The sequence below is a fragment of the Rhamphochromis sp. 'chilingali' genome (assembly GCF_963969265.1).
Source record: "Rhamphochromis sp. 'chilingali' genome assembly, chromosome: 6".
Classification (NCBI taxonomy): domain Eukaryota; kingdom Metazoa; phylum Chordata; class Actinopteri; order Cichliformes; family Cichlidae; genus Rhamphochromis; species Rhamphochromis sp. 'chilingali'.
The window spans coordinates 21,864,339-21,936,427 of record NC_137933.1 but is presented as its reverse complement, the minus strand read 5'-3'; the positions used below and the strand labels follow the sequence as shown (position 1 = coordinate 21,936,427).

Genomic DNA, 72,089 nt, shown 5'->3' with positions numbered 1-72,089 from the left:
TAGTTCAAACATGAGCGTGGTCTATATCCTGTTGTGTAACCCTCGACAATCCTTTTCCAAATGATCAAAATTTATTTTCCGACTGGAGCAAAAAGCTGCACTTTCTTGTAGTTGTATTGTAACATCATGAAAGAAGGATGACTGTGCATTATCTTACAAATTGAGTTCACTTAAAGAAAAGATTATCTGTTTTCTTTTTAATTAGTCAATTTAATTTTAGCTTCTTTAGTAGCTCTATGAGAGATGCTTTTAAGTTTGGGAATGGTTTGGAGTGTGTGCATGTGTGTATGAGTGAGGGGGTGGCGTGAAAGGAAAAGGACTACTGTCGACTTGAAGATATGGAAATATAAAGAAACACACTCACGCACACGCACGGACACTCAACACCCCCCTCCCCTGAGGCCCTATAAGCTAATTAGCTCCTAAAGAATTTATTTATCACAGATAAACTGTCAAACAATCTCACTGGCACATCCCCAGTGGAAATAAGAACTACTCATTAGTTTGTTCAATTAAGCTTTCTTTTCCCACTTCAGCACGCCCTTCCCACATCACCACCGCGATGAGAATACACTTTTTGGTACTGCAAAAGTTTTCTTGAGTAGATTTCTTATGTATACACCACAGCAGAAGGTTGAAGCCTTTAGCAACTCTGTCAGTTTGTGTGTGACCCAAATTATGGCGTAATCATAATAAATCTGAGGGAGAGCCTATTTATTTTCAATTCTAGGGTTTAAAAAAAAAGACTCAGAGAATCAACCATGTGCTGGTACTGTTGAATAAACTCATGAGGTGAACTCGTATCACGTTGCAAAGTTTTCCACACGAAGGCCTATTCGGGATTATTTTAAGCTGTATGAACTGAATTCATAGTGTTGTTTCTGCTGCATTTCGTTTATGCTGCATAACAACAAGGTAGGACCAAGTGGATCCAACTTGTGTGGTGTAACAACTTGGTGTCAACAGACAATTATTCAGTGTGTGCTGAAATAGTACTTTTGTGCTTCCATCTGTTTGGCATTTGCAAAAACATGCTCTTTTTTCAGGTTGGATGGATTGTGTTTGATCTGGATACTGACATATGCAGCTTATACTTGAATTTAATGTTTAATATTATATTCAGTATGCTCCACTGTAGTTTTAATAGAGGAAAAAGTATTTTTATTTCTCTGTTGGCAATATTTAATCTTGGGTAAGTTAAAGTTTTTGTTTTATAAAATTTTTTGTATTATAATGAGGAAAAATGTGTCAAATTTATGAATGACTCTGCCTTTTTTTCAGACTTATATATTTAATAGTGCTGTCAGCGTTGATCTTGTTACAACGGTGTTAACGCCATAACTGCATTAATCCGGCAAATGTCCGTTAGCTAGTTAACGCGGATTGCCCTGTGCTAGGGGCTGCAGGGCACTAACGCATTAGCTAACTGTGCTAACACGTTGACACCGTGCAGCCCTCGCACGGGGCGATCCGCGTTAACTCGCTAACAGAGATTTGCCGCGTTAATGCAGTTATGGCATTAACGCTGTTTTAATGAGATTAACACTGACAGCACTATTCTTTAAATTAATACAAAATAATTTTTATCTGAGTGTTACTGATATTGAAATGCCACATAATACATTTGTTGACATAACATTGAAGTGAGTTTGCTCGTTAAGGCCCGACCCTCATTACAGGTAAAAGGGTAGGGATATTTTCACTGTTTCTGTTGTTATTCTCTTGCAACGAGACACTTTGAAGCACAACGGTCATCAACATTGCATGGAGGCAAACTTCTCTGGCCTGCTGATGAATTCACTGAACTTAGAGAGGGGTTTTACCTTCCTCAGGCCTGAGTATCTATCCCCTCAAGACAATATTGCACAGACACCACGAAGGCAATATTTGGCCCATTCCATCACTCTAATTCACTCCCTCCACATCCATATTTCATTCAGCCTCGGCTTTAATGAAAGTCATGGCAACTTCACCACCACTGGAGTCTCCCTGCACACACATTGAACAAAAAAAAGAAAAGAAAAAATCATAAATAAGGACACTGGCCTTCATACAAAACAATATAAGAGTGACTGGGGCCCGAAAGTTGGGTGGAGAAAGACGAAGATGAAGTGGGGAGGGGGATTCAGCTGCATTGTAGTTGCCTAGAAGAATCTGGCTATCTCCCATCCCCAGCCCTACTTTTCCTCCATCTGACAACCCCTCCTTCTACCACATAGACAAGTGCCTGTTTATCCCAGTGCCCTTCAGAAGACATTAACACAGGTCTCATGTGCAGCCCTGTTATCTTCCACTGGCCTGAATATGCTTAGATTTTAAGTAGGGTTTGCTGTGTTGACTTGGGCATCTATATCCCAAGGAAGTGAAGATGACATCCTCACTAAAAGGCTGCGGGGATACTGGGCTGGGTGGCACAGCAGTTACATGCATATGCATTGCATTTACATAGCCCCGTCCAGCTGGATACGGCGCTGCATTACCTAGAAGAGCAAAGGGGAATGTTTTAGGTTGCTAATGCTATGAAAAGTAAAATTCAGCATTTTTTTAAAATCCTCCTGCAACTTACTGCATTTACAAAATAGGTACTTTAAAAATACAGGTGCCTTTATCCATTGTTTGTTTCCATTTTTTCCTCAAATATCACTGTGGTTTACCACTAAAGAAAGAAAAAAAAACAGTCCAGTTAATTTCTGCTAATATGGCCACTTATCATCTTATGTTATGGTAATCCTATTTTGTAAGTAGGTCCAAACATGCAATACACAAGCACGGTATTGATCTTATTGTCTAGCTTTAACCAACAAAGTAAACGCCATGACAGCAAAATGTCAAACATCTACAAAACTGGCGTGTCTGAAATATTTATTTGCCAGTCTTTAGTTAGCAACAAGTTACACACATAAAGGCTTTATTTATTACAGTACATATTACAGTACCATACTATAGGAACTGATCATATTAAATTGTGAATGGCAGTAAATTACTTGCACAGGATGTCCATTTCATGCAGTCTAACCACTTGTTTCATGCATACAGTTGGCATCAGTTGCTCATTGGCTCTGCAACATCATAACTGCAGTGGCCAGATATATGAAAACTGTAAATTCATTACACTAAAACACACACAATAAGATGAACAAAGCTGTTCTTTATCTATTTTGATAGACTGATTGATTGTTTTTTTTCTTTTGGAAGAATACTATTTCTTATGTGGCAGTAGAACACATCCTTTACCTGCATTTGTTGAAATACATGTATCAACAAGGTTTCAAGTCAATGGTCTAAAAACAAATACAGATGAGTCTATTATGCTATTACAGCCACTCAGAGCAGTATGATGCAGAGGGAGATAAAGAACAGGCTGAGCCCATCAGAGGACATTAAATAGGACCAGCTCTCAATCTCTCAGTCTCTCCTCCCTGTGCTTTCACAGGGAACCAGCAGTGCAGAGGAGGTGGGGCTGCTATAGTGCGGCAGGCCAGAATCACACAAGTCCTGCAGAATTACACAAATAAATTGATACCAAACTCATATGCTGCTGTGTACATAATTCAGCTGAGCTCAAATCAAACATAAACAAATTCTGGGCAAAGATAAATCATTTTTGGGAAATTAAAACAAAACAATTACCCCATGAACAAAATGTGATGTAAATTGTTATGCATCTCATAACATCTACGGGACCTTTTTCATTTCAAGCATCAGCTTTGAGTTTTTCTTTCAATAAAAACCAGAGGTAAAGATGTGTCAGTATAAAAGCAACTCCAACACAGTTTATTTAGTCTTTATCATAATGAGTATATCCATGCAGAGAAAGCGGAGATGCTGTTAGCTGCAGGTGAAGACTGACATGTAATGACAAAGTGTTTTGATTTGAATTGTGTATGTAAAGAGGATAGTCGCAAATGAAACGAGGGAGGGAAAACGCACACTGCAAATATCCCCCGGAGCAGCGCCTTTAAAGAAGCGGGCTAAGCATTAGGTATTCAGTTAGCAGATAAAGGCGTTCTTTCCACTCATAATCAAAATATACAGTAATGCATCATTTTCTACCAGATAGCTAGAAAAGAATTAGCTCAAATTATTTTAAGTTTTTGTTAATTACTTTTGGAGCCTGAAGCAGCTCATGCCTCTGAATTGCCAGAAAGTTTAGAATCACTCGGTCAAATTAGCTGACTTATAATTCAAGCACTTATCACCCAACTCTAAAGTAGTGCTTTATGAAGCATCCCGGTTTTTATCTGTATGTACACCTCCAATGTGATCACATGGCTAAATGATATTTCTGCTAACACTCATCCCTTAAATTAAAAAATGCAGTGGGCGTGCATTTCTGTGGGCATAATCTAATACTCTTGATCTCAATGGGGCATTTATGGAGAATTTTATAACTCTAATTATCTGAGCCCATTACAGTATATCAACTTTTAGTGGTCCATTGTATTCCCAGTATGCGCCAACTGGACAGATGCCTCTGTGGCATAGCACATTTATCTCAACTTAGAGTAAAAATACACCAGTTCAGATAATGTTCCTGCGGAGCAAACTCTCCTTTTTTTGACTCAGTCATTTAACAGGTGGGTCAGAGCAGCATGAGGATGGCCTTACTGTCAAAAAGTGACACCCAGGTTTTAGCCTCCATCTGTGACTCAAGGGTCACATTTGCATACAAAAACAAAGTTCAGCAGATTAATAACTCTAATAATATTAGCATAGTAATAGAAACTCCACATATAAGCAGGCATTTGATTGACAGGATTTGATTAAATTAAAACAACTTAGATAAAGGACACACTAAAGAATATGCAAATATGTAATGCAAAAGTTTGCCGTTTGTATCTGGAAGCCCCACAGGGTCTTGGCTCGGTCACTCTCAACCACCCTTGACAGTATATGCCATTTCGACTTGGAGACTTCCGGGGCATACTCAGCACACATTCCTTTATACTAAGGCAGCCACTTGGTTATGGTGTTCCATGTATGCTGTGTCGGTTAGCATCTTGCACCCTGCTGTTATGTCCTTGATTTGTCCAGCCGTTGGTGGGATTTCTCAGTATCAGCCACTTCTTCTGTCTGCTGGTGGTACATGCCATGCAGGAGCCTGTCCTTCCATGATGGTTTCTCTTCTCCCTCCTTTTCTTTCTTGAGCTTCTGCTGCTTGAGGCATTCGCTAAACACACGACTGGTTGTGACCATGTTCCTGATGTACTCTTTGATCTTAGTTGTTTCTTGATAGTGGTTCTGACACTCAGTGGTCTTCAGCCTCCTTCCGTCTGCTTACCGTACAGTCTCAGGGTGCTGGATTTGGGGTAAAAGCCTCCATGCATGGTAAGGAGTTTTCTTGTTTTGATGTCACCTTACATCAAGAAAGTCCTGGGTTCAAATTCACTTCCTCTCACAGTTAGATTAATTGGTGATTTTAAATTGGCTTTAGGCTTTCTTGCATTAGCTCTGCAACAGACTGGCAACAAGTCCAGAGTGTACTACGCTTCTCATCCCATTACAAATGGGATAGGCAACTGGGATAGGCTCAACAGTTAGCGTGGTTTAGGTAATGTAAATTTAATATAAATATGATGATATAAATTTGAGTCTGATTCTGCTGGAGGTTTTGTCCTATTAAAGGGGAGTTTTTTCATTCCCACCATTGCAGTGTTTGCTCAGAGAGGGTCGTGTGATTGTTGGGGTTTTCTTCAGTACTGTAGGGTCTTCACATCATAGTGTGAAGCACCTTGACGCCACTGTTGTTGTGAATTGGTGATATGTAAATAAACCTGAATTGAATTTAGGATTAAGATAAACTATTGCTATAAAGCCTCTGCACACACTGCAGCTTTCTTGCACAGTGTTATCAGCCACAGATTACCCATTTGTTCAGTAGTTAAATATATCTCCTAAAGGAGAGACATATGATTTTAAATGCATTTTTAAACATCCTCATAGCTGCTTGTAACTACATTGCAGTCCAGTGCAATTTATTGCTGCTTATGGATGCTAAATAAGACAGACCTGCCTTGCATATTAAAGCTGTGGGATAGGATAGGAACAGATTTCTTCCTAATGTTTTGTAAAAATTGTTTGCCTCTGAAACATGGGCCCCCATGCCATAACAGCCGTTAGCTCAGCCCCTGACAAAGCTGTTAATGTTCTGCAAAGAATGTGCAAATTGCAGAAACGAGTCCAAGTGTGGGCAGAAAACACTTCTGGTACTTAGAACCAGTGATGGAACAAATTTGGTCAAATTGGTAAAGTGCCCAAAGGGAGGAGGGAGATGTTCCACGGAAAACCAATTCCAAGCTTGGGTGAGCTCAGGATTGTTTGGAAACTCTCCAATCTGGGGGCCTGCATTGAATTGCATGTCAGGCAGAGACTGTTAAATAAGATTAGAATAAGGACCAAGAGAGCAGCACAGGTACCCACAGGATGGCTGTGTAATGTTGAATCACAGGCACTCTTTAACAGCCATACATCAGCTGCAGCAGCGTTGGAAAAACGTTACATGAGGTGACACGTAAACTCAGTGGACAGTTGCAGGAAACACAAGAGGTTTTTTTTTAGTACATTATGAGCTCTGTTTGGAACAAGTCCTACTTCCTGCTTTGATTTATTCCTCGTAGCACCAATTAGGCTATGCCCACTCCTGGAGGAGCTGAATGCCGGCGATGGATATGTCATGGGATGGTATGATCAAAGCAGAAAGAGGAACACAGAGAGAAAGAAATGTCATTCATTTTCACATTTATTAGGCTTTCATGAGTCTTGTATTTCAGCTTGTAAAAGCAGCCACTTCTGCAAAAATGCAGCTTAAATCATAAAAGACCAGAATGAAGACCTTAGAATGAAATGAACAGAAACATTATCATCTTTTGATGAGCACTACAGCGAGCTAAAGTGACAGAGAGGTCTTGAAGCTTACAAACACAGAGCGATCCCTCTCTCCCTTCTCTTTGGTGCAGTTCATCAAGTGCAGTAAATCATTACGTGAGAAACATTTAAAAGGAGCTGTACTTACTGCTAGTGTCTCCGTTTTACACTGAATGGTTCTGGACATAGTAATCACTGGAATAATGGCAGAGAGGGGTGGAGTTGCTTTGTTCACATCCTGTAATTTAAACTGAATAAAAAGCAATGGGGTGATATCGTAGGATGAAATTGGACACATTTATTTTGATGTTTCAATAGCCACTCAACAACTAACACATATAACAGCTATAAAACACTTATGGTAAAAATGAATTTACCAGTGCTCCAACTCACAGGAGGAAACACGGTACTTGTAAGTACTCGTCCATCTCATTATTGAGGCTAATTACTGTACAGACAGCTGGACACTTATAAGCACTTATATCATTCTTTTATGGCAACAAAAAAAATTAAAAAAGTACTTTAAGGGAAGTGACAGACTTCCATAATCACATAAGTTCCCAATGCTGTTTCCTCATGTTGCATTGCACTTTGGGTCACTTTACTTTCAATTACAGCTGAGCTACTGAAATAAATTTTCACCTAAAATTGTGTTGACATGTGGGTTTTTAGCCCATCTGGGGGCAGCACAGAGAAACGGTAAACACCAGAAAGCTATATAACATCTACCTTTGAAGCTGATCTAGAGAGCCTACCAACAAACAATTGCTAATTTATACATGCAGCTATTACACAGCAACATTAGGATGTGTTCCTAACCGCTAGGCGAATGGAGGTCCAACATTCACTTTGTTTTGCCTCCTGAGCAAAATATTTGGGTCTTAAGCTGGTAAACACTCCAGTGTGTTCACCAGCTGGGAACTTTGTCAGCCTGGTGCTTAGTGCTGAGCAGATAGCATACAGCAGGCTTTTAGAGCTTTTATCTAAAAATACTTGCTTGTGAAAGTTAATGTTGACGAGGGCTGTGAGAGTGAACCAAAACTGCAAAGATACGGGTCAGAAAATCAAAACAATACGCCGAAAGATGCTAAAGTGTGCCACAGATAGCTGCCGTAGAGTCGGGTGATAATTCCCTGTGCGTTCATCCCCACGAGTGACCCCCTTCACCCTCAATAATATTTATGCATAAATATTGATTAGCGCAGCTTTAAGTTCACAATTCAAAACCATCCTATCTGCTGTTAGGAGCTAAACTAATAAAATATTGACGATGCAAAACCCATCTATAATCAAAGCTACTGCTAAAGTGTTCCTGGAAGTATGTGAAGTGGAAGTCACAGATTAGTCTTTTCCTACATATTTAAACAGGAACAGGCCAAGGCTAGAAATCAAGCACACTATTTCACAAACAATGTAATTAGAATAAGTATTATATGAAGAAATACCATTTTTGTTCAGGTGAAGGGAGTTTCTTACTAAATTCAAGGGTGTGGAATTAACAGGCCACCTTCCTTCCAATCATTCTCAACTTAGTGCTGTTTGACTGAGACAGATGGGGAAGGTAAATCAAGGCAGCTGAGTGAAGAGGACTGCTGACAGCACATTAGAGCCTCTCTCAATGAACTGTCACAAGTGCACAGTGAAAGTAAAGTTTGATCATACGTGGCTGCTGTCCTGTCAGACATCCTTAAAAGCAAATGGGGCCTAAGTGCTGCGGAGCTCTGAATGAGCTTGAGATGACAGTTGTAGCTGGTGCAAAGAGAGGGCATCGGCACTCCATCCTCCATCCTGCAAAAGGACAATGAGGTGAGAGGGACTGTGGCTGCATCTCACACTCTGCACCCTCACCGTTGCGGTAAAACCATCTGACAAAGTGTCAGTCTTCCACATCATCATCATCGCATCATTAAGGAGTGGAGCTAAAGTTTTATGCTGCTTGTGCAGAAAGGTTATGAATATGTGCCTACACTCTGAAGCATACTTACCAAAATGGAGAGCTAGATTAAAACTCAATTTTTACCATAATAACTGAGAATGCCAGCCATTGCTGTTAGAGGACAAACAAATCTCTAAACAAATATATTTTATTAAGAGGTTACGACAGTTTCAGTGGCTATAAATAATTCCCTGTTTAGATTAAAATAACAGAAGTGACTTATAATGTGGAACTTCAGATTTAAATTTGTCTTCAGTGCACTGGTCAACATTATAGCATTGTTCCACTGTTTCTCTTTGTGTTGTGGTTTGTTTTGTTTTACTCTGTTGCCATTGGATCTCCTTTCAGCTCATTGAGACATCATATTGATATTGACATGATACTATATTGAACTTTACAAATATACGCTAATGACTTACAGTATGCATGAATTTTGTTAATGGCCAGTCTTAAAAAGTCTTTCATTGCTTCCAAGGAGACATCATTTCTTTTCATTTCTTTTTAAAGTGGTCTTGAGCAACAGTTCTCCAAGCTTTCTAAAGGTCTTCCAAAAGCTTCCTCTAGACATTTGCTGCTGTTTCACTCATTTTCCGTCCAGTCGTTGTACCCTTGTTCTCTTTGTCTATTTTGTCTATTTGTTTGCTAAGTCATGAATCATTCAAGCATAAAAAAGGAACCCAAGAAGTGCCTAACTCCAGGGTTGATAAACTGTATCTTTAGGTACTTTTTTACTAGCAGCCTGTCACAAAAACACATTATTTTCTTTGTTGAATCTACAAAACATCTCCAAGATAACACAGTTTGACAGGCATAAAATAGTACTTTTGCACCAGCAAGGTGATTTCCAGAGATCTATTAGCTGAAAACTTGCCATATATAGGAATAGTGTGCAGTTTGTCCTTAAAGTTCAGTCATTTTCTTAGATTATTTAACAAAAAAAGAATTCTGTACCCGTAGATATACACTGATCAGTGTCTAATTGTATTTTTTCAACGAATGCAACAGATGCGTTCGTATAAACTTACTGAAGAATGATTCATGGAGAATGCTGACATGGAATGATTCCATTCCATGTCAACTGACATCAGGGTTCAAAAACACAAGGATGTGCATAAACATACTTATTTTTTTCCTGATATTGTTGCAGTTACTTATTTTCAGCAGATTAGATATGTGACCCACACATCTCCCGACAGCTGACAATGATGACAACTAAGCTATGATTATGCCATGTGAGTTAATGTTAGGCTCAAGTGTCCTAAAAATGACATTTTACCTCAGATGAACATTGTCACAACATGTCTGTAAGCGTCCAAGTCCAACAATGTTAGATTCACTTTAAAGAAAGTTTCACAAACATTGAAAAACAGGAGCTAGCAGAGGCTAACAGCAGCTAACAGAGGCTAACAGTAGCTAACAGAGGCTAACAGCAGCTAATAGCGACAAAACCAGCAAAGTTCAGGATATCCTCAACCACTGACCACCAGTGTTGGGAAGGTTACTTTTAAAATGTATTCCATTACAGAATACAGAATACATGCCCCAAAATGTATTCTGTAACGTATTCCGTTACGTTACTCAATGACAGTAACGTATTCTGAATACTTTGGATTACTTAATATATTATCATGCTTTTTACAACAACGTGAATGTACTACTGCTGTGTGATTTATTACTGTTACTGAAAGGTCCGCGACTCCGAACTGTAGTAAAGGGACCTCTGACTAATACAGCGGGGTCCCTGTCGGCTCGTAGCCGAAAACTAGCTTTACTTTGTTGTGTGGGTCAACTTTTCTTGCGAGAGACAGAGAGAGGCGTTGAAAGGCTGCTCCAACAGAACTTATTGTTTTCGGAGGAAAACACGAACACGGTCTACAGTCCAGTCTTAATAGCTTACTTACATCTGGGCTCAGGCACTCTTCTTGGCTGCAGTGGTTATTATTATATTTACATGCTTCCAGCTCCCGTTTTTCCTCGATGACAACTCGTACCTTTCCACTCCCCCTTTTCTCCCTCCTCGCGCTCACAGACCCATAACGTGTATGGCAGTCCATTCTCCCTGCAACACGGACTACACTGCCCATGATGCTACATTCTTTAGAGCTATGCTTGTAGCATTCTGCCTGTTAGCTTAGCACAACAACAACAACAACGAAAAGGCGCTCTCTCACCCAGGAAACACACAGTCGCAGAGAAAGAGAGAGAGCGTCGCCCTGTAACCATGGCAACCATAACGCTGGCGCCTGGAACAACAGAACGTAGCTGTCAAACAAAACCCAAACAGTCCTGACCCGCGACAAAATGAAACAGGAAAGTACCGCAGTGTAATCCATTTATTTCAACAAAGTAACTGTATTCTGAATACCACCTTTTTAAACGGTAACTGTAACGGAATACAGTTACTCATATTTTGTATTTTAAATACGTAACAGCGGTACATGTATTCCGTTACTCCCCAACACTGCTGACCACAGTATCAATGTCATGGTTTTTGGGTTTTTTTTGCCAACAACTGACAATGATCCCAAACAAACTGCCACCTCAATAAAAGCATTACCTGGATGGTAAAACACACAATGAACGCTATCAGTCATGGGTTTTCTTCCCCAGGGCCTGGAGCTCAACATTACTGAAGCAGTGTGGGATCATCTTGACAGAGAACAGAACAAAAGGCAGCCAACATCTAAAGAAGAGCTTTGAATGTCCTTCAAGGAGCCTGGTGAACCATTCCTGAATACTACTTAAAGAAATTACATGAAAGTTTCCCTAACAGTGTTCAGGCTGTGTTAGAATAAAGGAGATCATACTAAATATTGTCCTTTAAGGTTGTTAGAATTGTAAAAATGTTATTTTTGCTTTATATACTATATTTCTATGTACATTTCAATAAATTGCTGCTCCTATTTCCCCCCTTTTTTTTTTTTAGCAATAAAAGAACAAAATGAGGACAGCAGTATATAATGATCCACTACAATAAAACAAAGACTTTTTTGCAAGTTATATGAGACACAGGTAAGGAATTTAGACTTTTAAAAAAAGCAGTAAAAATTGAGTAATCTGTTACAGAAACTGAATAGAAATAAATAATTATTCACACATTACTCTGAGCAATTTCCTCAACATAACTATTTACATTTCTTCTTCTAACCTGATTTATAACAACACAACAAGAGCTACGGACTTGTCTTGCACGCGGAGACTTAAAGTAAATTGGATTTCTTTCCTCCATCGCAGAGCTCCCTACCTAATGTAAAACTTGCAGTTCCACTTTAGAGGATGTGAAAGAGTGGGACATCTCAAAAATAGGTCTACTTTCAAAACTCAAACATCATATTTATGTTTAATTTGCCTTCAAGTTATAAATAACTATTTTGCACATAAGGTATTGAGATACTTTTGCTGAATGCAGGAATATGAGCACCTTTGGGTGTCAAAGTAAAGCTATTTCAAACGCAACTGCCCTTCAGTTGTGCACCAGACGGAAAAAGTCGAGCTTAATTAATGTCTCTCATAGCTTCTTATTAGACTCAACTTAGAAAACTTGGAAAACTTGTAAAAACTATAACTTTTGTTTTATATGTTATAGTTCAATGTTTTGTTTTAATATTATCCCATGAGGTGAAAGCTTTTTAGGCAAATCTTTATTGCAGCTTTAAAAAACTTAATCAATCATAACCAATCTTTAATGTGTGTAATTGGAAAGCAGGCCACCTTAAATTAAAAAGAAAGAAAACACAATATGGCTGTTACCGTGGGAATTAGTAGAAAGCACTGACATATATTTAATGAATAACTTACAGGCCTTTAGACCAACAGTGGGTAGAGCCTTGTTTACCTGGGCCCAAATCTGCACTCCTACACCGTATGCTACTTCACTCTTCCATTAGTGTGTGTGTTGAGGCCTGTGCCCACTGTTTAGCCTGGCGCAGAGGTACTTCTAGCTGTAGGAATATGGTCTCCCACATATTTTAAAACCCACTTTCAGTTGCTTCCCAGTGGGCCAGCAAACCTTATCTCTGATGCAAAAGAACACTTTCATAAGTGCCCTGCTGGAGAGGGAAAACACACAAACAAAGAGATATTCAGACATAGATTGGACTTTGTTGTTCTCAGCCAATTTGTTTGGTAGGTGGTATGTGGGCAAATGGGCTGTTTTTTGTTGGGGGGTTTTCAACCCAAATGTACTGTTTACACACTTAAAAAATTTACAGGATGAGTGAGTAGATGTACATGTACATTCGATGCAGTATCATCATTATGCTATTAAAAATGTAAACATTTCCAGAGGCCTTTTTAGGGTCCCAGTGTGAGACCATTTCTTCTACACTGGTGCTTTCAGTGTTGACCATTTAACACTCAAGTCATAGCTGTCCTCAAGGGAGTTTTCCCTTAACAAACATGATAAGCTAGCTCAAAAACGTGGAACAAAGGACAATAGCAAAAAAAAAACAACAAAAAAAAAAAACGCCCAAAAGATGGTCCGTCTCATTCTAGCTGAATGCTTTTAACGTGCCTGTTCCTTAGACAGACATAAACTCTGCATCTAAAAGTGGGTCTGAACCAGGAGAAACAGCCATTAGGGGCAATTCAGCTGCATGAAAGTAGTGTCTGACAGGTCCACTCTTTGTGACAGATGCCATTAAAACCTGTAAAATGCGATACTGGCACTTTAAGGTTATATCATTTTACCCTTCAACTCTGGCAGCCCATCTGCTCAAAAATAAGAGCACGCCACTTTGTTTTAGGTCAGGCAACATCAGTTTCTTCACTACACCAAGTGCATTTCTTTTAAAGTCAAATGGTAGGGAATGTTGCAAAAAGTCTGTAAATGAATATTTGTTTTACCTACAGTTTGATGTCAATATCCTCTCATGACAAAATGAAAGCAATATGACCCTGATTTAAGCGCTATACTTTATTAAGCTTTGAATCAAAGCTCCATTTTTTGAGCCGCTACATATACAAACAAGAAGCTACGGAGAGAAAAAATACTCAAATGTTCATTGTCGCCAAGGTTCAGATGACAATTATGACAGCCCAGGTTTAATCATAGAATCGGGTAGTTCATTTTCTCAATGTCAACATGAAACCTTGTCAAAAAATGAATTCTGTCTTTCTCTCGGGAGATAAGCAGGCTCCAGTGCACCGGGCTCATTCAGAGGAAAAAAACTCGCAGGTCACAAGGCAGCGACTTGCATGTTTTCTTATTTTTTTTTTTCACCCTCTCTCTCTATCCTCCCCCTCTCCTTTTTTTCTGAAAACCACCCAAGAAGAGATTAATCATGAAGGGAAAACTCAACTTCACCCTCTAGCTGCAGGTCACAGTTCTTATTTCGTGTGGAATTGGCTTTCGGAAAGCAGAAGGCCTGCCTGGGGGGCAGGGACCTGATATGAGAGGAATTTGAGAATGAAGCAGAGGGGATTGATTAGCCCACTTCATATCCCACACTCCGTAAGCACAGTCCAGCTGCAATCTAACACACCGCTGAGCTGAATAGACAAGAGAAATTGGATTCCTTCCTAATATTTAACCTTCAAGTCAGCTCTAACAGCTGTTGATGGGTTGCTCTCCCAGGTAGTTACAAGAGGACTTTTTACATGTTACATAGAGAGGGAATAGCTAAGTGGGAATGTGATGACTTTTCTGTAGGTTATTCAATTACACTGGTGCAAAGAGCAGCTAGGCCATTGAAGCACATCATCTGCATGCCACTGCACTGAGGGATTTAATTTTACACCTCTACTTGTCTGAACAGCCTGTGTGAATATGTGTGGGCACACACACCACTCACATACACACACACACCACTCACACGCAGCACTCACATACATGTGCACAAGCAGGTGTATGAACATAAAGAGCAATTAATGCCACAAAAGTTGAGGGTGCAGCTAATGGATGGATCATATACTGACATAATGACGTTGGCTGTCAAAGTAGACCTATTTCAAACTCAGAGCAAAAGGCCCTCTGCTGCTGCTGTGTTTTTTTATTTTATTTCCTTTCACCAGCAGATGTTAGAACAAAAAGCAATGGCTTCAATTCCTTACACTTAAACTTCGCGTAACATACCATTTAGATGTCTGTCTTTCCTCATCTGTACACAAACCCAGATCAATGTATAAAAATATAAAGCACGCACGGATAAATGGCGCATCTCAGTAACTCTTAAGACACCCGTGATTGCAGTGGCTTCATTTACAGGCCAGTTTGATCGTATCCACCCATCATCTCTCGTGCCAGTCTCGGGGAAGTGTTGATAAGAGAGCAGGATGTCATCAGGCTCTTTTTCTCAAGTCATTAAGCCATACAGTTTATTCCAAGCAAAGTGTTGCCCATTTGAATGAGCACATTAGTGAATGTCTTATGATAATTAAGTGCTTGAGTTGCAGAATTGCAGAATCGGATTCATTAGTAGAGTCACACATTTTTTATTAGCACCTCATTCTGTTCCCGGGCTGCTGCAATGCCTGTTGACATGCAGCCTACCCCCCTTTCCAAACAATGAAGAGAAATTCAAGCACTGAACTTCCATGATTAGAGGGATTGTAAAACTCATGGACTTGAAAGTAAATTTAGCTGATTTTTATATTCCCCATAAGAATTTAGGTCAATTTGCTAAAGCATACTTCAGGCGCAGGAAAGCAATCCAATAAAGCAGTCTGGTACAAATCTATAGATAAATGATGCTTCACATTCAATTACAGTGAGGATTTTATCTTTACTTTTCAATGATTTTGTCAATTAGTCAACACAGTGTTTCTTAATTCATCAAGGACTCTGGCCTAGTATTAGTCAGTGTGTGAGCATTTATTAGATTAGCAAAAGCAAATGGAGAGAAGAGAAACAAATTGGGAGACATTCTTTTTTTTTCCTTGCTAAAATAAATCCACTGGTAAAAAGAGCAGTCCACATTCTCATAAAGATGCTTGTCTGTTATTAGATAATGATCTTCCTGGACTGGTTTCATATCAGCAAACATAAAAAGAAGATAAACAATTCCTTATTCTATGAATTCTGACACACTGACTATTGTGCAAATAACACCCCAGCAGACCAAACCAATCCACCGGGGAACCCATGCATGGACCATGAAACTATACTCTCAACACAGATTAATTGGGGGAAAAATAACTAATTCTGACATTCCCCGAAGAGGTTCTTTCATCTTATAAATACTTGCTGCAAACTTGAGTATTTTTGCTTAAGTAACACAACACTGTAGATGATAGGATTCGTTTGGCTCAGCCTCAGGGGCCCGGCATGACAAAGAACACTTGTTTAGCAACTGCATAACCAGGTCCCAACACGGGCCTGTGACTGTGCCCAACTTCACCTAGAAACCGGCTCCATTTGCATTCTGCCTCTCCAGACACCGGGCGACACAATCTGAGGGGATACAACATCCCAGAGATACCAATGGAAGCTCACACATAAATTAGTCTTTGTTCCCCCATCTCTCCTCCTTTGCTTCTCCCGCTACTGCTCCTCCCCTCTCCTCCTATTTGTCCCATGGCTTCTTCACATCACAGTTCATGCAAAGGAGAAAGTGAAATCCAACTTTAGAGTTTTTCCACCTAATTACAATCTGTATTTACTTTCCCGGGGCTGCTGGGCGACCCAGCATATCTGCTTTTTTCGAAGTCTTGAACCCAATGTTTAATTCAGTGTTGAATGTGTCCTTTGGAATAATGAAACAGCACTGCAAATTAAAGTTCACACTAAATTCAAACCCAGAAAAACTGAATCATGTGCTCATATTGAAAACATGTATCATTTGTCTACAAAGTAAATTAGCCATGTTTTGGAATCACACATCTAATGGAACATGTTCCTTTTTAATCAGTGCAGCTGTTTAGACGTTTAGCATGGATTTGCATGTGCTTTTACAGCTAATTCATTTGGTCCAAACCAAAAACCAGTAGTGTGAAACCTCTCACTGACCACATGTATGGACCAAATACTTGATCCAGCCAAATCGGGTGGTCTTGGTTTGGATCAAACGAAACTATAAATAAAGGCCTTTATTCATTGAGCGCATTGCAAAAAAACAACGTGATATTTAGAATTTTTCAGATCCAAACTTGTCATGTAATATATTTACACACCCAGCTCGTTTAGTTTTTGTGGAAAGTTTGTCCTCAAAAAATGCACTGTGAAAAAAGATGAAGTCAACATCAAGCAATAATGAGCTGGTTCTGATGTTTCTAAACAAGAAAACTGAGATTCTGGGTTTGTCCAATTCTCACGAGAAAGCAGCAGCAGAGAGAACTTAACAGTTTGGGCCAAGAGTAGAAGCTGGATTGCGACCACTTTTGTACATATTTCAGGATGTCAGTGGGGCAATTTGAACTCTTGCTGGCAGAGTTGGGACCACATCTGAGGAGGCAGAGAAATAATTTCAGAGAGCTGATTGACCAGGAGCAGTATGTATCTGAGGTAAAATAGTATTATTGTGCTCTTTGTATATTCAGTACCTGTGCGTGTTTTGAGCTTCAGCGCACCTGTTGCAGAACACAGTGGTCTGATTGGTCAGATCTGTTTATTCCGATGCAACAGCTTCAGTAAGAATAAGTGAGTCTGAAAAATATTTTTAATGCAGGAAGTATTTGCACAGATTTTTAAATAGCTGGTGTTTAAAAGAATTGTGTGCTAGTTGAGGCAGGTTTGGACTTTCAGACTAACCACGCAAGGTGCACAGGCCATCAGAACCACAAAAAATGAAAACATAGAGGAGATGCAGTTTTAATGAAAATAACAGACATTACAGGTGTTTTCTCCTATGATGAGAGTAAGGGGATGAGAGGATAGGAGAGCAATATTACCTGAAGATAGAAAAGCTGCAGTAAAAATGACAAAGTTGAGACAGACTGTCATTTAAACAGTTATAAGGACCAACTGCCGAAGTGACAACACTCTGTTGTCAGATGCAAAAGCTGTGGTTTTGTTTTAGCACCTAGTGAGCTCTTAACGGCAAAAAGCCTACAGAGCAGAGAAGCACTTCCTCCAAATCGGTCCATTTGACTCAAGAAAAGGAAGACAGAAGACCACTGTGGTGTGGACTCTTTCAAACCCCCACCCCCACCCAATCCTTGACTATCCAGACAGCCCCACTCTTAGTTGGCACATCATTTGCTTTTGCTGCAAATGTGATCATTAATTTACCCTTCCCAGTGAAACTTCATATACCCATGACACTTTTTTTTTTTCATAGTCTAATTAAATATAATTTTGAAGCTCTCTAAATCCAACTTCATCCAAATGCACAATCTAATTTTTCATTTGCTTTTGTACATGATATAAGACATCAAGTCAATAATTTATTAAATTACTTTTCCCATTCATTTTCTTCTATCTATAATTGATCTCTCCAGCTGAAATTCTGTTGTTCCTCTTACTCAGCCAGTCTACAGAGAGTCTGCGTGACATCACTGTGAACAGGGCTTGTACCTCACCGTGCCCTCACTGGAAAACACACTCACACAACCAAAATCACGCGCACACACACACAGCTGTTTCAAATAGCCTTACAATGAGCATATAATGCCTGTATATTCACCGCCAATTCATTGATTCTTTCTCTCAAACCAAGAGCATTATTTAAGAATGCACAAATGCATTAACCAGTCCTCCGTAGAGGAGCAGTAGGCTCGATGCTCAGTAGCATCGTACTCTACTAGATCAAATAATTTCTTATTTCTAAACCGTCCGGGAAGCTTTTATGCAGAGACCCTGGCACCACTGTCACAACTCAATGCCACAAACAAATAAATTGGACAATAATATGAATAATTTGTCTATTTGCAAGTAATTACTGGTAACCAAAGATCACAGTTTGCTCGTAGCTGACCTTACCTAGGTATTATTTTGAATGATGATCCGGTTATGTGTCGGTTACACCACAGTGAGAGTTTTGCCGGGAGTTGTTGAATACTAATGATGAACTTCTAACAACAGGGCACCAGACCCTTTCTGGATCTGCTTACAGAGCTCTTTTCTCCATATTCACATTAAAATGCTACTAGTTGGCTTAGCCAGGTGCTTCACCACTGCAATAACTTCAAAGATGTTTACTTTTATGTTACAGCGGGGCCCTGCCAGGAGAAGTTTCTCTGTGTACTTTTCTAGAGTGGCTTACAAATACTGCACACCATGCTGCCTTTGAGCTTTTTTTCTGGGCGCAAAGAGCCTTCTTCTACCTAAATGACCTTCAAATTGTTTCGGCCTTGGTCTCCAGAGCGATCCCTGCAGTGCAGTGCATCTCACCAGGTAAGAACGAGAGTTCAAAATCATGCATCATCATCATGCAGGGAATGGGAAGTGAACTAACTTTTGCCTCACTAAATAACAGAAGTCCAGGTGCAACCTTGACTTTAATGCATCTTTAAGGTTTATGGCCAACAGCTGACTTAGTGTGCTTTTACTTGGGTTTTTTTTGGCCTCGTATGCAGGAGCAGGTGTGTTTGGTGCCTCTTGGGTAATATCCTACGTCACATGCATCACATAGTAACCATTTCAGTCTGCAACATTCATAGTTTAGACAAGGTTCGATGAAGGATCTGAGCTGCAACAGCAACAAATCAATGTCTCTGTGAAAGACCACGGGACAGCCATGTGGTGTGCTGCCTGTGATAGTGAGCTAAATGATGCAGCATGTGTACTGACACATTAAAATTTGTTGTATTTCCACTAAAAGAGAAAAATCACATGTAAAATGGTTTTCAGTGACCTTTTTGACTGCTTTTTTTCGACCTAAACTGTTGATGAGTCGAACAGAGAACAAGGATCAGGAGAAGAGACAAACAGCATAAGGTCTATAATTAAATGTTCACATTTAAAAAGCTATTTATTTTGTTTAATTTTAAAATTACAGTGCATCAACGAAACTATTTCCATTCCTTAATTATAATTTCCTTCTTGAGTGGGATTTAAAATCTTCAAATCTTTGAAAATGTGTTGACTTATTATTTCTTCATAAGAAATAACAAATTCATTTATAAAATAAAAGATCAAATTTAAAGGGCCTTTGACCTGGATAGCCGGCTCATTATCGCATGTCAAAGAAAAGCTGAACACTTTTGACAACCATGTACAGCAGAAGAAGATCAGAGGAAGAAATGGGTTGTTTCGATTTTCTCAAAATGCCTTTCTGCGATTGAAATGAACTGAAGGGACATCAAACATTCTCAGCTGCGTAGCTCTCAGAGGGAAGACAGACAAAATTATTTGATGCCATCTGAGGCTCACCAGTGCTAAGGATCACAATACAGCTAGCTGACACGCTGGTGATTATTCATGGCACTCACGCTTATTATTGTGGAGAGATTGAACAATGGTTTTCTGTTGCGGGAAGTGAACAGTTAGAAGTTCTACCCTCTGTCCTAAGCTTTTCTCTCCGCAGTGAAGCAACACAGCGAGGAGGGATGCAGAAATCTTTCTTGGGCGTAATCACAGTTCAAATAAATATTTACCGTGCAGTCCGAACGTCATGCAAAATCCTTGTGATGCTTTTTTGAAGGTAGGCGTGATTGTTGTATTTCATAGCAAAGACAGATTTTAGAGTCTCACTCATAACCACAGTGATGGCAAACACTAGTTATTAAGGCCCCATCTCGAAGCCTCAAACTGATCACTGTTATCTTGGTGTTTTCAAACCAGACATGACGAGCAAGGGGTGGAACTGACCGAACACCATGAAACAGTGCATGCTTATACTGCGGCCATTATTATCGCCGTTTGTGACTCCAACTGGGACCACAATTTCCAAAATGAACATCCTTTGTATTAAATAACACTGAAAACTAGTAATTAAGAGCATAAAAACATAAAATTAACTGAAGTGTACAATCTGATTTCTTTTTGCAACCAAACGAGCTGCCCCCTGTTGGTTACTAGAATAAAACGCAGGTTAACGCGTAACATACCAACGATTTGTCACGGCCCGAGGCGTCTCAAAGTAACATTAAAGGTACCCTTTCAGGTCCCTATGAGATGCTCCGGATTCTCAATTGAATCCAATAGAACGCCGCTCACGGTGGTAACACACACTTAGAGCAGAGGCTCCAGCGGTCCATTCGAGCCCTAACCCTAACCTTAACCATAACCCTGTCAAACAATGTTTTCCAAAGTGAATCATGATCAGAGCGTAAAACACATTTACATATATAGATTCATTCCAAACGGCTTTCATGCTCCCAAACATGTAACATACCGACGATTTGTCACATAGTGTTGGTATGTTACGTGTCGGGATGAGTTGTTAAGGCACGTTCACATTGGTTTTGTCTTTCAGAGAAAGAATTGGCTTTTAATGACAGTTTGGGCTCTTTGCTTTATCTGTAGGCTACACATATAAAGAGGAATGAAAATTAACTAAAGAAAAACCATTTGGGGTGTATATATATATAGATATATAATATATAGATAGTTATTGATCCAACATATTCAAAGCAATGTAAAGAGATTTTTATTTTGAATATTAATGCTTTAAAAGTTTCAAAGAGGTTAGCTGAGTGTCTGGCATCGACACAAATTATATTGCTTTTCTCTTTGAAGAGCACCAGTAAGACTTTTCGCTGAATTTCCGCTTACTCTACAGCAACCAGACGCGTGTAGCTCGTGTTTTACCATCTCCCACATCCATCATTAAGTCAAGAATCATATCAATACTCGCCCATTTCCCCATTTGGGGTGAGCTGAGTAGATCAATTCATTTAAAAGGAACCACAGCCAGACATCCGTTTTAGAGATTAGTGCATATATTGGCTAGTCAACTGATGGAAGGTTGAAGGTTCATTAAGTCAATGGAATCCTTAATCAATAAGCAAACTTTAAGTCCAGGCTTTTATGGAAGACTTTCAGCTGCACATGTAGTTACACTGGTAAAGCACTAAGCTATCGTTATCATGATGTTAATATTCTTGTATTTTACTCCCCAACTTTTGTGTATTTTGTCCTTGGTAAACAGCTAGCCTCGTAAAAGGTTCAAGCTATTTGTAACAGGATACTTCAGTGAAGTATTTGGAAAAGTATGAAATGCAGCCTTAGAGGAAAGATTTTTACAAATATGTTTCATAACCTTGGTACTGAGATGTGGTTTTGGGATAATCATAACAGCGATTTATTGTTCCATTCTCAAAGTCAAACAACTGGTAATCTTGGATAGTCAAACACACATGATAACCATCAAACTCATGCTGTCAGTACAGTCCAAGTGACAATGGGTAAAAAGTCAGCAGTATCCTCAATCACTGGGTTTATGTAAATCTTTCAACTCAAGTTTGTGTCGATGGTCCGATGTATCCCTCTCCAGCTAAATCATGGGGCATGCTCAGGCTGTGATTCTTAAGAGTCACTCGTGTCCACCTGAATTATTGTTTGTCTGTAATGCGGGGGAAGAACTGGAATGCAATGAGAAGTGGTTGTGCCCTCTGATTGATTGTTAAGTGTTGTCCAGGAGCCCATTGCCAGACTCCACTTAACGGCCTGCACAGCAGAAAGCAATCAGTGGCTGTTACTAAGGGTCTCGTGGGGATGGGCCCAGTCATGATTGATCTTCAGTGGATCTCTGAAGATGTCTAAGAGGACAGGGTTTCAACACAGTTGTGTTCAGGTCAGAGTGAATGCCCTCAAACTTGAGTGTGTGGCATCATGTCAAGTGAAAACTTTGGTTAGATCAACACAAATAACCTGAAACTCTTTTCTTTCATGGATTTAACTTTCCTTGTGAGGAGAAAATAAGACATATTGATATGTGTCATTGCAAGCGTACTGTCACTTAATTGGCAAGACAAATTTGGGCATTTGCATATATTATTCATGCAGTATGTTAACTTCAAATTGCTGCATGAGAAAGTGTACTCTGTCAAATAGTAAATCCCCGCAGATATACTACATGTCCCCAGGCCCTATTGTATCTGAGGACGCACGCATAAACACACACAGCCACCTTTAGTACCAGGCAGCAGAGCTGTCGGCTCTCCAGTGGTGTGTCAATGTGTTCAGTGACCACAACGCCTGGTGTTAGTCTCATTACAGACGGATCAAAGGGACATGAGCTTCATAGCAGCGGGGACTCTCTTCAGCCCCCCCGAGAAGCAACTCCTCCTCTAATCTCAAAGGTCACATTTAGTCATTCAAATATAAAACAGCGTCACATCATTCACACCCAAGCGACCCGCTAGTCTTCTCCAGAGCAGAGGTTCAAAGGAAAAAACACAAAGCCTATTCCATATAGAATTTAAATCTTAGTGCATGCAGGCAGTTTGTAAAAATGCAGTTCATCTCTTTGTAACAATTAGCTTCTTAATTTCCCATATGGTATATTTTATATAGATATAGTAGTGATTAGAAATATAAATTGTGATTCCAGTTATAGCAATTCATAGATGAAGTGCTGTCCCTGGATGGGGGACCTGAACTGAACTTGATGATAACTTTGTATTCTGTGAAATTACAGCCTAATAGTAATGACCTAACCTGGGCTAACTACAGACTGTATACAAAATATGGCAGAAGCTACGGCAACATTGCCCATAGGTTCATGAACTTCTGTTCTGAAGTCTTAATTTTAGCATTTTGGTCACAGACATCTCTCCTGGGAGTCAAAAGTGACTGTATTTGAACAAGGAGGTGAAATGCTAATGCTAGCAAGCTTGGCTAGCATAGCCATCAATAGATTAGATATTTGCTTCATATAGACAGTTAACCTGCTGATTAGTGCGAAGTAACATATAAATGAATATGTGAATTTGACTCACCAAAGAGTTAACTGAATCGATAGCTGCATTAGAAATGTTTTACGAGGCACTATTAGCATGTCGACACCAACCAGTCAATCAAAGTGGCCATACGTCTAATAAAATATTTATAAAACAAAGGTGGGCTATCAAAATAATATCCTGATCAACGATAGATCAAAGGACAAAAGGCTAAAAACATTTTAAATTTAGCTTTAAAATTCAGCCTTTTAAAGTCTTTGGGAACTGACATGTCAGCCTCTAGTGGTCATAATGGGAACTGCAATTTTTGGCATGGCTCTTTTTAGCCCCTCATGTTGCTACTATATGTTATGCAAGTAAATTTAAGATAAAATCTTGGAACTATACACTGATAGATATTCTTCTATGTTCCTTTTATTAATATTTGTCTTTAACCCGCTTACTTGCACGGTTATTTTCTGGGCACTGCCATATAACGGTTTCTGTGCACATATTAAATTCCTGCGCACATACATGCCGGAATATTGCTTTTGCACAAAGACACAAACACCGCTGTAGTCAGTGCAGTTCTAACAATTAAAATCACACCAATGATTTTTGTCAGTGAATTTAGTTTTCCTTAAATGACTCTGTGAATGGACAATAATGGTGGCAGCTAATAACACTGCAGTGCCAACAGCAGTTCCCCGGGATCTGAGCAGCTGTTCTGCAGTCTATATTGGCCTGTTCCTCAAGTGGAGAAAAAAAGAGCAACCTAGATGAGAATTTTGTGCTTCAGTGGCTATTGAAAGATGAGGCAATAAACTGCTAAACTTGAGTAATCACACACTCCCTGAGGAATTTCTCAAATGGGGATGGTCAAAAACCTTGAAATTTGAGCCCCTTGCACACGACCCAAGCTTTAACATTTGATGAGATTCATTATTATAGAGAGCTGAATACAAGTGTCTGCTGATTACAGGCCCCGCCATTAAAAGTTGCTACCAGCATGCATTTCCATAGCAGATCGTCAATGGGATTAAAATCTCAATTCATTGCAGTCAATTCTCCAGTAACAAGATTTCATTAAAAGCAGGCAAGGAGGAAAATGGACTCGAAAGCACTGAAACAGCTGGACTATAAATTATAAAGATGTGCTTTCTGCTAACTGAACACACCTTCAGCTTGCATATGCATTATTATTTAATGTTCAGAGTAGCTGGCTTTATGTAAATTGGAGTCTTCTATTCTCTTCAGTCCCCTTCTCAATGCCAGGTACTTCCAAACCAAGCAAAGGGAGAGATTATGCAAACCAATTAACATATGAAAATAACGTATTAATATACTGTCTCTGAACTGTATCCAATCAGTTCCTTTTCACTGGCGTGTGTACAAAACAATTAAAATTAAATTTATACTGCTCTTCCTTAACATATTCTGCAGAAAATGGAATCAGTGAGCAAATGCTGACAAAAGTTTTACAGGCCTGTGTTCTTCCTTAAAGGCACACTGACTTTAAGAATATTTATAAGAAGCCATGCTAATAAATTCCAGTCTTTGTTTCTCCCTAATGATGTGTGCATCTGAGACAAAGCAGTGAAATCCATAGCGGTAGCCAGGTGCTAATGAATGGCTTACATTATGCTGTCCACTAATTACTACTGCACCATAAATAAAACACAAGACAATCAATTAGTGCTAGACGTGTGTTTGTTAGTCATGGGAAGCAAGTTCCTCCAGGCCAAGGCTCTCCAACAGACCCGCATCTTCATTGTTTAATATTGAAACAGAAAGATGGACGGGTTTAGCTAAATCACCTTTTTTGAATGTTAGCGAATTCACTTTAGGCAAGCTCCTCACAGAGATTACAAACAAATTAAAATCTGCAGTTTCGACTGAGTGGGGAGTAAAATGTTAGAACGCATGTGGAACAGAAAGTCCTTTCCACCGAATGAGACAAAAGAAACCCAAAGGGCAGCTGTCATCTCTCTGCTTTTTTATTGGAGTTCTGCAAAGAAGAGCTCCACTTAATACAAAGACCCTTCCAGTTTCCCAGACACCAACTGGCTGACGTAGGACACTTGATTTGAACCAGAGCAGGGAAATCAGAGTGCATTAACACTGCATGTAGAAGGCACTAACTGAATGATCCCAGCATTATGTGGCCTCTGGTCTGGCCTATCTGCGTAGTTTGATGCATAATTTGAGCATTAATGTAATTTACATTTTCACACAGTCCCAAAAGTAAACCGATTAGTCGATAGTTATCTACTAATGTGCCAAGAGGACCCACGCGTCACTTGCATCCAGACAGGGACAGGATTACACATGACAAGGTTGGCCTTGCAGGAACACAAAGAGACAAAGCCTGCCAGAAGGACAGACAACAGAGAGTGGTACCACACACATACACACACAAAGTCTAGCACAAAATCTCGTGAGGTAAATGGCTGTCGTTCAGGTTTGCCAGTGTAGCATTTCTTAGTAACTGGATCCATCTTTCTTCTTTGTTTTCAAGGACCTTCAAACAGACCACACCAATAAAGAAGGAGAACCAGAAAGATAAATCGAGAGGATAAAGCAAAAAGGTTCACAGTTATGTTAACGCCAACAAATATGGCTATGCAGACGTTCGAAGGAAGCATTAGTCAATCTAAAATTCAAATCGAGAAACTTATTTAAAGTAGTGCCAGGCTGTCAAATGCATATTATCACAGCAGAGTTTCTTCTTTTTCATTGGACAAATTAGTGCCCTCCTAGATGATAGAAGTGCTTTAGAAAAAAGTGCAACAGAGTTGCAGTCCCATGATGCAACGCTCCCAGTGGTTACATCTGCTCCATTCTTTCATCTTTCTCCATTGTTAGGTGGGAGCTGTCACATTAGGAGGAGAATCGTGGCTCCTTCCCACCCCCAAGTATCCCTTTTTTCCCATTCCAGCAGTTGGCAGGGTGGCAGGCCCATACAAAGGAGCATGCACCAGGAGCACAGAGGGGAGCACCGTTAGAGGAAAAACAGTTTGGGAATTAAGGTCATTAATTTTCCACTTTCAAGGGCTGCCACACAGACGGAGATAAAGTCAGCATAAATATTCTGCCGAAGTTTCTCCTGTTTTTCTCCTCTCCCCATTTTCATCGGCAGCCCATTTATCTCCATGCTGTCAATTAGAGGCAAAAGCAAAGAACTAATTAGGAACTGTGCAATTTTAATTAGCTGTTTTGATAATTAAACTAATTGGTTCCCTTGTGTTTCTGCAATGTGTGCTGAGAACTTTTTTGATATCTGGGCAGCAGATTTCCTATCCGCTGGTTAATTAGTCACTTTTGCATTAAAAAGGAGCCTTCCTTAATAGCCTTAATTTGCAGTTGAAAAGAGAATCTACCATCAATAATTTGTGTAATTGGTAACCGTTTGATTGTAATTTAGAGGCACGGCCGGACAGCTCGGCATGTCTAATTCCTAATGACTAGGATTAAAGTTGGATTAACTGTTTGGGAAAGGGATTCACTCTCCCCTCTTCCCTACCCACCAACTGACACCTTGTCTACATGTGATTGGTCATGAAATTCAAATTGACTAGGTGAACAGCAGGGTTTATACTGTTTCTATATGATGAACATGCCAGGTTACATCAAAAAGATTCCAATAATTATTATTTTCCACACGGCATTTGAGTAAAAGAAGAGAAGAAAAAGTGTTAGCAATGTATTACGAGATGTGTTAAAAATCAGCTATCAAAGCCATTTGTGAGCAAGTCTGAGGGGAAACATAGCCGGGATCAGCCACTAGGAGGAGCAGAACCTTAACTCTCAGGGTAACAAAGTAACCAGGCCTCACTCTTGAATGTAACCTTATTTGTGTCGTTTTTACAGATTTTCTCTGACTATAAGCACGGCACATTTACAAAACAAATGCCTACATTTAAGTTACAGACCTAAAAACCTCAAGTCGCGTAGTGACTACACTCTATTTTTATTTTTCCCTTTTGCAATGACCTACCAACCCATTTTTTCCTACAGTACAGAAACAGAAACACGAGGTAAATCACGCAGATGTTTACAGGTGTCACCAGAATGCCAAAATGCATTCAAATATCGGTGGAAGCTGGAAAAGCCTGGACTAAAAGCATATCGTTCAGCATCTTAACTATCAGGCACTATCTCTATACTTTTACAACACAGAGCCCCGTCAGTGGTCTGATTAAAAAGCACCATTCATCCCACTTAGCCAGAATACAATTAAGGGACATGGCTTTAAAAGCCCAGCCCTGAAGCCTCTCCCCATCCCACATAAAAGGAGCACTCTCCACTGAGCCTTGCCTGTAAATATCATGTTTGATATGAGGTTTTAATCTGCTTAGCCATTCTGAACTATAGAATGGGCTCATCCTCTCTCTGAAACCCCTGTCCAATGGCTGTGTGCCTGAGGACGAATAGGAACACAACACTAGTGTGCTATCTGATTAGGTGGGGTTAATTACAGAGCACTGTTTTGTAGTGGTTGCATTTGAAAGCCGCCCATAAATAGATGGGCATGGCTAATGCATGCTCAGAAATGAATTTTAATTAACTGTGTATCAGAGAGGCCCACTCAGGGGCCTGTTTCTAGTATTTACTGACCTAGCTGCTGGATGTGAAGTAGGAAAGGGTCTGCACCCAAGACAGAGGGCTGAGATGATGAGCAATACGCCGTGGCCTACCTGGAGCATGTATCACAGGTATTATAATTTATAATTGATCATTTTAGATTTATATTAATGAGAACTACCTTTAGTGAGAACCACTGCTCAACTTGTCTGTGACTTCACATATGTTAAAACAGGACTTTATATATGATCCTGTCAACACCATATAACTCCAAAATCATCACAGACTGATGGTTGGCAAGGAAGCGAAGGCTTTATACTGTAATGCACTGAAAACCCTTTTAGCGTCACTTTTCACTGTGCAGGGCAGTCTGCAAGACAACATGAGCTAAAATGCTCTTCTGGTTGTGCAACCCTGGTATCCAAGGACATGTAGCAGTCACATACATAGTCATAAACATAAAAGATGTCAGAAAACCTCGTTGGAGATGGCATACGTTTGTCTTTTAACATGTGTGAATAAATGTGTGGTAGTGCATCTTTTAATACAAACCATGCCTTTCTCCTCAAACTCTAACAATGTTGTTATGTTACTTAAACATAATGACGTAATTTTATTGTCAAGCCCAAACCAAGCCGCAACAGAAAACTCAAATATGGCAATAACATGGACTCAAAAGGGTCCCGGTGTGTTCAAATACGAAACTAAAATATGATGACCAAGCTGGTGACTTTAAGATACACGGCACCTCTCATCTACAAGATATTTTTCATAGCAAGCAGGCTCTAGTGAAACAACTGTGTCAGATCCACAGAAATCCACATAATGGTGTTCACATTCAAAACTCCACTTCCTGAAGTGGAGCCCTGATGATACTGAACCATTCTTCCCCTTTCCTTCCCAGTTTTCCGTGTGATTGGATTAATTATGTGTCACTCACTTTGCTAGAGGTCAGCAAACATACATTCTCGGTCATAAGTCATCAATCTATGTGACCGTGGAGATGAAAAGTCAAGCGTGTCAGCCAGAACGCTATACAGAGAAGGATCAGCCCATTGATTTGAGGGCCAACCCAATCTCACCACAGCCTGCTGCGCTGAAAACTGAAATTACCCCTACGGGCCATGTACAGTCAGCTTTATACCTTAGATTTGTAGTGCATGATCACATTAGAATGGCCTATAAAATGTTTATTTCAATTGCAGAGCAGGATAATTACGGCATAATAAAACATGCATAGTTCATCCACTGTAAACTAGTGTTAAAACGGAACCTATAATCAACTCAAAACCGGTGCAGTTTAGCTCGCGCTTCGTCATCAAAGTTTTATCTCACAGATAAGCTTTCGCCACGGCAAAGTTACTAAAATGTGCTCCGAAACAGTTCTGAATAGAAATTGCATTATTATCGCTATTGTTTATTACAATAATTTGCTTATATGGGAGCTAATGATGATGTGCCTGGAGGAGGTCTGTAATATGTGTGCAAAATGTAACAGAAGGCAAGGACAGACTGAGCAAGCTCACACCACAGACAGCCTGCTGGCTGCTGACGAACCTACATTATTGTAGCTATACTCCACTCTACTCTCCTAAATGGCTAATCTTTGTTGGATCTCACCCTTAATTGGTTAACAGTCTCTGCAGGGCAAGTGAAAGTGGTGCTATTTAAGGCTCCACCATGAAACAGCAACACTTTCATCTTGGCAATAACAGGCAACAATTATATTACCAGATTCGAAACTGAACCTTCTATCTACCCACTAATCAAAAACGCAGCCCATCTGTTGTGCTGTCTTTTGAAACGACTGTTTATCTGCAGCCTGTATGATAACTGTGTCTGGACACTAATTAACTGCTAAACAGACCACAATTAGATGCTATTTCTATTAAATTCTGCAGAAGAAAAAAAAAGTAGGGAGAAGGGGGAAAAAACAAAAAACAATGAGCGCGTTTTATGTTTACTCAAACTGTACCAGTGAAGCACTATTGCTCTCCTTCAACGTCTCTCTTCCTCTCTCTCATTCTCCCTGAAACATGCACCCGCGTGCGTGCGCACGTGCATCAATACCAACTTAGGTGCATGCGCGCTCTCCTTCTTTCTCCCTCTCGATCGCGCACATTCAGACTGGCAGGCGGACCAGTAACATACACGCACACACACACACACACACACACACTTTCCCTTAGCTGTGCTTTTGTGTTTTGTCAGAATTAATGAGAAAAGTTCCCTTGCCCTAGGGGTAATTAGTGTCCTTGGAGTTAAATAAGCTAATACTTAGACACCTCTGGCACAAGCAATTATGTTTGTGTATTGAATAATTGATTCAAAGAGGGGGGAAGGGCTGCTAATCAGATCTGAGCATAATGAATTGATTTAATTAACAGGGGAATCCGAGGGTCTCTGGAAACTGCGCGCATTTATTCAGTAGCAGCAGAGGCGAGCGCGGCACATAAACTGGGAGAGAGGCGGCGCGAGTTTGCTTTTAGCAGTTGTCAGATTTGCAATTGGATTTGTTTGAATATAGTTGCCGTTTCGGAGCAAATGAGAACGGGAAAGAGAGAATATTAAGAAGCGAGGAGAGCTCAGCCGTTCAGTCTGAGCGTCTGATCCGACCGTGTGTGCACAGTTACAGATAGGCGACACTAGATTTGTATCGCTTTTCATTGTTTTTGCCCCCCTCCTCTTTTTTCTTTTTTTATTCTATTCGCATGGAATTTATCAAGAGCAACCGACGTTGTTTGATCGCTATTTGTTTGCGCTGCACTTCAGTCCGGATAGGGGTTTCTCGTCGTGTTTATCGCCGTATTCCGTGTGTGAATTATTATTGATAGGAGGGAGAAAACGCGCAGACGGCAATTCATCTTTCCAGGGTTTCGGTTTATCGAGGCGTAGTCTAGTTAACCGCGCGTTTCAAAGCCATTTCCAGGAGAAGCTGTGAGCACACCGAGCGGTGCAGCCTGCTGGAGCCGAGGACGGATCGCCCGAGGAAGGACTCCTCGTTCCTCAGGACGATGGTGTTGGACAAGGAAGAGGGTGAGTAACGTCTACCACCGTAGGATGCTATAACCTAGGGAGTAACGCGGCAAACTAGTGACATTTTACACACTGAGTGTTTTTTCCCCGGACCCTGTGCACCGGCAGCCTCCGCTTAACGCTGGCTTTCTCAACCCCATTCAGTCACGATGGGGTCCGGGCGATTTTTTCTCTTCCCCTCCCCTCCTTTTTTGTTAACTAACAATATCGTATGTGCTTTCTGTACCACGAAGTTGATGCGCTCTTCCACAAAAACCCCTACAAATGCCAAACTGCAGTTCAGTTAGGGAGAGTTTATTATAAACGGGATTTGTTTGTAGCTTTTTTTGCCTTTCTTTTTTGTTTTCTTTTTTGTCTTTCTTCGTGTGAGCCACAGTTTGATGATACTCCACACAGACTGCAGTGCATGTGGCTCCTCTTTTCTTTCCTCCTCCTAAGTGCTTTTTGCGTCTGTGAAGTTGGCGAGGCAGCCTTTGACATCACCACGGGATGGGAGATGACAGCAGAGTGCTTTTAACTTGATTGCAAATTATGGATAGCGCCTGTGCAGCGTTCGCTCACTTTCCATCCAAATAGGCCTACTTGCATTACTTATCTATTTCAATGTATTTAGGTTAATGGGCGAGGCAATCTAATTAATTTTAATTTAAATCAAATTCGCCTCTAATGACGTCCCATTTTGGATTAAGCCGATGTTGAGATGTGTGCAGTGCATCCGTCACATTCGGCTCTGTTTAGTGCATATGCTCTGAACACATTTGCACAACCTGATTGAGATGAACTAAAAACCAAGTAGGTGTGTGTTGCATGTCTTTATTCTGTCACTTCTTTAAGAGTATTTTGAGGTCGATTTGCTGACAATACAGACCACCTGCTGGCATGCACGCTGACAGCCACCACGACCATAAAACACTTCTTTTTTTTCCCCGTGTGTGCGTGTGTGTGCATGTTATTTCTCAAAGTACGGGATATTTCTCTTGTACACTCCAGTTTATGCAGGACTCCTCCTCCTCCAAAAGTAATGGATGCATCTGTAACCCATTATTTATGTTTGAAAATGGATCTTTCATTCATCTTAGAGGAGCATCCTTTCACTTACACATCCAAAAACCAATAAAAGGACTGCGGTAGAGACATAAATTGGTCTGTCTGGCTGAATCTATGTTGTGCTGCTAATGTACTCAAATTAACTCAACTGTAAATTGTCTCCTTTGGATGTCTGTCTTGCTAAAAGTTCCCTATATGATTCATGATTCAGATTGCTTTTAACAGTTATTGGCTAAGCAATATGGTAAATGTACAAGGTGATGCAAATGGCATTAGTGGGAAAGGATGCACAGGAGCATGTAATGCAGTCAATACTACATTAACTACTGATGCCCAATTACAGAACCAGGGAGAGAGGCTTTTAGGAGCATTAGGACTTGCAGAAAAGCTGAGATCACCTGCTGCTCATTGCCTAAAAGCTTCACCCTTTATTTGCTGGGTCCAACCAGCAGCTCCAGCATTTTGGCCAGGTTGTCAGCAGAGCGGCTCGGATCTGGTCTCTTTCTCTATGATGCCTCTTAGCGTTTATTGGCTCCAAAGTTATAGGCTTGTCAATTCAACCTTCACGTCTAATGTATCCACTTAGTGCCTGCGCAAACAGATGCACGCGTATGTGGCAGTGGAGGTGTGGGTCTGGGTGGCCACACGTGTGTTTATGTGTGCTTACTCTGCGTTGCTGTTTTTTTTTTTTTTGTTAGTTTATTTGTTTTTTGTTTCCTTGATTGATGTACTACTATGCCCGTGTGCGAGTCGCCTAAGTGTTCATATTTCAGTCCTTGCGCGGGCTATAAAACAGATCATCAGTGTGTCTGTTCTCGTGTTCAAAGCCAGCGATCCAAGTTGGCAACAAAGTAATGATGCTGCTTGTTTGGCAGACCGTTTTTGAACTCTGACTCCTCTTAGAAAAGTCTGCAACAATTTGTGCTGCAAAAGCAATTACCAGAAACGAGCCTTTGTGACTGATACCAGTTCTCTTCCCACTGCGCAAGTTTGTCTCGAGTCGAAAATGTAAATTAAAAATTTGTGACGCACCCCTGTCAGCTGTCATTGAAATCCTCGTCCTGAATGGTTTCATGTTGGATGCAGATACCTGTGGATACTGTGTGTAAACTTAGCTTCTTACTCTCAGATGATTAGGTCATTATCCTTGTATGTATATTATCTGGCAGAGCCCTGAGTCTGGGAGCACAGAGGACGACTGCAGTAGGAACACAGGCACTGCTCTGTGAAGTGACCTAATATGCAGGTTATAGTGGGCAATGAATAGCAACATGTACCAAAATATTCACTGTCAACATTTTATTTTACTCTGCGATATGAGGTTCCAATTTGCGTATAATTTGAGAGGGGTGGAAAAAGCAACTCAGCCGTTTTCTCTCTTTCTTCGTACACTGCAGGAGAAGAAAGTGGGTCCACGCTGAAGGCATCTTCCTGCTGAACATTACCATAACTACAGTATACTCTTTACAGACCTGAACCAAAGGGCGGGGGGGAGAAAACAGGAGAAAAAAAAAACCTCCAGCTACTTACAAGTTTCCAGTTACCTGTGCTTGTTAATTTAAGATCCTGTTATCAACCTGTCCACTAAAAATGTGTACATTCATAAAGCATGTGATTGAAAAGCAGTGCTCCAGATGAATACAGACTGGCGATCTTTCTGTCAGCTGCTGTAATAAAACTTGGGCTTCGGGCTCCGATTTTTATTTTGAAATAATAAGAATTGCTTCATTCTTTACCAGTGTTACCATGGTAATACTGTCTTGTAGCGATGTTATATTGATTTAGAAAGTGGACAGTAATATTTCTTTTCTGTTATTTGCTTTCTGAGGGTTGATTTCTAATTTCCAGTTGGAGATTACTTTTATATGTTCCTTAAGTCTTTTCACTTTTACAAAGGAATGCAATTTGCTCTCTCGTATTTGCTATTTTCTCAGCTTATTGGTTTGGTCTTACTTCAAAATTAAACTTGCCCATTTCAAATATTGAAATTACATCTGGTTTTGGTGCTCTAGGGCTTGAACAATATTACAAACACATTGCTGCGTTTGATATTTCTTAAGTCAGTACGGTTTTTTTTATTAAGCTTTATTATAGGCACCTGCGTTGCCTGTATTGAACTTTTTCTCCTCTTACACACAGTTTGTCAGGAGGCAGTTGAGTATTTGAAACATTTACAAAGTGTAACCTAGTGCTTTTTTAAATGTATTTTTTTATAAATATGTAACAAAATGGTACCAAAAAAAATACATGTGCGTAAATAGCACAATATACCCTGCACTGACAAGCAACAGTCTTACACCCTCACTGTTTTGGCTGTCCATGTAAATCATTTCACTTTATTCATTTTAGCTGAGCTCAGAAGAAAAAAAAATGCACACAAAATCGCATTAATACAATTTTCAGCTGCGAGTGTTTAATTCCATCTAATCTGAGCCTGATCTTACAAATGCAGAAGCCTCACAAGAGACAATTTCGTCTGTCACCACTAAAACCTCTAGATCCCTATCAGTCCTGATCGTTTCATATTTTACGAGTGCGGGAGATTTGTATCACTTTCCATGATCTAAGTGGAATTCAAAGAGACTGAACTGAGACTTAAGAGACGCGTGTTAGCGAGCACGCCCACCTGCCTCCGATGTAAATTGCTGCACTCATCAGTGTGGCACACAAACTCAATTATGCACTCTTGAGCTGTAAGAGCATCCCTTTTATTATTGCCAGAGGCCACATGCTAGCTATGTTATCATACAAATTCTCACAACAAGATCTGCTGCCACCACATGCATCACAGAGAACAGACCATCCCTGTTGTGTTGTCCCAAGTCTGACCCCCTTTTTTGTTTTTGGCTTGTTTTTATTCACTTCAAAAACGATGTTTTCAGCATCAGCAGGAATATTGCGAGACTGGTGAGATTCAGCCAGTATAAAATGAGCAGGACCAATGCAGCATTTTCCCAAATCTGCATATATTCTAACAAGCTGAGATGAGTCACAGACACTGGGGGAAACCTTGTGTCTTAGTGCAAGTTCAGAGGCAAATGCAGAAGAATACATCTAAAAATATTAGATGAGCCGCTTTACTGGTGTCAGCACTGATTGAATAACTAACACAATACATGCGTATACACTGTATATACGATACTGCTTCATCTGTTTGAACCTGTTGAAAGCAAGTCTCACTGCTACCTGTCACCGTGAAGCCGACTCCCTCCAGCAGTTATTGACTGCGCTCATGTTTACGTGGCAAGGGGGGGGGGGGGGGAGGAGGAGAAAACCGATACACTGATGCCTCTGCAAACATACATGTACACACTTCCTGCAACATCTCATCAGTTATTTTTTTCCTGCTGTTGTTTTGTTTTTTAACATGAAGTTATTTATTCACCTGTTTACCGGTTGCATGCTCACGGCTGCTGCTTGTGTGTCGTTCCGCACTCACTAAAGCTCACTCTTTGCTCGCTGAGAGAAAAAAAATCATTTCTCCTCTATTCTGTCATCATAGGCTTAGAAAAGGAAGACAAGAAACATGGGAGAGACGAATGACATGCAACAAAGTTCTTGAGATGAGCAGATGTCAAAACTACAAAGCCACCAACTATCGTTCTTCAGCAGCTTTGCTACAATGGGGGGGGGGGGGGGGGGGGGGGGTTAAATGACATTTGGAAAGATTTTAAACCTGAAATACCTGAAATATAAATGGATGTTTATGTTTGTTTGATTACGATGGTGCGTCCTGAATCATGTTTGACCCGACTCTCGAATCCTATCAGCCTCTTAACGCCTTCTTGTGTCACAAATCAAACTAACCTACATTTTATTTAAACCCTCCTGATTTAATCCCTTGATGCACATTTTTTAAAAGTATGCATACATGTGTTTTTTTTTAATCGCAAAACCCTATTCGGAGATTTTAAAGAATCTACTGACTATATCAGTATGACATATTGATTACTACTTACTCCTCCTTTTTACTTTCATAGCTATTAATGCTTTGTGCAAAGCTAACAAAGAAATCCTAATTGCGTATATGTTTTTTTTGTTTAAGATAAGATAAGATAAGATAACCTTTATTAGTCCCACACGTGGGAAATTTGTTTTGTCACAGCAGGAAGTGGACAGTGCAAAAGTTATGAGGCAAAAATTAGAATACAATAAGAATAAATACAGTACACAACTGTACAGAATAGAATAAAATAAAATACTATATACAGTAGAATAAAATAAAATAAATATACAATAAGATAAAAATAGAATACAAATACAAATACTATATACAACTGAGTAAAAATACAACGATGACAGAAAGGATTATTGCACTTAGTATTATTGCATATGTATGGATGTGTGTGCTTGATCAGTTAAAGTCTTTATTATGGAGTCTGACAGCAGTGGGGAGGAAAGACCTGCGAAATCTCTCCGTTTGTTTTGATCTTTCAATCCTTCATCGCAGTATCTATGAGCACAAATCCAGTCATACAAATTCAGGAAACCGGATCTCAGATGAGATAAACCTTTGCCACTGCCCTCACTAAAAGTCATCAAAATTGGCCAATAGGTGCTTGGAAATCAACAATGCGTTATTAGCCTATGCTGCCTTTCATCGCATGCGCGCTTCTATAGTTTTTGCCGTTGTCATATTTCCATTTGCAGAAACCCTGATTGTTGTACATTTTCATCTGTCTCTGGCCCTGCCTGTGCGGATTTGTTTCTTAGGGTGTAAGTGTTCACTGGTCAGTGAAAGAGACTTTGTTCCTGTAAGTGTAAGGAGCAGCGCAGCCTCTAGGGGCTGCTAGCGGGGCTTTTAAACTTTCAGACTAACTTCACTCCACTCTCAACTTCTGAAAACAGATTTAAGCAGATTCAATGTTTCTGAAAAATTAGTTTGATTCTTTTAGGGCAACTTAATTTTGTCATAAATTTGCCATAAACCTTTTTGTTCTAATGTTTTACACAGCTTAAAATGACACGTATTGAAATACTTAAACTGATGCTTGCGTTTCTTTTTTATTTATGCCCAAAACATCAAAATTAAAAGCTGATTTATAGCATGAAATAGAGGAATCCAAAAGAAAGGAGGGTGGAGCCGTCACACTTTATTAAGATCTTGCAATTATCTTGTTGGTAAATAGAAGAGCCTGGGTGCCTTCACTTGAATAAGAGCCAACTTGCTGAGAGCTAACCCCTCATTGGTTGACCTTTAGGTAATAAAATCTTAAATAGCTAATTAAAGCCCGTGATTAAGACAGCCTTTTTGTTGCCCCTTAGAGTTAGATTAGGCTTTTGATATTGACTGAGTATTTGCAAATACAGCTTCTGATCAAATAATGCCATTTGTGTGTGTGTGTGTGTGTGTGTGTGTGTGCGTGTGTGTGTGTGTGTGTGTGTGTGTGTGTGTGTGTGTGTGTGTGTGTGTGTTTTCCCAATGAAGTTAAAGTTAAACCTGTTCCTCAGACACTTTTGGCCCCCGTTTCAATCACATTACCTTTCATTTCATTTTATTACATTTCATTTGACCAGCCATTTTATTTTTTGCCAGCAACAGGAATTACTCCTAGAGGGAATGGCATAGCTCTTTTATATTACGGGGTAATAAAATAGTATTCAAACGTATTCATTAAGACCATTTTCATAATGAAACATCAAATATCCTCTATGGCGTTTCCCTTTTGAGAGTTTTGGGACAGGCCTGACTTTGCGAGACAGCTTCTTCATGAAGACCTCTTTCTCTAATTGTGCACCCAACCTCCCTCATTATTTACCCCATCAGGTGTGGGAGTAGGTGCTTGAATGACATTAGAGGCCTGTGCTGCCAAATAACTGCCCCCTGTGGGGAATTTGCATTATTCAAGATTAAAGAACCTCACATAGTGCACCACAGTATGGTGTTCCGTCTTCCCTTCCATTTTCAACACACCGAGGACCCTGAATGGCACACCTGTCTCCTGGCATATCCTTTGAAATAATAAGTGTGCAGTAATTGCTGGGGAGTGGGAAGGATTTCGTACATCACTTCCTGACCTCATGAGTGACACAAACTTTAGAGGGCTCCATTTTTCCATCTCCAAATGCATTTTTAATGTGGACTGAAAAGTGTTTGTGCATTCTGTTCCGGATGGCGGAAAGTGGCTGTGACGGGTCTAATGGTTTGATTTCTTTCTTTCTTTTTTTCTTGACAGGAATCAGAAAGTGGCAGATAAGATTGCCTCTTCTATAAAGGTTTAAAAGTATCTAGTTTGACAATATATAGATTTTTTTTTAAAAACTTTATTCAATCTCAAATGGAGACTCTGGGGGAAATGTCAGTTGATCTTGTGCCTACTGTACTCAACTGAGATGAAGATGCATTCACCTTCTCGATTATTGACAGCTTGCACTTAAATGAAAAGCTGCAAAATGGCAGGTTTCAAGAACTAAACACCTTAGACCAACGGCAGACAAAGCTCAATAGTGAGCCCACATGTGATTGGCTGGATGAAATATCAAATGGTCTCCTTGATCTGTCAACACTGACAGTCTTCCTTCTTTAAGACCTCTCTTGGGGTTTATTTGGAGTAAAACTGCACGATCAAACCATGGCTGTTTTTTGCGTCTCTTCTCCTCCTCCTCATTCATCTTAATCCCCCACTCTCATTTTCTTTTTCCTCATTCTTTCCCCCTCACTCTCTTTCTGCTGTTGACAGCTTACCTTGCAGAGCTCTAATCTCAACCTACTACTGAGCAACCAAGTGTTGGAACAAGTCGCCTTCTGTAATAATTTGGAAACTCTGCCAGTTTCATGTCTTGAAAAAAAAAAAAAGCATCAATGAATTTAATTAGAAAGCTGTTGCATATCTCTGTGATACATTTCTTTTAATTAACCCCATGTGAATAAATTAAAAATAATAGGGGGCTGAAAAGTGTGGAAAAAAAGCACCCTAATGAAGTTTTCCGTTAATTGGGATGGAGTGTGCAGCCAAACCACAGTGAGTAGTGAGCACCAGGAGCTAACAATACCTTCTGTAAGCCTTTAGAAAAAGGGCCTAGGGCCTTCGTGCTGACTTCAAGTGTAAGAAATGCACCTCTGACGTGATGGAAATGACCGTAGGCTGGGAGAAAAGGCAGCCCTGTTCCAGGCTGCTCTGCTGAGACTCCCCATGCCGCGCTTGAAGCTGGGCCAGTGTTATTGCAGCCCTAATGTGCCTGACTCATTTGGAGCGGATCAGGAGTAATTATGGTAGGGAAAGTGGCTGCCGACCGTGGGGGTCAGGACACTTGTAACATGTGAAAAGAGCAATTATTCCAGGAGACAAAACCCTCCCTTATCCTGGGCAGTGCCAGGGTCAATGCAAGGGACGGCTGGGCTCCGTTTCAGCGGGGCTTATTAGCCACAGCAAGCTGCAAAGTTTGAGAGAGTGCATCTTGTTAATGAACAGTCCCCTCCTCAACTGCACCAGCCCTGTCTGCTCTCTCCCACTTACTGTGGGTGTTAATTATGTCATAATCATAGCATGCATACAGTCCCAGAAATCACCTCACAGACCCTAGCATTCATACACAACCATCTGGAAAAGTAGCATGCCGCACGGTAACATAGTAGGCTCTTAGAGCAAATTATGAGAGGGGGGAAAAACAAAAAAACACAGCCAGTATGAAATGTAATATTGACTTGGGCCTAATTCGAGAGAGCATATGCACGTGTTCATGCATATCTCTTCTTTTGCTCCTTGCATATGTGCCAGCTAACGATAGGCACATGATTCAGGGTTCTTTATTTTGTTTATCATTCAGAATGCGCTCATCACTCTGCTTTCGACTGACATGTCTATTCCAGCTGATATTATTACCAGATGTCTTGTATTTTGTCTCGGAGATATAAAAACACGTCTACGGACTCAATTACAGCAATGATGGAAGCTGAATGAAAAGGGGCTGATTTATGCGCACAATAGCAAGACATCTGCATGAGATGCCTATTAACCTCAGTGGCAGACACCTTGGCCCAGGGACAAATTTTATTTTCCAATGCCAAGGCCAGAACATGGCTGAAGCACAAAACACTTGGATAAAGAACTAGACCAAAATCAGCACAGTAAGTTTGGATTTTTTTCTACTATTCTTCACTTTTTCGAGTTATTTGAGCTCAGCATCGTTTGTAACTTCATGCAGCAGTTTAAAGACTCTGTTAATATCCGGCCCGATGTCTTGTGCAGGAGTGGTTTGAATAAAGGAGAGGGTGGTGGTGGTGGGGATAATGACACATGCGCTTGTTCCAGATAAATGCAATCATTTGCTAATACAGTATCTAATTTCCCCGAGCATCGCGCTCTGTGTATTCACCACGCCGGTGGCTAACGCGTTCTTATTTAGTGCAGCTGGGAGTTGGAATTATAGGGGCCCCCAAAAAGAGGCCCACCCAGGGCCAGCTTCCACTTCCTCGAAAGACCACCTCCCTCCCCATGTGTCAGGAAGGCTGAGCGAGTCTCATCAAGATCCTTTACCTCCCCGTGAACCAGCAAAGTCTGCATCGCACCATGGCGTCAGAGCTTTTAATTGATCAAAAGACATTTAACAAACAGAGAAGCAGATGTAACTGTCCTTTCTGCCATTAAAGGTTGAGTGCCTGTGAGAGCAGCTGTTCCACTGGGAGTGTGTGGGTGTGGGTGTGTGTGCATGTACAGCAGTTGACTAGTGAAGGGGTGAATTTGTGAGTTCGTTTCCCTATCAAATGAGACAACTGGCTAATCAACATTAAAATTATATTGTTTTAAAGCTATTTCTGATATGAAATCAGTTTAGTTCTTTAGTGAATAAACATTTACTGTCAAGTTTTCTTTTTCTTTCATTGTAAATTTAATATAAGAAGAAACAGTGCTGATTTTAGCAGGTGATTATTCAGACTAATATTATCATTCCCACACCTTTACGCCCACAGAAGCTGATACAAGACTAACCAGTCTTCCTTTTAGTCTGCATGAAATGACACAGCAGAGCTGATGGTGGCTCCGGGATTCGTATAAATTAGTGTATGCGGAATACCATTCAAGCACCTGCTCACTTGTTTTAAAATAGCAACCAACACTTTAATGGTAATGATGGGGAGGGGAAAGGGAGTTTGGGGCAAATTGTAGGGTTTTTTTGGGTTTTGTTTTTTTACAGGTTTTCCCATGTCTGTGTGATAATTGTATTTTTCCATTTTCCTCCCCTGTATTTCCTTGAGTGCTCCATCCAGCGTGTTTTCTTTTAAAACCTTAAATATATCAGAAAGGTTAGTGGACTGATGTGATTTTGTTGATAGCTCTACAGATGGAAGTGTAAATGGGGTAACAGAAATCGGATGCTATCTATAATGGGAAATACATGCTTTGACAGACTGCTTGGCTTGAGTAAAACTAACTGTACATATTCCTGAAAGATACAATCTTTAAAGGGGAGGAAAAAGAGGGAGATGACAGGCATTTTCACACAGTGCTAATGGCAAATTAAATTTCTCCTCAGGAAGGATATTTGGCAGGCCAAGTGCTGTCTCTCCACTTTGAGGGGTAAAATGCATCCCTTGTTGGAGAATGAATCGTGATGTGGAGAGGCATGCTTTTGGTAACATCAAATGACACTGGAAGGTCAGTGGCACTTGTATCTGTTAAATGGATTGGATTAAGTGGAGGCTGCCTCCTAGTCTGCTGCTTCCTTTCATAATGCAGCTTTTCTTTCTGGGAGGTGGCAAGCTTTGGAGGGTCTGTTCTACTCCACCGTTTCACAGAGCGCCGGGAGTGGTGACAGGTGCAAGAAAATGTCTCATGGCATTAGGGGAATTGAAAAGACATTTACTTTACACAATCATTTTTTTTCTGTCACCGCTCTTTGTTTAGTAGGTTTTAGCTACTGCTTGCTACACTACTATTAAAGCAGTTTTCCAGAGGCTGCTTTGGTAGAAGACATCAAACTTGTGTTTTTGGGTTTTTTTTTTTCTTTCCCCCTCCCCAGTGTTGCTGCAAGGAAGAGGCATATTGGTTTCTTGGCAGACATTTGGTGCTCCTCTGCTGAGGTGTCTTTCTTAGTTAGGCCTAAGGACCGGGACATCTGCATAAAGAAACAGAGAAACCTCAGTGACATGAAGAAACAGTCTGTGTTGTCACCTTAATGATGCCGAGAAGCGTTTTATTTAAAAAAAAAAAGAAAAAAAAAAGTGTTGAGCAGCACACAGTAACTCCATGATGGGTTAAGCTTTGGCCTTTTCAAATGTGATGTAAAACACACGCGATATGTTTAAGGGAAGTGTTGCGAGTGGTGGTGGTCTCGACCAATTACGAGTAGCCCTCCGGAGGTGGAGGAACGACCTTTTTGTATAATTAGTTCTCTTATTTAAAGCAAAGATTTTGAGTAGAATAACTAATTAGGTGTCATAAAAGGCAAATTAAAGATTTTTGAAATCCCTGAGGGAAATGCAGCAACTTCTATATTTTTCTTTGCACAACCTCTGAAACACACACACACACACAGGCATTTTCTCTCTCCTCATTAAGACTGTTTTTAGTTCTGTAGAAGCCTGTCAGGCGAGCACTGTTGGCATACCTGCAGAGAGCTCCCCTAACAAGCCATGAAATACAGGTAGAAGAGTCCGCCCTTATCCAGTGTGGCATGAATTTGAAGCTTTTTAGCTTCATTTACACTGAACATTGGTATTTATAGCAGGGTTTGTGATCCTAATGCGGCAGCTTCAAGGGGTCTGTTTTGGGAAGGAGGGAGACGAGGGAGCTGGAGGGCAGGCAGAACACTAATTGATGGCTCACATCACCAGCACTGGACCAATTAGCCTCTCCTTTCTACTTCTGATAAAGAAATAAGACGGCTCAACACCACCACAGCACTTACTGACATATAAACCAAAGTCATAAATTTGACTAACAAGCCCTGCAATTCCCTTCACCTCCTTAAAAAAAAGAAGGGGGGGGGGGGGGGGGGGTGCTATTTGTATTACAGTCATAGCATTATTGATGTGCGGATGGCCCTTAAAAAATTGCAGCGCAAATCTGGATCCAATGAGGTACTTTGTGGGTCCACTTGCTTGCGTGTGAGAGCATGTGAAAGAAGGAGAAAAAAGGCAGGGAGAATGATAATGATTTTCTGTTCCAAAGAAGTTCTGCTGAAAAGCGGTGTAAGATTTCTGTGAAGGAGAGCGAACTTGACAGATTGAGCTGAGAAAAACAGCGCGGAGCGAAGCAGTCCCTTGTTACCAGCTGAAGTTGTGTGTATCGCTCAGTAAACTGCAGAAGTTAAAACGGATCCAACTACAGGATGACCTTATTCACACGTAACATAACACAACTACACAATATGTCACATGTTTGCATACTTTCATTCCTGAGAAACGCCTGCGTGTGTGTGTGTGTGTGTGTGTTTGGACCGCATGCACAACTTTAAAGTGCAACAGTGACATTTCATATAAAACTGTATAACCCGTCTTTAAAATGGGGCCCTTTACAGATGCCCACACATACAAAATGTTGGCCTGACCCCCCATGTTGCAGATTGTCCAGTCTTTTTTTTTTTTTTTCGAGAGAGAGAGGGAGAGAAATGTGTTTTGAAAGTAGAGTGGCAAGTGGCGTCCACTGTGTGTTCTTTTAGATGGATCAATAGCTCAGTGTGTGAGAGAGTGTCTTAAGAGCTGTTGTCTTGTGCTTTCAGCTGTGGCAGACCTGTTAGTGCTACAGAGGGGAGCTGCACACCCCTGCCTCTGTACCAGCAGTGGCCTGAGGGGGGCTTTTAGTCCAAACACAAATGTCAACCACACATAGACTATTAGTGTTTAGTGCAGTTATTAAATGGACTTTATTTGTCCTTTAGGAGGCTAAAAGGCGCACTTAAAGGGGACCTGCGTGACAGCAGGGCAATTTGCGAGTTTGGTAACTTAGGCTCGCTCATTGCAGACACATGAGTACAGATAAGTGTAAAAGGAGGAAAGGCTGTAATGCTCTGAGCAGGGAGCACTGTGTGTGTTGGCAATTTGTGTGCGCACACACGTGTGTATATGAGTCCGTGTCTGTGTGTGTGTCCCCGCGTGTGCTAAAAGGCACTTAGGCCATAACATATCTCACTGGGGTCTGGTAGCAACGTTTTTGTGGTCAGAGGCTTTTTAAAAGGTTAATGTTAATCTATACCAAACAAAGCCCACAAGGAGCTTTTACAGCTGTGGACAGTTGAGTGAAATGGGCTTTGATGAAATGATAGGTCACTAACATACTACGCAGCTTGTTGTAAATACCTCGGTAAGCAAAATAACTCTGAGAACTACCTGAGACGTGCTCCGTCCTCTGAAGCCTGCTGCCAGTGATCATGTAACTTTTGTATTACAGCATGTTCTTAGTGGAACAAGTAAGTCGAGGCTTTGTTGTCCAATGTGACCTGTGTGCCTATCTACATGGAAGAATGTTTTCTTTAATGCATATGAAGCAGGTAGGCAGTGTGCTGTGGCCGTGTGCGAGGCCAGGCTTAGACGCCTCGAGAAGCAGCCAGCTTATCAAAAAGAGAACATGAAAAGTCACTCGTGTTCCCCGGCCGTAAATCACGCGTGGCTGTTTGTCTCCTTATCACTACAGGTGTGCCGATGCTCTCCGTCCAGCCCAAAGGGAAACAGAAGGGGTGTGCTGGCTGCAATCGCAAGATTAAAGACCGCTACCTGCTCAAGGCCCTGGACAAATACTGGCATGAGGACTGTCTCAAATGTGCCTGCTGCGACTGCCGCCTGGGGGAGGTGGGCTCCACCCTCTATACGAAAGCCAACCTCATCCTCTGTCGCAGGGACTACCTGAGGCAAGAAAGACACACAATCACCTTTCTCCCCTCACAACAAGCACAAAAGCGATGTCGTTCCAAAAATTGTGTTACTTAAAAGGATCGCAGAGTTGTTGTTTTTTTGTTCCCTCCTCTCTTTTCAGTTTCGCATATAACCCTCCCGGTAGGGTTTGTTGTGCTTTGTCAGTATGAGTCGCGAACACTTTTAAAATCAATTTCCATCAGATAAGGTTAACGCCTTATTCTTTTACAGAATGTATATAGGTGAAGGCTAATTTGTTTTGCATAAGGAGAAAAATACGGGCAATTTTTGGAACACCATTTTTCCTTCTTCCTCTTTTTTATTTAAAAAAAAAATTGTCCACAAACACAAATCACAGTTCCAACATCTACGATAAACCACGTGGACACACAACCATATATATATTTCTTCTTTACATGAACAATGAACTAGAGTTCTGTCATGACGACATGTTTTTGGTTGTATCAGCACTGTAGGCTGTGAGAAACCTCCAGGCAGGCTTGTTGCTTCACTAGTGCTGCCCCCCCCACCCCTTCTTTCTGATACCCCTGCCATCTGCTTGTTAAATTAAACATGACCATTTCCTGGGCGTTAGGTCACATTCCCTACCATTTATTTGAGGGGGAATCCCCCTGGGGCCGACTTAAAGATGCCGGTGCCTTAGGCCCCTCCTCCCGAAACACCCTGCCCTGCACCGTCCTCCCCCCTTCCCCTTTCTCCATTTTCCTTCTGCCTCCTTGTCTCACAGCGTGTTCACTTTTATCTCTTACTGCTACCCATTTAAGTTTTGATTAGTTTATTCCAATTTAAGATGGTAAATTAAAAAAGAGCAGCATCACTTAAATAGCCACTAACATTCAGCACAGAGAGCTTTAATCAACCTGGCTTTCCTCTACCTCACTGATGCCTTTTAATGACATTTCACTTTTATTTCAGCTCTTCCTTCGACCTGGAAGAAGCCTACAGCCCACTTGCGAGGTGCTTAGGGATGTTACGTTGAGATAGGCCATTACCATCCATCAGTCCCCACCCACAGTTAATGCTTTTAAGATGCAGTGAGAGGTTGACTAAGACCTGATGTTTCCCCCAAAAGGGGCAGATGGTGCAGATGAGGTAATAATAAATGGGCAAATGACCGAGAGAAGGCAAAAATGATGAAGCTCAGAGTTTCACTTGGTAAAATACATCAGCTGAAAGGACAGCAACCTCAACCCTGAAGCCATAAGTGCCTACTGGCACTGTAAAGGGAGAAGGAAAAGCTTTCTCGCACATTAGGCCACTAAGATGTAGAGTTCACAGAAGGGATGAAATGAAGAGAATGACATATGGAATCAAGAGTTAGGAATACTAAAATAAGAATAAAAAGGACGGAGCTGTAGAGAGCTTCCTGTGCTCCTCTGCTGCCCCAGATTGTCTAATGAAATCCATCCCACTCGCCTGCTCTTCAGCCTGCGACAAATGCAGAACACTTAATGGCTGAGATGCTCGAGATGAATTCTATTATGGAACAAATTAAAACCCTTGCCTTGCGTATATAGGAAAGAGGCAGTTTGAGAGACCAGAGTATTTGAAAGTAGGTGATGCAGTCTCCATGCAGCGCCGGTTTCCTTTTCATTCCTTCTTTTCTCTGTAGTAAGACGAAGGCTCTGCTCACCTGCAGTAATGAAGTTAAATCTGTACACTGAATTAGCCTCCCGCACTTCATTAAATACAAGCAGTGGATCAAACACACTTTGGTTATTTCCCAGGGTTTGGAACCCTGCCATGCTCACATTAATTATTATAGGAGCTCCATCTGTGATTGTCCTTCAGTGGCATTAGCAACTTATTGAATGCACCCACACTTTACTGAATATTACACTCCAGCGCGCGCACACACACACACACACACACAAACACACAAAATGCACACCTCAGCCAGTGTCCTCCCGTGCCCTTCAAAACCATGCACCATCAAAAAGTTTAGTTTTAATCCACCTGATGTCAGTTCCCTGCATCTTTCTTTTTGTAAGCGACTTCCTTGTAAGAATAGCAGCTTTATTAAGGATTTTCTTTATTGTCAGTCTTTTGGTGAAGTCGTAAAACCTTTAACCCCTCGTATATATAGTGATGATACGATCATCAGGACATGAAGCTAGAAATAATTCAATATTCTGTTTCATATATTAGAGTGGACATAATAGTAAGCCACTTATCAAAATGTGGTGTAATTAACTGTAAGAGGAAAACGTTTTCAAGATAATGGACATTATAAGTTATCCTAAAACCAGCTGAATAGCAATGTGATAGAGGATGGCTCCACATGGATGTGACTGTTTTTCAGATCAGTCTTCTTCTTACTCCTTGAGGAAGTGAAACAGTCGCTCTTCTTTTTCAGGCGAGATAGATCTGTACAGAGGTTTACACTTTCAAAAAAGACACAACTGTTGAGGAAGGTCAGAACACGCGACGCATGCATTAACAGTTTTCCCTTTTATGAAATCTGACAAACCCTATGCAGGCAGGGAAGTCTCAAAGAGCTCAGAGAACAGGTAGAAAACTTCAAGAGCCACAGCCCAATCTGAGAGAAGCAATTCAGAGAGGCAGATGATGCACTGTAGGAGCTTTAAGGGTTTGAAGTTAGCAAAGCAGCGAGTTGAAAGAACTAAAGAAGGCCCTCTTTTCTCTAAAGACCCATTGTAATAACTCAATAACAGAGGAAGGAGAGCTCCTTTATGTTCCTGCCGTCCAACTTTGCTCGCAACATCCCACACCAGCACACAAAGTTACATTTTTAGCTACTAAATAGGAGCTCTTTTAAGGAGTCGAGAATAGGCTTCATTCCCCTGCACTGAAGATGGTAGAAAGCAGGGATAAGGCAAGTATACAAATTCTATAAAGTTAAGAACCTAAAATGCAACTAAATTGTTTAAAAACCCAAAGTCAGCATGCATATAATTAGACCTAAGCCATAATAATGACGGCAAGTGATCCAAACAAAGCCTATAATCTTGAGATGGTGAGATAAGAGTAATTTCAGCATTGTTAAGCAGAGACACACATATCTATTCGTCTACAGATGCAATTTAAGGTGTCACTCATCACTGTGTATCTGAAAGGTGTCAATTATGGTCATTAGATGAACCACAAAATTACTTTATTGATAATACAGTTTGCTGCATATTATACTGCAGATATATTAAGGTTTTTTAAGCTGTCTTGATCCTAATACTTACCAAGACTGGTGATCAGTGTCTAAAGTAAAAATGTACGTTTGGCATAGAGAGTCTTTCTTTCATGGCCATTATAGTAACATTCTCACACCCCCGGCATTGCCACCCTTAGATTTAGCAGTCTGAAATATTTAATTATAAAATGTTTAATCTCAGTCTGCAAAAAACACATTAAAAACATCACAGTGTGCGTTGAAGACATGTCGTAGAATATGGAACGACAACAGTGGTACAACAATGTCGTTAACATTTTCTTACCTTGCCACCCCATATTGCAAAACTATGGGGTGGCAAGGCCATTATACGAATTTGCATTGATCACCAACTTCTCCAATGACCTGTGAACTCCAGCTGTGTTAGAGTAGCACACACAAGCCACCACTTGATGCAAGTGTGACAAGCACAACAACAGTCTCCTCAAGGCACTTTTTGTTGTAAGGTAAAGACCCTACAATAATACAAAGAAAACCTCATCAGTCAAACAACCCCCGAAAGTGGAAAGGAAAAGCTCCTTTTTAACAGGAAGAAACGTCCAGCAGAACCAGGCTCAGGGAGGGGCGACCATCTGCTGCGACCGGTTGGGACAAAAGACGGGGCAAAAAACACACTGTGTGTACAAGTGCACAGTGAGTGAAGAAGAAATTATGGGAAGCCCATATCAGCCTCGGCCTATTGCAGCATAATTAAGGGAGGATTTAGGGTCACCTGACCCAGACCTAACTGTAAGCTGAAGGCTCTGCCTCCTATTCTACTTAAGAAACAAAAGCAAGCCATCAGTCTGAAAGCAAAGTGCTCTACTTGGTTGATGCGGTACTACGAGGTGGTTACGATAAGATTCGGCCAGTTTATTTAAGAGCTAAGGTTAATGTTCATTGTTGATCTTTTCCACAAAGATTAAGACTTAACAGTAATAACTGCAAAACATCGACAATAGCAAATTTAGCAGGATGCTAGCACATCTTTATCAAAACGTAACTTGTATTTATACCTAAAAGCATTACCACTTCAGTTTGAGTTCTGCCGCTACTGCCAGTAAAAACATTTTTAAGTTTGCAAAAACACAACACTCATCTAATAAGCACATCCAGCTTGCTTTTACTTATACTGCATTATGCCATTTAGAAATCCATATGAGAATGCGTCACAGGCTGTGGTGAGCAATCCAAATCAGCACTTCTAACCCTTTAATCCATTTATATGAACCACAGAATTGTTCAATTTTAAAAGAGGGCTTCTTGCTACAAACCCTGCTACAATACCGATGATTGATCAGCAAAGCACACAGGCCTTGGTGCATTACAAGCTGGAGAAATTTGCCAGTCATAAATGCTGAAAAAATGGTGTTGATGTTGATTTTTTTTTTCTTTCTTTCTTTTTTTTTTTTTTTTTACACTTTTCTTCAGAGAATATTGATTTATTTAATCCAAATGGCCAGGGAAATTGAAGTGCATGAGTCACTGCACTCCTACAATACGGGACATGTGTCAGAACAATGCATTCGAATTCCTCCAAAAATAGTCTATTCAAACAAAAAGAAAATCTACTTTAAATGAAATGAATTAATGAACAAAACCCATTTACAGCTTATGTTCGTGGAATGCACTGTTTGGGTGCGGTGAAGCATGTCAAGTTTATAAAAAATGACGGTTAAAATTAATGCAGTTTTATATATGTTGTAGTACACATGTTGTGTATAATTGCAGAGTCCTTGATCACACACAATCTATACTTAAGTACAAGTTAAAGGTGACTCTGAATAGCTTGCGTCTTCATTTTTGTGCTAATATGTTGGGATCTGTTGGCTAACATTGCATTTTAGTATGAAACTCATTACTTAGGATGCTCTGCTACAGTGGTGTTTCTCTCTGACTGCCTTTTAGTTTCATAGGAGCAGGAAGAAAAGAGTATAATGTGTGCTGAACAGTTCACTCAGCCTGTAATCTCCTTTTAGCACAAGGGGCTCAATTAAGCCATATGTTGATGCCACATTATAACCCAGACACGTCAGCTGTTGGCTGAAGAACAGTATGAGTGGGACACAGCGATTACCGAGAGCACTTTTTTGCACTCCAACTTCTCTGTGCCAAATATCTGCCTGCGATTTCAAATCACAAAGCTGATAAGGAAATCAGGTTAGCACGAAAGACTATTAAGACGCTTAAGACAGACCGGTTATGAGAGCCGTTACCGTCCTTCCATACTGAAGGCCTCTAACCCCTTTTTGGTGCCATTAGCAGAATACTTTCTCACTGTGGAGTTTGAAAGACGTGGGTGTTTACCAGGTTCTGCAGGCTTTATGTTGTAAATGTTTCGTATCCAACGACGAGCTCAAATAACCCTCATAATAGAGTGGAAAAGAGGTTATACCCACACTATTTGAATTACTGGTTTGTGGAGAGTATAGATGTAGCCGCAAAGTAAAAAGTAGCCACAGATGTGACACGCTGCTCTGACTGAAGGCGGAACTTGGTGTCAGGAGCAAGCTGGGCTTCCCCACCAGGCGTTTTCACAACCTGTATGTATCAACTGAGCACCATGTCTGCAGCCCAGCAGGGTGTAATGGAGATGGGTTAGAATAATCCTTCTGGCTGCTATAGGTGTGTGCATGTCAATTGCTGTAAATGACCAAGGGTTCTCTAGGCTCTTTTATAGCTTAGGTTCCCTGAGGGAGAGAAAGGACATCACTATGACCTGCTCACTACATGGAAGAGTCTCTGAATGTCATGATGACTCTGGGTGCTCTGGAGTTTTCTCTTTTTTTCCATCCAGGTTAAAAAAAAAAAAAAGAGAGAGAGAGAAAAGGGGTTCATTTATAAGCTGGAAACTCAACAGTTCACGGTTGCCAATACTTGTGCTTTGTCCACACAAACTCACTCATGTCTTGTAATATGAATGCTGGAATAGTGTGATAACAAGGTCAGGTTCTGTAGCACTGGTATTTGCTCTGTTTTCAGATCAATACTGAATGTGTGAGATTGCAATTTTTTAAAGCTGTTTGGATAAGTCTTTGTGTCTCTCTAAAGAGGGGGGGGGAAACATTCTTTGAGTTACAGAGCACCCCGTGGGTGGCAGATGTCTACTGTATGAGAACATTCAGTATTTTTTTTTTCCTTTTTGTTACTGAAACAGTAACCAGTTGTAACAATGTTTCAGTTTAACACCCTGTGAATCCCTCTCATGGAACATAACAACCTTTCTCCCTCTGTTTCTGTCTTTCCTGCTCCTCTGGGGCAGTGGCCCCTAATTAGAAGCAGAGCTGCTGGATAGACATTTTCTTTAACAAGGTGAAAGCAACTGAATGGGACTCGCATAAACGAGGCAGAATATCAACATGGGGACTCCTCTGTCTGAGCTCTACAAGTTTGGGGGGGAAAAGTGTTTAACATACTGTTGGAATGACAATCTGCTGTTGCCTTATCCCCTCTTGCAAAGCTGTGAAGCGGTCCTTTTCCTGCTGCAGAATATATAAATCTATCTGTGCTTCAGAATCTCCAAATTAAACATAGGGGCAGGCGCTTGGAAAATGAAAATGTAAATCTGACTGGGGAAAGCATTTGAGGTTCCTTTTTTTTTTTTTTTTTGGCTTTGAGGAGATCTACACCAGTGCCTCCTTGCTGTGTTTGTGACCTTTATCATTTGGCTCCTATCTAATAAGCCCAAACAAGCCGCAGTGAGGTTTGAGCAGTGAGTCTGTTCACTGTAAAACATTTAGTTAACTCCTCAAGGTTGCATCTACCATCACTGTCTCAGGTTCTTCTCTGAATGAAAGAGGAAGACGGAGAAAAGCGAGAGAGCGAGGGTTTGAGCCTGAATCCTTGTAACAGAAATCTTTTTGAACTTATGACTACATTATAGAGTGTAGCCTCATGTGCAAAAAAAATCCAGCTGGATTTGGTTGAAGACAGACTCATTAGGTAGTTTTGTTTTGAAAGAAGAAAACTTTCAGCAGTTCAAATGGTTTGCCTCAGACCTGTTTTCGTTGCTTTTGCAGTGTGCGAGAGGGAAATTCTTTGAAGAAGGAGATTAAAACCATGTGATCATTATAATTAGATCATTAGCCAAGAATTAAGATCTATGTTTGTAACTCTCATTAACAAATATACCAACTGGATGCCAAGAAAGATTTTTGCCTTCAATTCGATTTTCACTCCCTTTTTCCTGTGAAAGCCCCTGTTTTTATTGAACTTCTTTCTTTTACATTTCTTGCTGTCATTTTGCTACGTGTTTGTTTGCTCTCTTTACTGCATCTAGGTAAAGAGAAGGTGGGTTAATCTCTGTCTGTGCGCTCTGTCTTTCAGGCTCTTTGGTACAACGGGGAACTGTGCAGCCTGCAGTAAACTGATCCCAGCCTTTGAAATGGTGATGAGAGCCAGAGATAATGTTTACCATTTGGACTGTTTTGCCTGTCAGCTTTGTAACCAGAGGTAAGAATGGGGGTCATAACTGCACAACAACATTGCATATTTAAGAAAAACACACACACACACACACACACACACAAAAATAGGGCGTTAAAATGGCCAGTGGCTTAAATATTCGAGGCTCTTAAAAAATAATCTCAGGTGGAAAAGAAATTTTATATTTCATTCCATTATTGCAGACCACAGTTTATAATTGGTGGTGGGGGGAGTAAATTGTGGTTGGCTTGTGTTGCAAGAATCAAGGTTGCATTGCATTTGTAATGCCCTGCTAATTATTTTCTATTATGTCACGCTGCCAGCACTTTGTCCTTGTTTGTGGCTAGATCTGTAAATCTTTTAAGCCAATGGGATGTAAAATTAGCTTTTGTTCTCATTTGTCCGAGGAGGCAAAGGAGCCACAAAAAAAAAAAAAAAAGACGTCCTCCAGATTTGTGCTGTTGCACAAAAGAGAATAGACACAGGTGTGAAATGGCGTTTTCCTAAGGGATAGGAACTATTATAGAATTGGAGCAAGCACAAAGCCTACTGTATGGTATGATGTACACAGAATATGACATAGCCAAATATTGCTTTTTCCCATTAATATACTGTCAGTAATGGCACCTCTCTGAAAGCAGAACGTCCTTTGCATGCTTGTCAGGGGTGCTGTGACCCTGTTCCTCCACACAGCACAAGCCCATTAACCTTCTGCAGACCAGATTCAGTTACCATAGTGAACACCTGCTGTAAGGGAATTATGACTGCAGTCTCTTTTCTCAGCTGGCAGACACAAAGCCAGGTCTCATCTGGCACAGTATTGCCACGGCTGTGACCGTTACCAGCTTTATTTACTGTGTTACCAGCCTGGCACATTACTAAAGCCAAGCCATTTTCAGCTGTATTCTTATCTTCACTCCCCTTCAGTCACATTATGGAGCTGTGTCCACTGTGTCACACAAACAAACAGCAGCACACAGAAGAACATCAGTGGGGCAGGCTGCTATGAGTTATTTTTCCCTCTCCAACTGACTGTGAGACTTTGGAGGAAAAATGTTTTCGAGCACCGGAACTAAACTGGTGTGTGAAAAGCTAACCCCGTGGCAGAGTTTCCTTGGAAACTCTTGCGGCGCCACCGCCGCTTTTGCCAGGCCAAGGAGAGCTGACCTGCTTTTCATTGGGTGCCAGCGCCTGTGTCTGTTTGATTCGAAACTGTTTAGGGTTTTAATCTACTTTTATTTGAAACCACACATTTTACGATGGCCATCAAAACAGACTCTGAATCTGGCGAGCCGCGGTCTCGGCGCATGAGGTAAAATGTCTCGAGCCAAATGGGTGCGATCAAACAGAATCATCAGTACCTGCTGATCCTAAACGCAGCGTTTTCACTGCCAGAGCAGAGTCAACCAGTCAACAAACACACACCACTTTGTCGTGATGCCAGCATTAATCATCTTTTTGTTTTCGTTTTGTTTTTGACAATGTTTTTTTTTTTTTTCGCCTTTTGTTTTTGTGTGCCAACAGGTTTTGCGTCGGGGACAAGTTTTTCCTAAAAAACAACATGATTTTGTGTCAAATGGACTATGAGGAAGGTCAGCTGAATGGGAGCTTTGAGACACAGGTCCAATAGTTGGACCCCGACGGCAGCAACAGCCGGCTCCACACGTTACACACGAGATGGATGTTCCGCTGCACTTGGAAAAAAGACAAGCGTCTGTCTGCTTGCCTGCAATACTTTTTAAGACCCCTTTATCAGTCCCTAAGGACTCTATTGTAAATGTTAAACTTTTTGCCCCTCCCACATCCCCCCCTCAACACTGAGCAGTTACAAATTTTGATGTACAGTTGTGCCTGCTTAGCTGAGCACTGTATTGCTTGTATGTTTTGTGAAATTTGTTTCAGGTTTGTTTTCTTTTTCTTTAAGAAATGGTTCACTAGAGGGTATGTACAGTCTGTTTTCTCTGTATATATAAACTGGAACATTTATTTTATGAAATGTAATGCAATTTTATTACTAGTGTGAATTAAAGATTCTTAAATGTTCATAGTGAGATTTTTTTTTTCTCTTACCAAAAACCAAAGTTGTTGTTGGAAGGAGTTGGCCCACGTGTTGATATGTAATCATGTATCAGAAAACTGCAATGCTGTAAAGAGCCCTGCAGGCGAGAAAAAAAAAATATTTGAAGTCCTCTTTAAAACATGATGCAACGAAACAAGTTTTATTACATTTTGCAGAGTTCTGATGGAATTAGAAATGCTGTTTAAAATGAACTAAATAAGATTTTATTTGGAATAAAAGAATGCTTCTCCAAAAGCGTGTTGTTGTGAGCGTGCAGGTGTCATGAAAGGGGGCTGAGATAAGCTGAGCTGCTCTGTGTGATTCATGCTTCACTAATTGCCATCTGATTATGAGGGTGAATTGGCCTGGAAATGAAATGCAACAGCAAAGAAATTAGAGAGAAAATAAATGCTCATTGAGTTTGAGCTCATTCAAACTCATCAGCTACACAAGTGCAGAGCTGTATTAAAGGGTACTTTCCCCAGAAGACTGTTAATGGAGATGTGTGACACTGTCTGTTTATCTGATGAGGTTATATCAGATATACCAACTCTGGTCGAGCTGTCAAGATTTGCAGCCACTCCATCAAGTGATAATCCACTTCAGTGGCTTTGCTTATTACATGTATTTGTACACATTAATCTTTAAATTAAAGGAGGGGGAAAGGCGTTAAGCATATATTAACTGCAGTGTTCCTGCACACAGCAAAAGACTATGTGCAGGAACACTGATTACCATGGATTTGTTTTTAATACATTAAGGCTGAAAGTTAAATAGTAATCACAGTTTCTTGTTGTTACTACACAGTTACTAGCAGTAACAAGCTATAATTACAAAATAAATCTCAACATTTATGTGATGTTACACCCAGCGAAACTGAAACAGCCACATTTTTACACACTGCAAAGCAGTTTTTAAAAATTCATGGCTCATCATCCATTTCATTTCCATCCAAGGTCAGTAAGAAGTATTGTTGCACATCGGTTTGGACGGGCCTCATTGGCCTTAATTTCACTCACATTACCAGACTTCACGTGTGTCGTGGAAGACCCTGAGAATTAAAACCACCTAATGCTGCCTTCGATTTAGTGGGAGAGTTTCTGTCACCAGTTTATCTCTGTGTGAGAGAAACATAAATAGCTGCATTTACGTTCATGTATGTTTGGCCTTTTGAGAACCGCGCAATTCCAAAGAAACAGGCCACGACGTATATATGTCGCTAAATGTGTCTCAGATGACGAATACATGAATGCTCTTGGGGTTAATACGACTAATCTCCATGTGTGTATTAACTCTTATTCATTCAACAGTGTGTCCAACAAACTTCAGATTTCCACCGAGGCTCGCCAATCTGCGAAGAACTCTCCTACCAGCAGGACACAGAACATCATTATAATTTGCTAACACATAAATCAAGTGTGCAAAGAGCATTAATTAGAAATTCATTAAAAATTTAGACTCACCGGCAGGTGTGCAAATAAAGGATTAGGTAGGCATCAATTATACCACATAAGAGAACATTTTAATTGCAATTCTTGGATTGATTTACAGGGGGAAACAATCAGGCTCTTTGCAATGTGGCTGATTGCTCATTTTACTGAAAAATAATGAGGAAAAAAAAAACCTCACCAAGTAACACTGTCCCCGACTGAAAGGTAATAGGAACGTGCCGATTCAGCTATGTGTGCACTGGCATGCATGCACGTACACAGTCTATCTATCTATGTAATAAAAACACATGCACACAGATATTATTACGAAACATACACATCGATAATTGCAAAACACGGTGCACAAACAGGCATAGTCACACACATAAATACACACGCACTGCAGCTTGGCATTCCCATCTGCTTGTGTTGGTGGAGAAGTTCTTAAGCACCAAATGTTGCTCTGTTATGACTCAACTTTGTGAATTCTCAAACCTCCTCTGTGTTCCTGATTACTGCATTATGGCATCTGCTTAATTAGCTTGGCTGGTGTCATATGTTGCACACGAGGGGGTGTTAAAAAGTGCCCTTCCCTCTTGCTCATTATCTGCCTCGACTCATGTGATGTATAATCTCTCTTGACAGGCATTCATATTGACATAGGGACAGCTGTCAGCAGAGCGTGGTCATAAAGGGTGCACGTAGAATAGAAAAACCACACGGAGAGCAGATAAGTGGAAAGGCTGCCAAAAAAATCTAAGTGAAACTAGTAACTCTGTGTTTATTTTGGATCCATCAGCAACAATTCTAATTACACTGAATTTAATTTTATGGTTGAGAGTTTTCTTGAAGGAAGTGATAATAGGCTATGCATTTTGATTATTTCAGGTATATTAAAAGTAACCTCTTGCCAGTGTATTATATAAATTAGTGTGTTGCCCAACTCTTGGCGAGGAATCAACCTCATTACGGCCATATGGGGAATTATAATCATTATCTGAACAGTTCTGTTCATTTCCATCTAACAAAATACTCCTTTCTCAGTGGAAGACCAAGTTTGTGGATCTTACATGGGGCTTCTTCACAGATCAAGGGCACATGCTCATAACACAAAAGGCATTGTATGTAGTGACCCCAACAGGACAGCTAATTAGAGGAGGGTTTTTTTTTATTGTTATGACTCAACTATACAGCTATACAATGTTACAAGTTTTGTAACATCCAGGACCAAACCTTTTCATCTTAGCACAGTGTTCAGGCTTAGAGAAAGATCGGTGTTATAAAGCAGTGAAATTACAGGATGCACTGGACATGAATCACAACCTTAGCATCTATGCACTAACAGACCTTGTTCCTTTCTTTCTTTTTCATTCTTTCTTTTACCAAAATGTTCACATTTATCTCCCAAAATATTTAATAAACATGCACGACAATGCCATCATTTTTAATTATTCTGGACCACGTGGGGGCAGGTCGGACTTATTTCAATAAGTTGCAGATCTTTTTAAATCCCCTGCCAGATTTGTGGGCATCCACAGCCTTTTTTATTCTGAAGGCCTCAAAGACCGGCTTGGCTTGATGACACTGCATACTTCAATATTACAGAGAACACAATATCTCAGATATGAGAATTTTCAAATGATATGGGTTACACCTGTCACTTATTTAGACCTCAGTTGCACAGGCCTTGAGACTGTTCAGCCACTCCCTGGCATCCTCCAGCCACTGGGAGAAAAAGGTAGATTTCCCAACTGGTTAGAAAGTGGAGATTGAGTTTGCTGGAGGTTGGCGGTGCTGCAGTAAAAACCTTAAAGTGTTATTGCTTTGGTGACAGTGGATGCCTTTAATTTCAAAAGGTGCAGCATTTCCATTTTGCATTGCACTTTTTACAGATTCACCACCGCGAGGTGAGAAGCTGCAGGTGTCTGCAGAGAAGTCAACGTCTTTCATGCAAACTATGGGGGACTGCAGTGAATCTGACACAGGCAGGTTTTTGAAACCCATTGTACCTAGCAACCGACTGTAGTCGATAGCCAACCGGTTAAAAGAAGAATCCACATTTTTCTATGGTGGTTGTCTTGTGCGGCTTGTGTGACTGGGGCATGTTGTAGTTATCAGCATCTCATTTGGAGCCCCGTGATCTAATCGTATTGATGTGAAGATGTGATAAATGTAGAGGTGTACATAGTTTTCCCTGTGACTGATGTCTTTTATTAACTCGAATTATGGAGATGACAGAAAAATGTAAATTGTTATGTTTCTGAAGCTCACCTTTATGTGCATGCACTTTTAAATGGATTAAATCTGTCCTTGTCCAAATTTATAGGTCTGTGTGTGTATTTGTGTATAATTTCTACGGGGTACACTTAATCTTTTACATGAAAGGATATGTACAGAGAAGCTAATTGTGGTCAAGTGACTGTTATTCCCCTTGCAAATAAACAGATTTTCAAAGCTACTCTAAAATTTCAGCATATGTTCCATTGCTGCCTAATAGGCCTGCTTTTTGCTATATGCAAGAGACTGAAGAGGGCAATTAGTTACAAGTGGCTTTGATTAGCACTGATTCCACAGCAGTGCTGGAAGGAATATAGAAAACAAAATGCTAAATTACTGCTGAAGCTCTTTGTGACAGAATGCAATAAAAATGGAAGAAACTATTTAAATTCATGGTAATAACAGGTAAATGTGCACATGTTAACTATAGCATGGTGCCCATGGCTAAGATTATGCATATTCTACCTACAAACAGCCTGTGCCAAGCAATGCATATAAAACTGAAATAAATGGCTATAGATGCATGAACTTGCCCTGAAAGAGGTTTGCTTACTCTGATCTCATTCTTAAATGAAACCAATTTGCCTAGAAATTGGTTCTAAGGCCTAATGTTGAACTCTGCACATCAGCTCTGCCACACACACACACACACTCAAACGCACACACACTGAGTTAGCTTTTTACAAACACACTTTCACAGTCACACTGCTTCCACCCCTTCCCTCGCTGCAAATCATGTTTGACTTTGAAGTGCTAATTTTGGAAGTTTAGCCAATTTTTATTTGCTGCTTTGAAATGTATCCCCTAAGCTGCTGCACCAGCAATGAAATATACAGACCTTTACAATGAGGGATAAGTGACCAAAATGAGAAGCGCCTGGTTTTCTTCCTAACATTATATAACTGTGAATAATCCCCACATAGCATTTTCTCCTGCCATCACAGCCTCAATTTATATTCAAAAATATTATGCAGACTTTTTACTTTTTGCTCATTCCTCAATCATCCCCACCTAAAGTTAGAGCTAATTTCAGATATCTGCAATACAATACAGCCGACAAAATCCCTGAAGCATTTTTCACATTAACACTATGTTTTATCAGTGACTCAGAACAAAAAGTGTAACTAACATGGGAAGGGTAAAATGGTCATTTGAGTCGACAGTTTCATAACATGCCTGACATGACACCTTATATTGTACACTGTAGTAAAATCTATTTCGTGACAAAAAAACCAAAATTCAGCTCGAGAACATGCGGTCCACGAATAAACACTTTATAGATTGATCTGTTCTTCGAAAACATAAAAATGTTGTTACACTTCTTGCCACTAAGCTCCGTCTCTTTGTTGCAGAAAAGCTAACTCTTAGACTGGAAATGTCCTCAGTCAAAGACATAGTGTTTACCACTGTAATGGATGCAAAGATGACCTCAATCACAAGCAATTTTTAACTGCTTTCAGCGGGAGCTGGGACATTGTATAGTAAAATAAGTTGATCAGATTGGCTCCTCAGCAAGCAGCCCAGCTAATAACGTGGCAAGCAAAGAGCTTGAGGGAGAGAAGATTTGGAATGTGGGTCCCTCCACTTTCCAGTGCTGCTTTGCTTTAACACAGTCCTGGACTTGGCAATAAATTGCTTTGGTAATCAGCTTTTTGAAAAGCTTATTTACTGCTTGTTTTGTGTTTATTGTAGTTCTCAGAATAAAATATAAAATTGGATTTTATTACATGTGCAATTTTCTTCTCTCATAAAGAATAGCGAGCGTGCGCATCACCTTGTTGAGTATGGATGATCCAGAGAAGACATATACAGTATATTATTTTTATTATCTCTGATGTGATGCTGTCTCTTTACACCCCCAAGGATAGTGCACTTGGGATTGGATGGAAACACTTCATGTATAAAACGTCCAAAAAAAAAAAGCTGAGAGATCACTGCATTGCTATGTGTATTTACATAGTGAGTGAGCAAATAAAATCACGGGGAGTAGTTTGTACTGTGTTTAAGCTCCGAATGCATCAGTTCGATGGTGTAACGCTACTTCACAAATGCACAAACCATATGCTCGGTGGTCCTTTTCATGGTTTCATTATTATGTACAATGCAGTTCAATACTGACACATCCAGAGTTAACTTAATACTAGCACAGGCTCGTATAAGGCTGCCTTCACCCCAGTGGTTTTTTCAATCTTTGCTGTCAGCCCTCAGAGTCCTTTCAGTTTTCACTTCATCATATTTGGCTTTTTGAATTTATATAACTCCATGCTACGACAGAAAACACTCCAAAATTCAACCAAGTCCTAACACAGATCTTTAATACTTCCAATATTTTTCAGTCCTCACTGTAATGTTACAAAATAATGTTCAATTTTGTTGGATTACTGCACGTTTCCCCAACAGCACATTTTAATCATAAAATGCTAAATCAGAACAAGTGCAACAAAGTGACTTCTTACCAGCTCTTTCAGAATCTCTAACAGTGTCTTTAAGCAGAAAGCATTTCAGAAGCATTTTTCAGTCATCTGCTTTCCTCTATTTTCTCCTGTTTTAAACACAACATGCCTCCTGGACATCCAAAATGTGGGCAATCCTACAATGACGGGTTAAAGTGAGCCTGAGTGATCCAGAACAGCATTCCAGCACCTTCAGGTGATGAGTAATTAAATCTGATAGGCAGGTTACTATTAAATGAGCTAATTTTTCGGGTGCTGCAGCCTGGCGCTACATCCAGTGACAGCGTGGAGATACTTGCTCAGTAATAAGAAAATAATGACATCCCAAGGCCCGCTTACACCCTCAATACATCTTTTTTCTTCTCATCCCTGCGATGCGTTCATGGTGCAGACGTAGTTGCAGTATTTTACATGTAGCTAGCTGTGGAGTGAGCATAACATCAGTAACATTAAGTATCAGGTGGTTTCAAGTGCAAAATCCTGAACTGTTTCTTCACATTTTTTCACAAAATGTGTCTCTTGGCGAAAGGTACGTCTGCTGTATTTCTCAGGATGACAAAAAACATTTATGTGACACTGATAGATGTAACAAAGGAGGAAAGTTACATTTTATATATTGCACATTTTAATCATACATGTAAGTAGGGACTGATGGGAATTTAGCGATTCCTATTCCGTCATCGATTGCACTTATTGCTTTGACCCCTTATTGATTTGAGTTTTCACTGGCTCTGCTTTAAGAGTCACCACCATCTCTAAGCATGTTTGTCAAAGAAATTACATTCATGCAAATGAACTGCATGCTGTGTGGTCAAATGTCTGTGCATATATTTTGATCAGTGGTCATTACTCGAAAAAAGCCACTTGTATTACGCATATATTACACAGAATACTTAAAGGTACTGCAGTACATTACTTAATTACTCTCAGGAGGAAGTAATTTGTTACACTACCTGTTATATTACTTTTGCCTTTCTCTGTAAAATGACCTTACCCATATGGAAAATATATATATAAATCGTATAAAGTTTGTATCTGTCTTGTGTGAAACTTGTATGAAAAGCATACAAGAGTAAAAACAGATATAAGACCCCTTGAAAAATTATATAATGAAACTTGTATGTTTTGGATACTTACTAAAACAATATATGAAAGTAATGTGAAAGTGGCCACTTTCATGAGTAAATCATGTAAGCCTTATATGATTTACTCATGAAAGTGGCCACTTTCATGAGTTAAGTCATATAAGTTTTTACTATTTCTTTTCCATATGGGTATTGTCTCATAATTACCATTTATCTGTATAGACAGACACACACACCAACACAATCCCTGTCCTAATGAGAACACGCATATGATCTTTCTTAGTACTTAGCTATGAACACAAAGCCGACAGGAAAAAAGCAACAATGAAAACCAGCACAAAGAGATTTTAAAGCGATCGCCACGGTGATTTTACTTTAGAACATGAACAGGAAGAAACAGAGGCTGCAGCCTGACTGCTCATCACTGCTTTTGTTACCTGTGAAAGTTGAAGTTCAGGTCATAATTGACTAAACTTTTAAATAGCTCTGGGCTCTTTGTTAGCTTAGCGTTAGCATGCTGTTTGTGCAAATGCTTGCAAAGAGCTGAAGTTCTGTTAGCAGCATAACATAGATGTTTCTGTCTTGAGTTTCCACCTTAACATCGCACTCTTGTCCTTTAGTGCAATAAAAATAAAAGTAATACCCATATCCACACTCTAGACTAAGGCAGTGTTTTCCTCGAGGCACACAGCCAAACTGTGGGAGCCAAATTTCTGGCTAGGTTGTAGGGGATCACATACTTCTTTCACTCAGTGACATGCAAATCCAGTTTATTACTTTTATGCAAAGTGTTTGTTCTGGATTGGGTAATATTCTGTCTCTCTGAATTAAAATGAAACTATCATAAAAATCTGAGCATGCTCATTTCTTTGTAAGTGAGCAAACATACAAATTTAGCAGGGGATCAAATAATTATTTCCTCCTCTGTACCTGATGTTTTGATTTATTATGTTTTTGTGAGATATCTTGCAAAACAAATTGAAGTATACTAATTCGGTGTTATTCAAATGTTGCATGGAAATACCAGTTTAGTGCAGACTACACTGGTTAGTATGCAGTGTTGTGATGAAGTTTACAGTTTTTCACTATGTTGGACTATTTGCATTTGGGTTACCGTTACTGGGCTACAATTTATATTTCAATTCATATTTTGGGTTATTAGATTGATTGCTTGATTCATTGCTGATTATATTTACTAATATTCAATTAATTCTACCTTTTATGCTAGCTATATAGTGTTTACAGTTTGGAAATTGACCATATAGTTCACTGTTTTTATCTTCTTGAATTTGGTTGGCTACATCCACAAAGAGCAGTAGATATCAGAGTAGCAGTGCCACAGATCAGTTGATCCCAGTCTGTACACAAAGAAAAATCTACTGGAGCTAACAAAACAAATTATTATGTCACTCCTTTCTAAGTAATTCTTTCCCCCAAAGTGCAATAGGGCATCTGATCTCCAGGTTCCCCCACCCACCAAATCCCAATTTAACCCCTTCTTGCAATCAATACTGTGCCCCAGATCCTATGCAGACATGTAGATAGATCCTATGTAGACATAGATGACGAGGTCCTGTGTGTCACACTCTGAACTTGCTATTTTAATCCTACAAATCAGTCCACAGTATCAAGTTATGTATGATATCCTCTATAACATACCAGGCAGCTAAACCGTGACCTTGTAGCATTAAATGTATTTCTCTTTCCAAGTTTTTGCATATTAAACAAATGTTGAATTCAATGAATAGTGACATTATGTAACTTTACAATTGAATAGATTGCATTATAATCAAAAACTTTATAGGGATACATACCAGGCCTTGAACTTTTCAGTCAAATTAAGGCTTTTATTGGAGAGATTTTATTGGTTTGGATCTTATATTTAGCACAACTAAGTATAATATCCTGCTCTACAGGCTGTCTGCCTCAATGCTACATTTTAGTCCATCGTACATGGTTGTTTTAATAACTATTATCTGTTGTAGTTCTGTTACTGTTTAATCCATCAGCAAACACAGATTTGTAGTTGTTAATGAAACTCTGGACAGGCTACAAGATAAATGAGTGATAGCAAAGTAGATTTCCCAGTCGTCTGAGATATACAGTATATTGCCTCAAAGTAAATACATCAGGATATATCTGCTTGTTAAGCAGCTAAACCCGGTGATCTTCACAGGAGGTTGAGACTGTTCTTTTTTGTTATTGAGGTCAATTTGCTGAGACATTCTTTAGAAGTATGATCATTTATTAATGTTGTTGGTTACAGTGCTTACAACGTTTATTAGACCACCTGTCATACACACACACACATTTTAGAAATCTGTCAAACATTTTTAAGCGGGCACACTGGACTTCTCTGAGAAGTCAGAAAATTAATAAAGCATAACATTCTACTAATAAAGCAAACGAATGCAAGTAAATAACTGTAATTTGGCACATTAATCAAAAAACAAGAATGTACTATTTTTCCTGCTTTCTTGTAGATCAGTAAAATTGAAAACTCATAATAAAGATATCGTTATCTATATCTTAACATTAAAAATATCTGTTTGATTAAAGAGCTTGTGCATACTGCTGGGTTTACAGAAACATAATGATGAAAATTATTTTGGTAATTACCAATACTGTTGATTTAGGGCAGCTCTGGCATTGTTACCCTCTGTACATGGTGCAGTTAAAATATACAGCACACTGAAGAAGTATAATAAACTTTAAGGGTTTTCTAACCCTACAGACATACACATCTCTTGCATCTCCGTATGTGACCTAGCACCTGTGTGTGTGTGTGTGTGTGTGTGTGTGTGTGTGTGTGTGTGTGTGTGTGTGTGTGTGTGTGTGTGTGTGTGTGTGTGTGTGTGTGTGTAGGTTTCTATCCCTTCTTGCTTTTTTCCCCAGTTTTTTGGGAAAGTGAGAGAAACAAGAAAGATCAAGTTCACACCTGCAGCAAATTTGCATCAGTCTCACCCACGCTTGTTGCCATTTTCATAAATTTAGCCAGAATAAATAGCTATTTACCCTTTTATGTTTCTTTCTGAAACATAAAAGAGGCTTCACAAGCAAAGACTTGGCTTCCTAAGAATTCTGTCAGTAATAACAGCGGCCCTTTACTCTGCCTCAGTGACAGTAGCGAAAGTTCACATTTTTTTACATTATATCCAGAACAAATTCCAAAGCTAGCCCTGCTCATAAAGAGCAATTATTCTGGTGGCACATAGTTACAATGAAATCCAAATGAGATCTCTGTAGCACTGACATACTTTCTGCTAGCAGGTACAGGATGCCTCATATATGATTAATTAATTGCGGCAGCCTGCCATCTGTGTTTTAACTGATTAAATAGCTCACAAAGTGGGATGCACCTTTTGATGTGAACCTTTGGGGAACTGGCTCTGTCTTTGTATTTCTACCTTGATTAAGCACAATACTCCAGCACTTCCTCCAGCCCCCTATTTCAAAGTCTCTTTAATTTGGGAGGAAAGGACACACGAGCATTTGGGATGCTTTAAAATGTTGCCCATTTCCAGCAGTCGAGCGGCCGTCTCTCCCTTTGCCGCTTTTTGTTTTTTTATAAAGTGAATGTTTCACACAGGGCAGGGCTGGTGAGCAAGCATCGAGCTTTCAGATAAAAATTGATTCCAGTAAATTCTCACCTGAGATCCATCATGGTGAAAGGCTTTAAAAGGTCACACATGTAATAAGTTCCTATGGTCTCAGTACCTCCAATAATAGGCCTTTAGTCTGCCATGGAAGGCTGGTATATAGAAATAATTGAGTAATCTGTGGACCATTCAATTCAATCGTAGGACTCAGTGACAGTGCAAGGCCTGCTGGTCTGTGAAGAGGTTGTTCTGGAGAGTCTTTCGGCTGGCAGGGAAATGGTTTGTCCCCTCAAGCCATGCACCTCCATCTTTGCAACAGAACAGGGGATCACTAACATTTTAGAGGCTCTTCCAGGCCCAGATTCATGTCAGCATTTCAAAGGGAAAGAAGGAAGAATGTGACATGGCAGATAATGCCTGAGAGCAATAATTAAATTAAAACAGATCTCTAAGTGTTAATCTAAATTAACATGCACCCCCTGCATACAGTAGTAGCAAAGTGCATATAGGAGAGTGGAAATTTCTCTTGTGCAGCAGTACATACATCCTGAGTGCTAGCTAATGCAGTCTCGCTTGCACGCTATACATAAGTAAAAAGAGAACACCTACCACCAGTTTGAAGCATCAGTTTCAGCATTATTGCCATTGCTACCTTGCTTTTGGAGCCAGAAGTAACCCTATTTGAACAAGAGGGTATGAAAATCTACTAACGCTAGGAAGCTTAGTCAGAACGGTATATGCTTACACTGTATGGGTGCATAGCACAGACACAGATTCCTCCAAGTCACTGTCTCTCTGTCTAACTGACCACACTGCAAATCAGATTATTTGTAAGATAACTGCATTATAAACATTTACATAAACACCACACAAAGGTCCAGTTCAGTGACTTCACTTTGCTGATCCAACCAACAGCTAGCAACCTAGTTAGCACCCACTTGTCACTAAAGCGTGCCTCTTATGACGCAGTTAGCTACAGCAACCAGACACTTTATTGGACCGCGCTGTAAACATATTTATTTTTGCTGCACTGTGCGGATTTACTAACTTTCGTGGCCTTTCGACATGATGCAGTTGTAAGTGCTTAATGCTGACTTTATTTTTCAGTAAAAAGTAAATACATTTTACAAAGTGAAGCACAAACTCCAACATCTGAACATGTTTGTCTCTCCAAGAATTCAAGGTAACAATATGAAAATGATTTCAACCGTGCTGATGGCATAAGCCTTCATGATAAACCGTTTCTATTGATCAAACTTTTAACTCCTATAAAGTACGAAGGCATACAGTAGTAATGATTTATCACAGCAAATTCTTAATGATTGTTGTGAAACAAAATCTATCAGCAAAGCTCAACTACCCAGGTGTCCGCTTCCTTGTCAGTCAACTCTTTAAGAAGCAGCCAGTTAGATCCACAATATGTGGATATGGTCTGCTAATTTATCTACAGTCTAGAATCTACAACAGACACTGAGAGTTTTGGATACTGGTTTAGGTTTATGGTTATGGATTGTCAACAAAGGAGAAGGGCACAAAACATCATACTCAAACCTGCCAGCGAGAATGAGATAGAAGATGATGCTGATTTGTACACAGGAGTGCACATGCACATGTACAACATCTGTTATCATGCAGATAACAGATGTTGTACAACAGGCAAAGCTGGTGTGAAAAACATATACATTAATTTTGATCAATTTGTTCAATAATGTATTACAAAATCCATTGTAAAATATTGAAATTCAATATAAATGCATGACAACAGCATTATGTTAAGGCTTCAGTTAATGGCATTCATTTGTTTTGTTTATTTATTTACTGTCACTTGAGTTCATGCAGGGAGAGGGGGCATTTAGGATTTATTCTGAGTAAATTAAATCTTTATATACTGATGATGCCGCACACTTCAGCAACAAAGAGAAGACAAATCTCTAGTCCACACTTTCAAATATAGTTCAGTCTTTAAGGCTGTCTTTGACACTTCATTCAGAACCCCCGATTCCAATGTTTAACTTTCTCTGTGTTTCTATTTATTTAAATTGTGAAACTGACTACAAAATGTCACGTTAGTAATCACTTTTATGTGTAATTTGTTTGAGGATGTCATCTTAAATCTTAATCATCACTCCACAGTTTTCCCTTCTCCTCAGGTTAAGAGCCTTGGTGTCATCCTAGACAGTTCACTTTCCTATAAATCTCACATCAATAATCTCACCCGTTCTGCCTACTTCCATCTACGTAACATTAACAGATTGCTTCTTTCTCTTTCCACCCAGTCTACGTCCATTCTTGTACATAGTCTTGTTACCTCCCGTATTGACTACTGCAATTCTCTTCTGCATGGTCTCCCCCAAAAATCCCTCCATAAGCTTCAACTGGTTCAGAACTCTGCTGCTCGCATTATCACCAGAACCCCCTCCTACCAGCACATCACCCCTGTTCTTCAGGAACTTCACTGGCTCCCTGTGAAATTCCGGATAATTTTCAAACTTCTTCTGCTCACCTTCAAGGCCATTCATAACCTCGCTCCTCCTTACCTTTCTGACCTGTTAACCACCACTTGTTCTGCCCGTTCACTTCGTTCTTCTTCTTCTATCCAGCTTACTGTACCTTCCTTCCGCCTCACCACCATGGGAAGCAGAGCTTTCAGCTGCTCTGCTCCCAGGCTGTGGAACTCTCTGCCCCCTGAAATAAGAAATATTGGTTCTCTCCCCCAGTTTAAATCCCAACTCAAAACTCATCTGTTCAAATCTGCATATTCACTGTGAATCCACTGTTTGTTCATTTTATCTTGTGCTTGTATTTTATTGTTCTTATTCTGCCATTGTTTTACTAAGTGTTTTATCCTATTGTAAAGTGTCCTTGGGTGACTTGAAAGGCGCTCATAAATAAAATTTATTATTATTATTATTATTATCTTTTTTTCTTAACTCATGGCTTCAAAGATTGAAAAAGGCCATTTTCATGCAATTTACTGGGGTTTTTTTTAGTGCAACTGTAAGTATTTTAGTATAGTAATAAATCAGGAGGTTTGGAGTAAAAGCTCCCGAAAAAGTCAGAATAAAGGGTTGTAAGCAATTGAATATACAGCAACATCACATCCATCTATCTTTGAGTATCTATGTAGCTCTGCATCCTTTTGGTATCTGAGAGAAAAATGGGACAAATCTTCCCGTGCACTGTGCTGAATTGCAAATGTGATGGCTGTCTTTTAATTAACATCTTTTAGAAGGGTAATTTGTTGACTACAGATATTGTAGTTTTCAATGCAGCCATATTACCATGCAGCAGCTTATGGCAAAGACTGTCCAATAAAGCTGCCTTGAGAAGCTTGCAAACTGCAACATTTCCACAATAGTCTTAAGACCTCATTTTATTTTCAGCAAAAAATTGGTTACCACCCATCTCTCTCTCTCTGTCACACACACACACACACACACACACACACACACACACACACACACACACACACACACACACACACACACACACACACACACACACACACACACGACAGATTTAGAAATATGAATTAAACCAGAACAGATGGCCCTTAAAAGTAAAACACAGTAATTCAATCTGGCTAATGGGAGGAAAGCCACAAACTGCTCCATTCTCATTTCTTAGACTGAGAAACTCAGCTGAATTGCTTCTACAGCTTTAATGCTCAATCCCTCTGTCATAGTGTGTTTCTGTGTTCCCCATGCATATTATAAGACATTTAAAAGGAAAACAGTGTATATTTACTAGACATGCCTCACCATGTGCTCAGACAGGAGCTATTAGTGCCTAGACAAAGGGGGAAATGTATCGTAATTGATTGTTACAAAAGATTACCCTCTTCAAGAAAAACATCGAGCTTTTCAGAACTGCATTTGATGCCTCAAAGTGCTGTGCAAACAAGGCTCTTTCAGCGCAACACATTCATGCTGACATGCAGTTTGCAAAACAATTACCATGCGCTGTTGTTTGATCTTTGTCCCCACTTTGGTTCTTTATAAGTGTGACTACAACTCACTTGCCAACCATGCGGGCAATCACGACTTCCATCAAGCGATGTCAGTTATAGGAAAATGGAATGCATATTTCCTACACAACTTCGAAATATGCAATAAGGAGTTGCTTTCACCGCTGAAATGATGTAGTTAAAATGATAATGAATTGCTGTTTGAAAGTTCTGGATGCATGTGTTTCCGTAGTAATTTAAACCTCACAATGTGTCTCCGCCACTAGGAGCATTAAATATTAAATCTTAAATATTTTAAGTGTTCCAAAACATACATTAGGTTTGATGCAGAAAAGCTTTCACAAAAACAAACAACTGCTTAATCATCAGTATAGCATCCAGATGCAGGATCAAGGCTTTTTTAGGGACTCTTAGAGGATGAACGAACCAAACATTGCTTAAGATGGACCATGATTTAATTTCACTCTTTTTTTAAATAAAAAAAATCTTCACTTATTCTCTAGTAACCAAATATATTTCCCCTAATCTTTAAAAAATATATATCAAATCTTCATTATAGGAATTACAACAGTCTGAGTAGCTGATCTGATGGGAAACGATGAAGGGTAAGTACTGAGTGAAAAAGCGGTGATGGGTCATGAATCTGGAGTAAAGTAGCAATAGATTGGACACTTCTAGTCAGTCTTTGGAGGAAATATATTAACCTGCTGGGCTGCATGCAAACTTTCCAACCTCATTGTTGACAGGTTTTATGAGCCTAATGCACTTTGTGATGTATAGCATAATAACCCAGTCTATGACTGTAGGGCCTTACTCTTAATATCGGCCGCCGAGTGGATCAGGCAAAATTATTGTAATGAGACAAAATTTCCATACAACAGCAAAATGAGTTCATTACTCTAAGTTATATTGGTGAAGTAACCAAAAGAAATTGATGGTTTTATTAAGCTAGAATTGAGTTTAAGCCATAAACAGAATTAGGCAAACATGCACACTGCAAAATATAATAATAATTATATTCCTCTTATCCAAAAAGGTTATCAGAATGGCCCCGGCTGTTCCTTATTCACGGCTTTCAAACTGAGGTGCTGTTTTTAAGTGCGGGACAGCGCTAATTTCTTCTCCCCGCAGCTTCCCAGCGCTTCATCAGGACCTATGGAACATGCATTTGCATGCACGTGACACGTGATAACAGGCAAAGCAATTTAACTAAACTGCCGTGTTATTCGTATGCTACTTCATGACATCAGGCTGCCTGCGCCCCCAGGCAGTTCCAGAAGAACTCAAAGATGTAATCCCTGTGGTACATCACGGGTCTGTCTCCAAAGGGAGATCCTATAGGCATTCATCATCCTCAAGATTTATTTTTAATTCAAAACAGTTTGGGGTGAATTTGTGTGGAAATGGTTGAGCTTCAGAAAATAAAATCAAAACAAGCTGGCTTGATACAATGCAATAAATAATGCAGCGCGGGTATACAAATGTAATAACAATCACATAATTAAGATAACAATTTACTTTTGCAGTCCATGTATCTATTAAATAAATTATAAGCACTCATTCCTCCCATTTCTCTCAGTAGCCGGCTATAGTCTCTCGCTGTCCACAGAGGACTGCTTCAGTGCATCCTCTACATCAGCTGATTATGCTATCTATCAAGCACAGCTGTCACTGCCCCATTTAAACCTTTGTCAAGTGCATGCATGCAGTGCAGCCTGCACCAAACCAAGTAATTGCACTTTTGTAATCCAACACCTGAACATCTCTTACGCTGCGCATTTCTAAAAAACAGAAGCAAAGCCGCTCTTACAGACCAACATTTTGGGAACTGCGTTGCATTAACGAAAGCTCAGGGAGTAGCCGTGATGACTAACGCACGCTTGTATCAAAACATTCGGACATTGTTTTGTTTTTGTCGCGGTTACAGCGAGCTTAAAGAAGGAAAAACAGATGCCAGCTGCTTTTTTTTTTCTTGTTGCCAAGGCACAAACAGGATGCTGGCAGCTACAAAGATTCAATTATAAAAAGTACAGAAAATAATTAGAAAAAATAATAGCACTTGAAAAAAATCGCCCCTCCAGAAATTGCGCATAACAATAAATCCGTTAATTAGCTCATTAATATTCAATTGGGGTCAGTGGACTTAATGGAACCTTTTTCATGGGCCAAGGAAATGTTTAACACTCAGTTTTTCCTCTGCCTGCTCTCATTATCAACTATGCACAGGCAGGCCTTATCAGTCCCCCAGATGGCGAGGAACAATGCAACACCATTATCGTCTTACAGCAGCGTGTGTGCCTTGTAACCGGTGTGTGCCTGGGACAGTGAAGTATAGATACTGAGGCATTTAGTGTAATTGATATGTGGTATATATCGTATTGTTTAGGCCTGTTTGTTTGCTCTGCTGGTATTCAAGGCGAGAGAAGAGGCGAAGATTGATTTTCACCGCAGCCACTCCCGCTCTCACCACAGGTCACAGATAACTTGTCAACGCAGGTTTTTAGGCTGGTGTAAAATGCATCAAGGCTAAACTCTCGTGGGCATAGAGGAGGATGGGGAGTTTCATCTCTGCAAACACAAGCCCTCTCACTGTCGTTACCTTGTGCATGAGACAGATGTTTTATTCAACAAGTACATGGAATCGAGAGATGTC

At 40.1% G+C, this 72,089-nt stretch overlaps 1 protein-coding gene across 1 annotated transcript; it reads left to right on the top strand.

Annotated features, from left to right (window-relative positions):
- Positions 1–30,287: 30,287 nt before the first annotated feature.
- Positions 30,288–54,609, top strand: lmo1 (LIM domain only 1). Its single transcript, XM_080885213.1, has 4 exons — positions 30,288–31,120; positions 44,740–44,953; positions 52,468–52,593; positions 54,091–54,609. Exons 1-4 carry the CDS (start codon positions 31,099–31,101, stop codon positions 54,194–54,196), a joined length of 468 nt encoding a protein of 155 aa, XP_080741339.1. The 5' UTR covers positions 30,288–31,098; the 3' UTR covers positions 54,197–54,609.
- The last annotated feature ends 17,480 nt before the right edge of the window (positions 54,610–72,089 follow it).

What these genes read in the sequence shown, in the direction of transcription:
- lmo1 (XM_080885213.1), top strand. Translation starts at nt 31,099, where the DNA reads ATGGTGTTGGACAAGGAAGAGG. An exon ending in TGTCGCAGGGACTACCTGAG is followed by an intron (nt 44,954 to 52,467) that starts GCAAGAAAGACA and finishes TCTGTCTTTCAG; the next exon opens with GCTCTTTGGTACAACGGGGA. An exon ending in TGTCAGCTTTGTAACCAGAG is followed by an intron (nt 52,594 to 54,090) that starts GTAAGAATGGGG and finishes GTGTGCCAACAG; the next exon opens with GTTTTGCGTCGGGGACAAGT.